We start from the raw sequence: 72,089 nt of genomic DNA on the forward strand, positions 1-72,089 counted from the left end.
AATCATAGGAATGTCATGGAACTTAGAAAAATAGCATGAATTCGACATGATAGTATTAAATCATGGTTTAAATCAATAAATAATAATATTAAAACATGAAGGATTGAATAACAACAATAATTTCATTGAATCATGGTATAAAATCAATAGTACATGGAGATTCATGGGTGAAATCACAATTTAAAATCAATTAACTTGCAAAAATCAAAATTTTATAATTTAAATAGAATACTTGGACTCCATGGATGAACATCTAACATACCTGGGATAATGAATTTAGAAGGATTGATGGTGAGTTCTTGAGATTTGGCCTTGATTCTTGAGAGCTAGGGTTTCTTGTTCTTGAAAAAGGGATAATTAAGTTGAGATAAATTTAATAATGAATAGTTTTTAGGTCAATTAAGGGTTAAATTTTGTGTTTAGGAAAAGTTTAGGGCTTAAGAAAAAGACCCCAAATACCCTTAAATGAATTTAAAACTCAAGTAGAAAACTGAAGATCCCGATTTTTGGCCTTGGCGCGATTCGCCACTATCGCACCAAACCACTGGAAAAGGGATAATTGCGAAAATGCATTGTGGCACGACGCGGTGTAATTGCGTTGCCACCTTATTTATGACCTGGAAGCTCACCGCGATGCGGTGTAATTACGGAGAGACACTGGAAAATGCCAAATGCCAATTTAGCCTTTGGTGCGATGCATCAAGATCGCGCACCTTCACTGGAAATTGCCAATCTTCATTTAGAATGGGTCTACGACGTGCTAAGGGTTAAATATGACAGTGTTTAACGACTGAAACTTAAAATCACCATAACTTCTTACCCAGTTATCAGATTTGAGCAAATTTTATATCATTGAAAAGCTAATTCAATTTCCTATGCAATGGTAGGCTCTAAACTGACAAATAATGAGTGTTTCAAAAATTTTATAATGAATACTTATGTATTGGGACTTAGATTATGCTAAGGAAATGAGGGGTATTGCACCTGACCTCGGGCTCTAAGTCGGTCGTGACCTCCAATCGGAGACCTAGACACAAACTCAAGGTCTTCATCTCCAATCATCATAGCTCACGTCCTGACCATCTACAAAAGAGTGAAACAATGTGAGTTTTAAAAACCAACACAGACTCAATACTGAAATGAATGAAGAAAGTGAAGTTCTCCTAAGAATGTCCTGTAGCCTCCTAAAGATAAGAAACAACTGTCATTATTCTGATCCACGAGACTCTACTAGACATTTGCTCTTGTACAAGCAATACCAGTAAACCTGGGGTGTAATACCAATTTGTCAACACAATTTCATAAGTTATGATGGCACCAATTTTAACCAGCCAGTAGGTAAAACAAATTGTAGCTTAGAAAGAGAAGTAATGGACTAGTTGGTGGAAGGTATAATGAATACTATAATTTATCATACAAATAAATTATAGGAGATAAAGTATATGTATGATAGCATATGTATAAATTAGAGAGAGAAAATAGCAAAAGAACATTCCATGACCTAGTAAGATTGGTATAAGAGATAATAATCAAAAGAATATGAGTACTAAGAGTATCAGTATACAGATACTATTGAAGGTAAGGACTATACAAAATAGCAAAAGGAGAGATAATCAGCTCCAACTCTGAAAGCGCACCCTATCTTTGAAATTTAAGTATGCTTAAGATAGAATGTCAGAAACGACAACTAATACTCGGTTCTGCATCAGAAAAATATACAAGAGTGTAGTATGAGTACCAAAAAATGGGTACTCAGTTGGCATCATCGGCCAACTAAGCAAAATCATAATAAAAGCATAATAAAATGCGAGAGTGTAATTTAAATTTATAGATAAAAGAAAAAACATGAAATAATTCTCTGATTGACAATTAATAAATAACAAGGTAGACAATATAAAAAAATACAAGCTAACAACTTTCAAACTGACCCCCATAAGCCCTGAAAGCATAAACAAGAGTAAAACAACTTGATCATATCCCATAAGCCCGATGAATACAATCAAGAGTGAATCACTAACAATAATAGTAGTCATAAAGTAACAAACAATCGAAACCATATCTATGAACCCATTTCATACCATAAGTGCCAAAATCAAACCATATCCTTAGTATCATAAGTGAACAACAATTTCTAGACTCAAACTGGAGATTTTGCATCATATATGAATAATATGTGCCAGACTTGAATCGATCTATAAAGTAAGTACAAGGTAACAAGTCTAGTCAAAAGTTGGAAATATGCCTAAATTATACGAATTCTCAAGAATAAATGTAGGAAAAATAAAGAAGGACTCCTAGGTCTACAAAAAGCTAATTGAACATTTTGCCTATATACGTGCGACAGGGATCGCTACTAAACCCTGAATATGCATAATAAGGTAATTTCTAACCAAACTAGACTAAGTCTTCCAAGTTCCACTCTTGAGTGTTAAATAATTTTAATTAATTCCAAACGCAATAATTTAACTCAAGGGAAGGAGGAATGGATCAGTCCTACCTAAGAACAGCTCTTTAACTGGCTAAATATTCCAAATACCACTAAACAAGCAACCAAGCCATAAATCCCACCCAAATCTAGTATAATACTATACAAATATCATAATAAATCTCAATCTATTAGAAAGGTAAGCTTAGCCTACATGGACGCCGATGAATGTCCAAGAAAGTCCAGTAAATTAGAGTTTTCCCCTTTCAAGAAGCCTCCTCATGATAATATGCTATCACAGTAATAATTTGCACATTAATATGAGAATAACAATATCCATATTGCATATAAATTCTTTGGGAACAAAATTGAGCTAAAATCCTATGTGAGGCTCGATTGCAGAATCACACTTTTGAATTCATCAAAACATCCCTCTAAGATCAAAGATCATTTATTGTAAAAATGGGTAAAATCCAAGCACAGTAATACTCTAAAATCACCCAAAAAGGATTAAGGGGCTTAAGTTTAAAATGAAAAATTAATTATTAAATCAAAAGGAACTTACAAAAATTGAGACGAGGAAGGAACTCTCACAAGCTCACCAAGTCCCAAACCAAACCAGGGCCTAGTCATGACGAGTATCTCATGTCCCACGTGGACCGGAGATCACCCTTTGTGCCTAACCAAACCAAACACACCACGCCCTAAGGTCGGCTGAATTCCGAGCATATAATAAAATAAGATAATTCAATTTAAAGGCATTAAAATAAGTCTATAATGAAAACCAATCGATACCAGTGTCAAAGTCAATACCAATACCGACATCGCCCATGCCCACAGTAGTCCAACAAAGCCTCTAATCAAAATCAAATAATATCTAGTCAGAAATTGGTTTTCGCCACTAATTATAGAAAAAACCAAGAACAAAGGAATAGTAATGTCATAAAGAAATCTATAACATGAAATGGGGTCCTCCAAAGTATGAAAGCACACCACTTCAGTCTGACTGAACAACTATCCCTGAATCAACAATTTAAAATCATTCAAAAAACAACACACATAATCAAATGCATTTACATAAATATATATATACACACATACATACATATATATCATATGCCAAGATAGAACAAGGCTTAACATTCTTTTCAAAATGTTAGCCTGGATTGTGTAGCTCAACCATCATATAATAGTACGCACAGGCTATATAGGCCCCAACTCTCACCCCCTTGTTGGGCCCCAATATGCGTAGCCGTACGAATCAGAGAATAATCCCATATATATGAACATGGGGGACTAAAACCCTCCAACATATACCAAGGTAACTTAAGCACCCGATCACATTGTGATTTATGGGGGACTCAAACTTACCAATCATGAAATAACAATAAGAGGGACTCAAAACTCCTTAGTCACTTTGACCCCCGCATTGGTAAATGAGGTTTCCAGTATCGGTCACTCCAAACTCTACTTTTACGGCTCCGCTACACAACCTTTATTAGAGCCCCATTAAAGCAATTGTCACACATTCCAATTCAATGAACCACAATACACTTTTAGGCATACATTGTTGGTATCATCATACCAACTACACTTGCAAGGTAACACATCATGCCAAAACAATATCCCTTAACTTAGGGAGAACAACTCCCTTTGTTTATTAATACACATTGGGGAACACCGACTTCTTTTGTTCATTAGATCATACCATTATATTTCAAAAACTTCTTTTTATCATGCAATAGTTAAAGACTAGTTCAATTTTATAGATTCCCACAGTTCTCATAATCAAAACCAATTTTGCATTATGGGGTTGGGGTCACAACCACTTCAAAAGTCACAAGTTTGGAAAAATCACAATTCCCTAGTTCATTCACCATATCCATACGCCCACAAGTTCAAAATCCTATTAAAAGCATGGAAATAATATATATATATATATATATATACATATATATATATATATATTATATATATATATATATTATATATATATAAATCATGAGAAACATTGTTCAATTCATACATTAAAAACCCCAACCTTTGTTTTCAAAACCAAAACAATAATCTTATGAACAATACTTTAAATCATATGTTTTTTTTTCAAAATTAACATTGAGGAAGAGTGATATTCCTGAAATAGTAAGATGTATGAAGAGAAACCACCCTTGAGAGCCCTAATTGATCAACCTCTCAAAACCCTAGCCTTAACTTGAACAGAGAGTTTAAGAGAGAATTTGAGAGTGTTTTATTGGGAATGGTATGATAATGAGTACCAAGGAAAACTTTTAGTCATGGGGTCCAAGGGGTTAAAGTGGAAAATGTCCAGAGTGCCCTCTACTTAAAAGCTGAAAAAGTGTTGCCTTTGACCATGAGTCAACCCCTTAACTCGTAACCACACCATACAACTCATCACCATGAGTCATAACCAAGAATGTGAAAAGGACCCCAATACACTATCAAGCTTATGACTCGACCAACTAATTAGTAATGGGACCCTATGGCTCATAGGGTCCAGTCGTAGTCAACACTGAACAAAATTTGGGTACGAATCATCCCAGTGAGTCGTCAAGACACCCTACGACTCTAAAGGTCCAGTCATAACCAAGACAATGAGCCCAAAGCTCAAGAAATTTTCAAGGGCCAAAAATTCAGGGTGTTTAAAATTGTCTAAGTGTTTAGGGTTTTAATGGACTTGAAACTTGAATTGAAAAAAAAGAAAATTAGGTTTCACAATATTAAATACGACCAGGGGTCCCTTATTTTTTATTGTGGGGACCTTATCGTAAATGAGACACTCGTCCTATCTTACCTTTTGAAAATATGGAAAGCAGCCTGCGATTGCAATAGCTAATAAACTTGTCTGTGTTGCTATGGAATACTCATTTGGTTCAACTTTATGAGCCACAACATCTAGATCAACTTTTGGAGTTTCAAATGTATTATGTTCCACAGCTGATGAGCTCGGCTTAGAAGGTATGTCAAGATTAACCTCCACCTGTTCATACATATCATGCTTTTCGTTCTTGTTACAAGGGCTAGAAGACTTGTTTCTGGAATGTATCATAGAGGATTCATCAAAGCTTACATCTCAACTAATTATAAATTTTGGTGACTTGGGATCAGGGAACCAAAGTATTTATCCTTTTACCCTAGATGCATATCCAAGGAAAATATACTTTTAAAATCTTGGCTCTAATTTTCCATCATTTATATGCATATAAACAGGACAACCAAAATCTTTTAAGTCAGAACAATTAGAAGGTGTACCTGCCCATATTTCCTTCAGAGTCTTGAAGTTCAAAGGTGCGGAAAGAGCACGATTGATAATATAACAAGCTGTAGAGATAGCCTTTGCCGAAAAAGTATTTTTCAACCCAACATTTGAAATCATGCAATGGAATCTTTCCAAATGAGTCTTTTTCATCCTTTCTTGTCACGACTCGAACCAGAGCCCTAGCCATGACAAGCATCCCGAACTATAAAGGCGTGAACACCCTTCTAACTTGTAATCACATACACTGCTCATATACAAAAGACAATAAGGAAATATATATATATATATAATGGAAACATGGTCATAAGTCTTAAATAAATTTAACAATGGAGTATGACATCCAATAATAACTAACAGCATCTAAAAACCGTTAGCAAAAGCTCTACTACATGATCAATAACAACTATCTGAAAACTGGGACAAGGCCCCCAGTAGACCAAAAACCATAGCAAAAGATAACTGTCAAGAAATAAATAGGCCTTATGAAATATAGAAGGCTCACTAACTTGACCTTGCACTTCTGTCTGACGAAATCTACTGCTTATCAGGACCCCTAGACTGTGCCTTAAAACCTGAGAAGGAAGGAGGTCAATATAGATGTAGTGGTATGTAGAGTAATCCAAAAACAAAATATAATCTTTATATAACATAGACGAGAGCTGCTATAAAACACTTTACCGCAAAATATTTTGAAAATACATGGGCAGAGTATAATGATTTTTCAATAGCAATGCAACACTACTGAGCCAGGTGGTTCACCCTACAATTTCATATTTTCACCAACTGTCAAATCTCGATTGCCACCTAGATTGGAATATTAGTGAGGGGAGGACACACAAGATCACACAGCAGGGTTCCATACCCAAATTAAGTCAATATGTCGTGGTTGGGCTTAAGATCACAAAGCATGGCTCCTAACCATTAGCCCCAATCACAAATTTTGCATTACTATCCTTGAGCTAACATCCTTATCACCAGAATTAATATCTATAGTTCAAACTTAGTGTCTAGTATCAATCATGTACCACCGATGAAGCATACCACATACTATACTAGTCCATCAAATTAGAAACTCAACCTAAATTTCTTATTTCACTTAACTATGGTTTACAAGCTTATATTTTTCACAATGTCTTTACTATACCTTAAAAATTACTACACATCTTCTCACATACTATACTAGTTTACAAACTTTTAGCGAAAAAGAGAGTCACGGGGTTAAAGTCACATAATAAGGGTAACCAATTTTAACCTAATAATCTATCCCATTGCGGTCTATTAACACATCCTCCTTCCTCACATTATATCTAATCACCCATGCATACATTTAAACTACTTTCAAAATTTTATAAACATCACTGAGTTTCCCCCTTTTTCTCGGATTTCCACAAGGAAGTCTAAATTATAATTACTCGTCACTTTATCCTTCTATTCACAACCTATAAATGATTTTACAGCCACCATAACTATCCATCCTTAAGCATAACATTTGTAACAAAGTTGTTGAAAAAGACTGATACACTTCTTACCTCCGGCTAAAAAGGAAGATTTCATTAAGATAGAGGTATGCACTTGATGTACTAATGGACTCCTCTCAAGTCCTTGTGCTATTTCATAACTTTTTGATGACTCAACCAAAAAGGACCATATTTGAGCACCATAAAATTTGACGATTTCCAGAATAAACAACTTTGCATAATCCTCTCTAGTGTAAGTAGTCCTCACAGGTAAGAAGTGAGCAGATATAGTCATCATATCCATGATAACCCAAATCGAATTGTGTTAATGCCGAGATTGCGGAACACCAGTAATAAAGTCCATGTTGATCACCTCTATTTTCCACATAGGCTACTCGACCTCTTGAGATATGCCACCAAGCCTCAAGGGCTCAACCTTCACCTGCTGACATACCATACACTTAGCCACGAAGTTACCCACATCTTTCCTCATGTTTTTCCACCAATAAATCTCCTTCAGGTCGTCTGGATAAACTGTATACCTTGACTCATGAGCCCCTGTCAAAACCCTTTCCTGTAACCCATTAACATCAGAAATAAACAATCTACCTGGGTACCTCAAAATACCATCTCCTCTAATCTCAGACGCCATAAACTTCTACCAACCCACATCATCCTTAATCTGCATTAAGATGGGGTCCAAAACTTGCTTATCCTTCACCTCTACACCAAGAGATGACTTCACCACCTCTTGCATAATTACACAACCATTCTCAGAATCTAAAAGACAAACTCCAAGATTAGCCAACCGGTGAATGACCTTTACCATTCCTAGCTTCACCTCATCCACAAGAGACAAGCTACCCACGGACAACCTGCTAAGAGCATCAGCAACCACATTAGCCTTACATGGATGGTAATGAAGACTCATGTCATAGTCCTTGAGAAACTCAAGTCATATCCTTTGCTTGAGATTCAACTCTTCTAGGTGAACACATACCACAAGCTTTTATGGTCTGAATAGATATCGACATAAATCTCATACAAGTAATGATGCCATATCTTTAAAGCAAACACAACAGCCTCCAACTCTAAATCATGAGTCAGATAATTCCTTTCATGAACTTCCAGTTGCCTAGAAGCATAGGCCATAACCTTACAATGCTGCATCAAGACACATCCTAGTCCCACATGCGATGCATCGCAATAAACAAAAAACCCATCAGTACCCTCGAGCAGGGTCAAAATTAGAACAAAAGTCCACTTATCTTTCAGCTTCTTAAAGATACACTCACAAGCATCATACTATAGAAACTTTACCTTTTTTGAGTCAACTTAGTCAACGGAGCAACAATAGACAAAAAAATTTCCACAAATATTCTATAATACCCTGCTAAACCTAAGAAGCTTCGAATGTCAGTTGGAGTCGTGGGTCTAGGCCATTTTTTAACCACCTCAACTTTTTGTGGATCTACCATGATCCCCTCACTGGAAACAACATGACCCAGAGAGGTCAGAACATTCAATAAAAACTTACACTTTTCAATCAGAACATCATTAGACCTGGTCACTTGAATGGGGTAACGGCCCAACATGTCTCATCGAAAGGCGGATGAGCTATCTTGAATATAACGTGTTACTTGAACGGGGGTGACAATCCAATGTGTCTCATTGAAAGACGAACGACCAATATTTAATATAACATGTCACTTTGAACCGGGTGACGGCCCAATATGTCTCATTTAAAGGAAAATGACCTATCTTGAATATAACAGTCACTTGAACAGGGTGACGACCCATCGTGTCTCATCGAAATACGGATGACCTATCTTGAATGTAATGTTTTACTTGAACGGGGATGACAACCTAATTTGTCTCATTGAAAGGGGACGACACAATGTGTCTTATTAAAAGGAGGATGACCAATATTGAATATAACTTTGAATGGGGTGAAGGCCTAACGTGTCTCATTGAAAGGTATACGACCTATCTTGAATGTAATGTGTCACTTGAACGGGGGAGATGACCCAATCTATCTCATTAAAAGGAAGACGACTAATATTGAATATAATATGTCACTTTGAATGGAGCGACAACCCAATGTGTCTCATTAAAAAGCGAACGAACCGATGTTTCTTATTGAAAGGGGAACGACCAATATTAAATATAACATGTAACTTTGAATAAGGTAACAGCCCAATGTGTCTCATTTAAAGGCGGATGACCTATCTTGAATATAACATGTCACTTGAACGGGGGTGACGACCCAATGTGTCTCATTGAAAGGTGAACGACCAATATTGAAAGTAACAAGCCACTTTAAATGAGGTGACGGCCCAAATATAACAAGATATATCCTTCAAAAAGGGTGGTTACAATAAGATGTGTCCTTTTAAAAGAGTGAACGACCCAAATAAAATAAACTTCATCTTTTGAATTAGGAGTCCTTCAAAAGACTTGGGCATATCCTGAGATTCTGGATTGGATCCTCCAACTCTGAGAAGATACTTTTGCATTATTTTTTAGAGGCGATTTGTCATAATGCCAGTTGTACAACTTAAATAACACTAGTAATAATATGACAATTTGTTATAACTAAGTCAGAAGTGTAACAGAAGATAAAGTTTAAGGATAAAGATGAAGTTGTTTGACTCATGATGATTTAGAGATAGTAGTTTGGATAATATCTCTATATCTTCGTCGTTATGCCGGATCATTTTCTATAAAATCAGAGAAAGTGTTAAAGATCATAAAGAAGTAATAGAAACATAAATCAAGATAAAAATAGGGGGAGAAGTTGTCTGAATTATTATGGCAAGGCCACAGTGGGTCTGATAATATCCTGTGTCATGCTTAAAATTGTAAACTTTTTTACTTCGTTGTTCCTACATCCAAAGTAAAATTATTAGTTTTGAGAGACTGGCTGTGTTGGTATTTCTTTGCTCTCCCAATGCGCCTTATTGATTGTTGGTTTGTATAATTTTCTTATCTTGAAGTACAGTTTTTGTGGAATTTTTGAGGAACTTTCCCAAAAAATTCTGCCCTGGTTTATAATATGAAAACTCTCGATCTTTCTTATAACTTGGGACATTGTTTAGAATGAAATTTTTAAAACCTTTTCAAAAATTTTGCCCCAGTATAAAACGCAAAATACTTGAGTTCTTTCTGATGTAGATTATTTTAAGCATAAAGAACTTAAAAAATCATACCCTGATCTCAGCTTCAGCAATGTTTGAACTTCAACTTTGTGGCAAATGTCATGTTTTGGGAAATTTTCGAGACCTTCTCAAAATTTTTTGCCCCAGTTGCATGCTTCAATGCCATCTTTATTTATCTTTGGAAAGGATTCTCTGAGATCTTCTCAGAAAACTCTGCCATAGTTTCTATAAAATTCTTACGAAAAATATGGTCAAGCCAGTGTGGTGCGTATGCATATCATTGAGGTAGGAAATATAGTCCCAACAATAGTGGAAAGGAAAATTTTCTAAGGAATTGACCGAAGTTAACATAGGCCACCTACGTATCATATTCTTAGGAATTCAGGTCAAACCTAATTCATACATACAAAAAGGATATTTGATACTTTTAATAACATGATCGAAGCTAATACAGGTCGCCTACGTATTCTATAAAATAAATCAAGTCGAACGTAGTTCATTACAGCTAAAAGGGTGCGGTTATAAGGAAATCAAATCATAAAGTGCGATTACAAGAAAATAAAGTGATGAAATGTGACTACAAGGAAATAAAACAAGAAAGTACGATTTAAAGAGAAAAAAACAACTTCCAAATGCAAGACAGAAGGACTCCAAAAGTGCGCTTTTTGAGGAAAATTCATGTTTTTTTTGATTGATGGTGCCAATGAATACTTCTTATGATTGGGAAATGCATTGTTGTTAACATTAGCTGGAGCTTTCTCAAGCGTTATCACCTTATTGTGAATCAGATCTTGAATTTTGTGCTTGAGAGCGATACATTTTTCTGTATCATGTCCAACAACTCCAGAGTGGTAAGCACATTGCTTATTTGGATCATACCAATTAGCAGAAGTCTTCACAGGCTTTGCTTCCATTATATGAAGTAGTTTTGCTATTTCAACCTTTCAAAAAGTTGAGTAGGAGATTCTGCCAATGGCGTGAAAATTTTGGGAAGCTTCCTTTCATGATTTGCACAAGGAGCATTATTTTGATAATTTTGTAATGGAGATTGAGCATGATATGTCGCTTGTGTATTAAAGACCGGATAGTGAGCATGTCGAGCATTTGGTTGATATCGAAAAGGTTGTTTGTAATTGGAAGAATTTTCTTAAGTCATCACTCTAATTACTTTCTTCTTTTTTTTCTTTCCATTTCCGAAAGAGCTAATCTGGAAGCCCTTATGAGTGGATTGCAATTCTATCAAATTAATTATCCTTCATGTCTTGAGGCCATCCTCAATCATTTCTCCAGTCTTGACAATTTCAATAAATATTTTTCCAACCATTGTTACCATGCGATCAAAATATTCTGGATTTAGTACATGGATGAAGTAAATGATCATTTCAGCTTTTTCTATTGGGGGATGTACCCTAGTCTCTTTTTCTCTCCGGCGTATGGCGTATTCACAAAAATTCTCATTTGATTTCTGCTTTAGCTTTGTGATAGAGATCCTATCAGGAATTATATCGATATGAATCTTGTAGTGATCCATAAAATCATTTGCTAGGTCATCCCAAGCATGCCACTTAGTCACATCTTGCTTAGTGTAACATTCTAGAGCCTTTCCACTCAAACTTTAACTAAATAGCTTGACCCATATTCTTTCATTCTTGCCCACACCAATCAACTTTTCATAATAAGCTTTCAAATGAAAGAAAGGATTTCCATACCCATCAAACTTTTTAAATTTTGGGATCTTATAACCAGGAGGCAACTCAATCTTGGAAAATGCACACAACTCTTCATACTTTACACTTTGATTACTTTCAAGCCCCGAGGACTTATTATTGCATCTTCCAAGACCTTGAGTTTTCTGTTCATCGTCTCATCAGTTCACATTCTCAGATCATTCTCTGTTTCAACATAATGATTAGCATCTAAGCGATATAACTTTTGAGTTTATGTTACTGGTGATGCAGTAGCATAGGTGTACACTGGCGGAGCATGGTGTGACAAGGATATATACAAAACCTTTGGAGGAGCAAATACATACACAAAAGGAGCATTCTGAGAGGCATGAACATTTTGAGAAGTAGTAAAGTGGCTATCTTAATCAACTCCTTCTAATGTCGAAAACATGGACCTTTTTGTCGATCATCAAGGGACAGAGTCACGTTTGGAGAAGTTTGAGAAAGTGTTCTACTTTGCATCACCATCACCTTCAGCTCTGCAATTTGTTGCACCAAATCAGCAACGAGCTCTGGGGTTATTTTCCTTCGTATCGAGGCACTCGGATCCACTACCATAGAGAAGGTGGGAACAGACTCGGATATGGTATTTCTGCTGATCAGAGTTGGATCCATAGTTGAACAAGTCCTTCTGTTAGCCCAAGCAAGAACTGATGACTCTATAGTTACTTTCTTGACCTTAGACCTGTGAAATACTGATGTTCTGCCAGTGATTACTTTTGTCTTTATGGAGCGAGCAAACTTGACTACCAACATAAATCAGCCTCTCTCTAAAAGGAAAAAAAAATTCAAAAGATAAAAAGTTAATTCATGATCGTAATGATTGACCAAAGTAATATACGAAACGAATGGCATCTATTGGGTTTGAAACAGACAAAGTCCAGAATTTAGAGGATGAGACACTCTAGAAAGTGACCGAATAATTAGAACTTTGATCATTTGATGAATCTTGAATTTGATGGGAAAAATAGAACTTCAAACAGGATGAACTAAGTGATTTTGAAGAAATCGAATATTAAAGAATAAACATCCTAAAAAGGCTTATTTGAAAAGCTTTAAAGACAACATAGTCTTTTCATTAATAGAATGTCTAGATAGCTTTGACTATAATCAAATGCAGGGAAAAGCGAATTGAGAGGGCAACATGATTAATGTGAATTGGATAATGACCTAATGAGATTTTGAACAAATTTGGGCAAATTGGAAGGAATTTTATCAACGGACTTTTAAGGATATTTTGGAAGGGTTCAAATTTTGAGCCGTATATGCCTATTAATGCTCTAAGATTTCAAAATAGAATAATGGACTAGTCTTGTTTAAAGCCAAAGATATGTTATTTAAACACAGCGATCAAGCAAATATAGACAAAGCAAAACAATAAAATACTTTAGCACATAAACAGTTATTACGCGTCCTAGCATACATAGGACCGTTCAAGCCAAAGGGAAGTCTAGCGTATGAAGGGTAAACATGCCGTTTGTAAGATGTTTCGTTGCCCCCACATCTATTCCAAGGGACAATAGTCCGTACAATCCAGCATTACATCCTTTAATTAAAGCACATAAAGAATGATCGTCTGTTACTGACTCGTGGTCAATAGACATAAGGTGGGTTCTACTAATGGGCCTAATGCCCCCTCAGGTATTGAGTCGTCCTAGTCTCATGCCTAAAAAGAGTTTTGATTTCACTCTATCCTAGATATCTAGAGTGGGCTTGACTAGGTTTCCAAGTGGACTACTCGGGTTTAAAAAATACGAACAGTCATTGGACACCTAATGTGCCAATAAACTGTCATATTTCCAGTACTTCATTTGGAATTAATAAATAGGGGCCGGGACATTCGCGAAACTCCAAAATAGTTTAAATATTTAAATGTGAAAGTATGACATGAAATGCAACAGTTTAAATTTTATAAACCCGAATAATTAGTCTAAGAAGTTAGTTCAAATAATTGGTTAGAACCTAGTTAAATCCGCAGCAGAGTCTTCATTTCTGTTTTATCCTTTCCGCATTTTTTTTGGCAAAAAAATAGCTTTGATCTCTTTAAAACTATTTCAAAAGATTCAAGAAAATTCCAAAATAATTTCAAGAAATTTACAAAGTCGCCAGTTGATATTTATAGAAAAAGTCAAGAAAAAAACTTAAAAGAGTTTCAAATGTTCAAAAATAGAAATAAACCTTTAAAACTAGAGAAACTGGGTAAGAGTTCAATTAACGTCCTAAGAAAGTTTATAGGGCACTTAGGAGCCTCCATTTAAAACGATTTACCAAAAAGAACTAGCTTGACTAACTAAAAATGGCTAATTTTTGTAAAGACTTGATTTTATAGAAAACATTAAAATTATTTATTTAAACATATTTAAAATAATATTTACTCATTCAAAGGAGAAAATAATTTATTTGAATTGAACTAAATTGTAATTTCTGAACTTAGGAGGAAAATGAATTTTGCTTTTGTAGGAGAAGAAGATTATTAAAATTATTTTCTTATTATTAATTATTATAGAAAAATCGATTATGTTATAGAAAATTCTTTTGGAAGAAATGCTAAGAAAGTGTTAAATTAAAACTGCTTAGTAATCATGAAAAGTTCAAATTTTCAAGAAAAATTAGTTTCTTGAGTTTGAAAAAGTTACTTCAATCCAAATAGACTATTAGTTATATGAACATGACAAATGTCATTTTGAAATAAAATACTTAATCTTTAAAAGACTTATTTTAGGAAGAGAATTGAAGGAACCGATTTAATCCGTTTTAGATAATATAAATTAGGTGAAGAAATTATGAATTAAGTAAAAGAAAACTAAGATAAAATAAAAATGACAACACTTTAGGGAATTTGTCTAGGTTAATGATTAAAAAGCTAATTAATACAAATAAGCATACAAGCTATAAAAATGATACAAGAACTGAAATTGGGCCCTTAGTTAGCCCATCAATAAAGCTGCCCAGCTTTGGGGTTTGAATTATGGACTTCGGTCCATTTTTCTGCAGTGTATACGATGTGTATATCAGCTACTTTTCTTACTGCATTTTTGTATATCTGGTGTATACATGACCATATCTTTATCATATACACGTATTTTAGTCCACCTGTATAATAAGCTTCTTTTTTCTCACATTCACCATATATATGCTGTATTTCTGATGTATAAATGCATATACAGCTTTGTTTCTTAAAAAATAAAGGCATTTGAGCTCGTAGAAGATGTAGGCCCCTTTGGCCCGTTGAGAAATGCAAGGAATGGAGTCCGTTGGAATTCAAGTCAACGCCACATGCATTAAGAAAAAATATAAGAATTAGTGTGTATCGTGACAACAATCTAATGATAGCAAGAATGCATTGGAGTAGTCACACAAGTTTCACGATATTGCACATATTATCGCATAAACCCATTGATCATGTTTCAGAACACATTTTTTGCAAAAAGTACATGATCAGAGATACAAATGCAGTAAACAAAAGGTTTTAGGTCTTTAAACACAAAACTACATAATAAATCCGAGTTTTAAACTTCAAATTTACTAACAAGATCCATAATGGCGATAATACATAGTTTAACTGGAAGCCAAACAGAACACAATACATTTGAACTAAAATCCCCAATAAAATACATAAATAGAACAGAGAACCAAAAAGACTAAACATAAGCAACCTCAGCAAAACCAGATTGACTAATTTATTATTTCTCAACTAAGTTAACCTCAAAGAAGATCAAAAGTAACAAATTATATGAAATAACCACACAAGAACCATATGAAATTCTTCAAATCAGACTCACAGTGATTTAACAGTAGTCAAATATGTTTATTCGAATCTCTGTTATCCGATATGAACATGTGTATTCCTTAAGTATATAAGATTGCGTGAACATCTCAAAGCATTTTGAGTTATAAAAGAAAGTTAAAATTAACTATTTAGGGGAAAAAATATATCACACTTCAACAGACGTGTAGACGTTTTGGGCTAGGAATGATAATAAAAGGGTAACTAGCAGATTCATTTTTATTTTCTTTAAGAATAAAAAGCAGGTGGACAGATTAACGACAAATTGTTCTTTTAAAGAGCTAGGGTGAAACCATGAGAAAATTACGGATTATAACTGCGCCGGGGGCATGTCCAAACACAACTAGATGTGCGACAATGAACTAGGGCCATCACTATCACATAGTTAACTCGCCAAAGCTCATAAGAATTCATACATAATTGAAATAAAATGCAAGAAAAGAGAGGCAATGCTTAACCAACATGTTATCATCAATCTTGCCTTTCGATTACGACCATATGACTTTATAGGAATTGAAACTCTAAAAATGAAAGTCTACGTAGCTGTTAAAGCTAGGCGCAACCATGAAACATACTTTCATTGACAAAACAAACTTACGACAAGGGAGATACAATCTAACTATTTTAAACGACCTTCACCCTCTATATGGCTAATCACGTTGAACCAAAGGCCAACAAGTCATTCAGGGTTCACTAGGCCTACACATTCATACTTGAACACTTTGAACAATCTGTTTCAAACACATAACAAAAAGAATCTATGAGGCAAACCAGATTTACACTGGCAGAACGAAGCAAAGGAAAGAAAAAGTTTTTAAGAGTTCACATTTGACTAACACAAAGGCTTTATACAAGCAAGAAAACAGTGTCTTCCAAACTAACAACATACCCTTCACATCACTGACTATTATATGAACAGAACCAGCATACTCACATTAACAATGATATTCAATCTCTAAAGCAGCAACAAAAATATAATAAAATCTAGATACTAGAGCGACAACACCATACTTAACAATTATCATCAAATCAGTCAAATTACTACAGAATGATAACTCTGAGAAAAATGAGAAAAACAAAACGGAGAAAAGTGGATTCATCACACAAAACCTATGGCTTTCAAAGCCGTCTACAGCAGACAGTCCCAACACTCATTACACATTGCTACTAATGAGAAGAAAAATAAAAAAACAAGAGGAAATGACAAAGAGCAGGCTATGTTTACCTTTTTGCGGGCAGCAAACGGAACGACGAACTTTGAGGATGGGCTTTCACCACTAGAGTTTAAATTCTGAATCTTTGGAGTTTAACTTTCATCGGAATTGAGTTTTTGAGTATGTTTCTCCGAGAATTTTTTGGGTTACCTAGGATTAGAAGCATGCGCCACCCGAATCCTCAATTTTCCCCTAAAAAATCTTCTCCACTCTATCCTTCACTGCCTCTATTTATAAGAGAAATTAGGGGGGGAAGTCTAGGGATTCAGATTCAAACCCGAAATTGAACTGATTTTCTTGAGAATAATTGAAATCCACTGTGAGACAAAGAGAGAAACATTGGGAATTAAATTCCTACCCGAAAAAGTGAATAATGGACTGAATGTGGTGAAAGTCATCTGATTTTTAGCCATAGATAGCTGAACGCGCGCCGGGGGTGGGGGGGAGGGTGATAAATCGGTAAATGGGAAATTAAGGTTTTTCTGGTTAACGGTGCTTTGCTATGTGTTGTCGTTGTTTGTTGTTGATACAGTTGTTGTACGCAACTGTTTTTGTTGTTATGTGAGTTGCCGTTTTGCCATTGTTTTGTTGTACGCCGTTGTTAAAGGCTGCTTTTAGTGGACGTTGCAGCTGTGTTGGTGTTAAACATTGTACTGGTTTTTGTCGTGGTAGCTGGTTTTGCCGTTGTAGAATTGTGGTAGAGCGGTTAATATTGGCCAGCCCGATGGTTCAGCCCGATCTGATCTTTAATTTGATGGAGTTGGGCTTTAATTTTTGCAGTCCATTAAAGAACAAAGTTTTTTAGTTCAGTCCATGTAAGCCCGTGGTCCATGGACTTGAGTAATGTGGGTTGGGCTAGCCCGTGAGCCGATCCATAAGTCAAATACATACAATTATTTAGATTGCTTATTAGAATTTTTATTTGATTCAAAGGATATTATGTTAAAAGTTATTTGATTTCGCTATTAGGAGTATTTTTAGGAATGTTGGAGACTTGATTAACAAGGATTAATAATATGTAATATTGTCTGGTAATATTTGTGTTTATTAATACTCTAAAATTAAATTATAAAATATTATTTTTAAAAAAATGGATTGGCTCGTGAGGCCCGCAGCCCACAGAAACCTTCCTGTGGGAGAACCATCTAAATCAAACCATTACCCAATCACTTAGCCAATATTAAAATGATATTTTCATAAAACCATCTTAACAATAATAGTCTGGAGTTAATCATCAGTACTGCGGAAACCAAACAATCTACTAACTGAATTTTCCAAGACCCTAAAGTCATCGTACAAGAACTACTAACAAAGATCATGTCTAAAGAGATATCTAAAATATAATAAATAAGGAATATTTCATTGCCCGAAAGAGGGACAATAACAAATAAGATAACCCGTAGCAGCCTGAAAATGGAGTGCTCACCCTCGGATCAAGATTTGTTGTCAAACTTTAGAGATGAGATCGTGTTTGGGCCTCTGGAACACTTTCTACACTCAACAAAAGAAGAGTACATGGTAGTATCAGTACAAACCACTAGTACTGGTAGGCATCATAGGCCAACTCAACTTAATAGAATGTACACAACATAATTAGAAAACCAAGTGGACAAGCATCATCAAATAACAAATTCTCATTGAATCCACAATACAGCAATAACAGGTCAACAGTTCTCACAAACAAGCCACATAACTATCAAGAGTATCAACCATACGGTAAACATCCACAGAATCAACACAAGTATGTACACACATGCTATGGGACTTATTTTTACCCAAATAGTCATGACCTGCAGGGAAAAATCTATGTTCATGTACCGTACCGATGTGGTACCCGATTCAATATAAATATAAATATACCGGCATGGTACCCGATCCAACATAAATATAACCGTACCAGCGTGGTATCTGATCCAACATAAATATAAACAAGTATTATCAATATCATCTTACACAACCTCACGGCATACAACACAATGTACCAAGTTTACAAGTACACTTAAAGTCATAAGACAATTTCATCAAGTCAATTTTCAATAAACACTTATACACGAATCAACAATCCAAACATCAATAAATTCAAGCATGTCTGTATACCAATCCACAAGTATCCAATTCAGGAGCATACACATAATTAAGTCGAGTCTAAACTCCAATTAAATTGTAACCTACCTCACTCGAAGAATCTAAATATCACTAGTCCACCACTGTCTTTCCCTTTCTCAATTTTTCTGAACATTCAAAATCAGTACCCGAATCCAAGCATTAATTAACAAATTTGCCCTTACGTAGGGTCTCTGAACAATCAAAATCTGTTCAAATATATAATCCACATAAGAATATAAACTAGTACTCCAAATTTCAACTAAGCAGATCTTTATTCGATCTCCAAGTTAATAAATTCTCACTTTAAGAACTCTAGATTTGAAACCTCAATTCTATAAATCTTGAAATCTAAAATAATATCCAAGAAATAGCGAACTTCAAAATCTTCAGAAGCATGGAAATCATTAGACATAAACCAATACTATCACTACTTTTTAATTGCCATCACTGCCTAATGATTCAATACATTATTTTATAAAACAAAATTAAACTATCAATTTCATGCCTTATTTTGTCAATCACACGCACTTCCATGCCACTGAATATATGAGATTCAACCTCACAACATTAATTTTGATTTATTATCATCCGCCAACAATCACTGCAAACTTATTAAAATATGATAAAATTATATTATTAATATAACTTTAGAGAAACTTGTACACACGTATGTTTGCTACTATCATTCTATTATTTAATGTCAATATAGATGAGAAAGTGGCACTCACTACATAAAAAAATGCTATTAACTGGGACGACTCTATGGAAATCAAAAGAATTAGTACACTAACCTGGATATGGTATTTGCTGAGAATCCCTTTTTTTTTTTCACGCTTTAGTGTAAAATTGCAACTTCTGTGTTCAACCGCTCATAGTTAAGGGCTTTTGATAATATATATATTTTAACATATTAACTCCTTCTCACTTAATTTGTTCTTATACATAGGAGTCAATAGTTTTGAAAAATAACAATTTGATCCATAACCATCAACTAAAATAATATCTAAAATATCTAGTAAATTCTCAAATAATTTTCGATACCTCAAAAATAAGTTAAACATTTATATTGACTAAAAAGTACGTTCCAAATCTATTGAAAATGTAAAAATACTAACCCTAGGTCGTCTCAATTAAAAATATGACTATTATCGGATTTTAACTTTATTAAAACTAAAGGACCCAACTAATGACTTAAATCGCCTCCGAACACCACACGAATTGGTACTACAATCCTGTAAGTCATAATTCATGTATATAAACCACCGCAAGAGCTAAAAATAGAAAAGATGAGAAAATTTCACAGAAGATCGGGAGGGTCGTTACAATATAACAAGATGGTTAAGCAACTAGCTCAAAAAAAATCTAAGTACTTTAATATCCATAACAATCCACAATAATCCACAAAGCCTCTAATAACCAAGAACAACCTAAGTCAGAACATACCCCCGGTTATAGCCAAAATGAGTCAACAAAGAATAGTCAAAAACACTAATGAAACAAGACCATGAAATAAAGGTCTTCTGGAGAATAGAAGCTCACCCCTTCAAAGCAGACTCACGAGCTATCCAGAATCACCTATCACCACGTAGGGAAAGTAGAAGTGTCTTTCTTCCCTGCATCACATAGGGATACAACATCCAAAGATGGCTAGCGGGGTGTACGCTAGCAGGTAACTCAGGATAGGAATAAAATAATGTCAATTCAAAATCAAGTCCAAACTCAATGTACATGTTATCATACATGCATACATAAATATCTATATAAGATATTAGGATAGTGAAAAAGGTTTAGCATAAGATTTAAAACTATTAACCTAGACTATGTAACTCAAACAGTCTTAAGGGCACCCACGGGCTATATGGGTTCAGATCCCTCTGCTGAAAGAGTCCCAGTGCGTGTTAGCCGCATAAAGTAGAAAAATCCAAGGATGAGCCAAGGAATACCTCAACCCCGACCAAACCAAAATATATATAAAAGTATGAAACACGCACATAGTCATAAATATCCCCCCCCCCCCAATCGGCAAATGTGTTTTCCAGTATCGGACCCCTTTGGGACCTTCACCGTCCATGACAAGCTACACGATCCCCTTTAATCTTAATTAAGACAAGTTTCACATAACCTATCCATTTAACCAAGGAATTATCCGAAAGGCATCAACCACAGGTATCGTTATACCATTACGCTTGGAAGCTTATAATTATGCCATGCTAATTTCATCCACTTGAGGAAATATCGCGACCTCCTTTTTTTATTACATCAAGTTGGGGGAATACCACGACCTTATTTGTTCATTAAATCAAGTTTAAAATCAAGAAAACATGGCCAACAAGACCTTCAAAAATATTTTTTATCCATTTAACCATTTATGCAAAGCAATAAATTAGAAAAATAAGCCAAATCATGTGATTGACCATATTTTAAATCCAATTATGCAAGTGGGTTAAGGGAACACAATTTTCAAACCAAATTCCAAATCCAAAATCATCAATTTAGGAAAATCCATCGACCCCCATCCCATCCACCATACCCATGCACCCCAATGGGTTTCAAAATACATAAATAAAACATGAATGCTTGTATTAAAACCATGGAAATTTAAATTAGGTAACAATCCTTCCAAAACCCTTAACCAAATTCAAATTCCATATTCAAATCCACATGAATAACCATTTAAACACATGCTTTAAGTAAAACAAGTTTAAGGGGAGAGGTGCATGCCTGAAAGTATTAGGAATTATAGAGGGAAGTGGACCTCTGAGCCCTAGATGATCAATCATTATAAACCCTATCCTTGTTCTTGCTTTGAGGAATTTGATAAAAGAGAAGCGTATTTTTTTTATTTCTTTTGGAGTAATAGTAAGACCCTAAAATATTTTTAAGTCGTGGGTCATAATTGGTGAAAGAGAGAAATAATCAAAGTACCCACAATTAAAACACTGAAAAAACTGCCGCTAGTGACTAGAAGTCAATTACAACTCGTGATGTCTGGTAATGATTTATGGCCACGATTGTAGTCTGAGCAGAGACATAGGGCCTCCTCACTATTTACCCTACGAGTCGTACCCTACAACTCGTATACGAACCTGTAAGGTCCTAGTCATAACCACAACAATGACTTTGGAACCTACGCTGGTTTGACTACGAAAGCACCCTACGTCTCGTAATGAGTCATTATGACTCGTGACATCCCAATCGTAGTCACAACAGAAATATGGGCAACCCTTACTGGTAACCCTACGACTCGAGCCCTACGACCCGTAAAAAGATCTTACAACTCGTTAGGTGAGCCATAGTATGAGCAGTGAGCTCTAAACTCAAGAAATTTTTAGAGGCAAAAATCGGGGGTGTTACCAACTCATTATAGTAACGTCGCTATAGTGACCTGACCTGTTATAGCGTCCTCAACCTTTAAGCACGGACAGTCTTTAAAAAATGATCACAACTTCTTATTCAAGAAACAAAATGATAAACGGATATTGCATTGGAAAGAAGACTCACAGATATTTAATTTAGTAAATATTACAATCCCTAAATTCTTATATTCTAGGAGGAATACTCATTTGAAGTTGACCCTAGTTTAAACGTAGTTCAAAACTAAAATGCCAAGGATACTTTTAACTTAACTTTGTCCTAGGGATATTGTATGACCTTAGTACATATAAAATGTGCTCCCGTACTAAAGAATTAATCCTAAAACATATAATGAATATAATCTGTATACTTTGACAACAAATATTTTTAGTAACGACAAAACCGATAGTAATATTAGATACCAAGTTACCATCCGTTTATCCCTGAATCGGCATTGGTAAAGAGAAGCACGAGGTCAAAAATTTGGAAGACGCTATTTCCAGAGTTGTTTATGCAACTCCCTTCTTACCACTCGCTATCACTTATCAACTAAACCGCCCCAAATTGCCTCTATCCTCCCCCAAGGCAAGTTTCTAGAATAATGATATATTTGGGAAAGATTTTGATAAAATAATGATTTACCTCTCTATAGAGATATACGTCGTCATAGTGATATCTCTATAGCGGCATATGCCACTATAACGACATTGATCGGGTTTGATCGTCATTGTAGAGAGACTTTTTTCTGCTTGGGAGCATATCCCTATAGCGACATAGAGAGGCAGAATGTTTGATTTTATTCTTAACTCCAGTTTTAACCAACACACCTTAAATCTAACACATCTCGAACTAACCCCTTCACGTCAAGATCGATATCGGGAGTTCTACTAGCCTGAATTAAATTTTAAGAAGTTCTTTGAGTTCCTTATCATCTTAGCTATCAAAAAAATAAGTTAAACTTTGTTATATCTACCCAATCCATTCTTAGATTACCCTAGATCATACCTCACTCATATTTCATCCAAGACTACCTTATCTTGAAAATTCTAACTCCCAACTCGTAGAAAATCATAGCTCCATTTTTTGCACGCTAGACTTATCTGTTATCACGCAAGGACAACCATACTCCTTTAGCCCAACAACTAGCTTAAGGTTAGTCAAATTACCGACTCAACAAACCTCAATCACTCAAGGATCAATAATCACCAATTATTACCATGATTAATGAGAAGGACATGAATATTAAAGAACATATCTTATAACCTCATTTCCTCATCCAACCCTACAATTAAGGATCATCAATCATAATCAAGCTATCTCCTTGCAAGGACCTAAATAATTTAATTATACCATTTCTAAGAAATACCATTAATCAATAATTATTGTCATATAATAAGCATATGAGCAATATAAAATAATAAATAACAAGTGACAAGTCATCTTAGTAATCAATACATGGGTGGCTATTTCTACCAATAAATAGCCATAATTACACAAATAATCGGGAACTTAGTTCCACCATAATCTCATGATTTCCTCACCAACAACGCATTATCATCAAAATTCAAGTAGTTACTCAATTAACAATAAAAACCATCGAGTCATATAAAGTCTTATATTCAAATATAAATGTTACCTCAACGAATAACATCTCCCACATCAAATAATTAACTTTCACGCCAAGGACTACCATATTCATCATTTTGTTTACTTAACCGACAATTGAAACATCAATAAACATTGAATTTATCACAAAATTTAAAGCCAAAATAATTTTTTCTTAAGTCACAATCATGAATTAGCATAAAAACAATTTACCGCAATTCTTGCTATAAAGCAAGAATAGCTTTTTTTATGGTACTTATTCATGTACCAACCACTTGAAACAAGAGTTTCCACATGTACATACCATTTTTGCCTTAATATTTTATCAATGATAAGACCATGCCCAGCATTTAGCATACTATTTTCCACCCAAATCATATAACAAGAATTCCTTTAACATTCACACATAAGCAAGTTATGACTGTTCACAATTCATAATATTTACAATAATTTAGCCAACTACAATTTTCATAAGCATCAAGCTCCATTAACCTTAGGTGCCAAATTTAACCTTCATGTTACTACCAATAGTACAAGCAACAATTGTAGTCAAATTTCCACACACACCATACAACACGTGGCAACTTGCAACCTACACCTATCTCCGAATCAAAATTCATCAAGCTACTACAAATCACAAACACATCTTATATTACAACAAAGTCAACAACAAAGAATTTCATTATAATTCATATGACAATCATAAGTTCCATCCCTTATAGACAGATACTAATTGGAAATAACTAGCTTCAAATTGAGAACTCCTCAAGATATCAATTGAAGTCGACTAAATTCTAACTATGATTATAGAGATACCAATTAGAATCAAGAGATATCAATTGGATTTAACCTATACAGGCAACTATATAAACCGCATAAAAACAAAGAAAAAGTGCAATAATTTTCTAAAATACTTCATAGTTTCCTGAAGCTTAGATGTAAATGTCAACATACTAGTCCGCAAGAGTCTACTCGATATTTGCCCTTATACTGGGAGACCGGTAATCTAGACTCTAATACCAAATTGTCACAACCTAAATTATCAGATCGTGAGAGAACCTACTCTAATCCACCTAGATATGAGAACCCTTTACCACCCTTTTAAGAAGTTAAGCAAACGTCTTTATTAAAAAAAAGTACCTCATTATTATTACAATAATTTTGACAAAACAAATGAGAAAAGTATAAACTACACTAGGAACTAGTCTAAATAGGTAAAGATCTTTGAAGGGAAAAGTAAAACTGGACATAACTTCCACCATGAGTAAGAAGAGTGGGAGCTGCTGAAGAATCATTATCTGCAATAATCATAAACTAACACCGATTTCTGTAAAAGACTATACCCTAAAAAGAGTATAGAAAGAGTAGTATCAGTACAAACAACACGTAATGGTAGGTCCATCGGCGATCAGAATTAGATCACGTAAACACTATATAAAATCACAAAGAAACATGAAAGCTTATATAAAAATTTAATTCATAACACTATCACCTATTTATGCTATCGTTATCCTTTGTTTTAACGAAGAGTATTTCTATTCTTATTTTTGTTGATTACTCATCACTTTCACATCAAGTTTCATCCATCCTAACTATCATTTGTTTGAGTCCAATAGTTATTAAGTCAATCTATTTCACTTACGCCACAATTAGTCTCAATGGTAAATGAAAATCAATAATCATCACCTTGTAACAAATACAACTATGAACAACACATTGTGATAAATACCTCAAATGTATGACACTTAGCCTTTAAGTAACTCTACAACTTCAATCAAGTACAAGTCAAGTCAAATCATAACCAAGTCAGCAACCTTAACTCTAACAATATCCAAGTCAATAAACCATTACTCTAACGATATAAAAGTCAACAAACCTTGAATCTAACAACTACACCCAAGATATAAGACAAGTAACCAGACCACACAAGAATCTCAACTATACTAAGCAACATCATAATTTGGTTCACTCAAGGAACCACAACAACAACTACAATATAGCTTGATCCACTCACAGAACCAATATAAACATCAATAATAATAATAATAATAATCATATATCACATCCACTAAAGGAACCATCACACTCATACATGCCTTGTATATACATGCTAAGGGTCTTATAGTTGCCTATTAGTCATAAAATGTAGGGGGTGAACTGTTGTTCATGTATTGTACCAATGTGGTATTTGATCCAACCAATCAATCATATCAACCAATCCCCGTGATGATGTCCAAATTCTGGTACATCCTACAATAATGACCAATATCACAATAATCACAATCACTATGAAAATAAGCAATCATACTTGTGCAGTGAACATGACATTAATATAATCTCATTATCTATGACTAACACTTAGGATATCATTTATCAATGACATTCCTTAAGTATTTATTGCAATAATAGGCAATCACCTAAACACGTGGTGAATTCGAGTTAATTATTTGAGGTAATTAGCAATCATAATTTAGCACGCCAAATTACAAGTGTATATGAATCATTGGTTTCATTAATTATAGAATGTTCTAAGACTAATCCACGGCTTATTCGAGCAATCATCATCAATCCATAATCATTAAACTCAAGTATTCATTTTAGTAGTGCACATTTAACCAAAAAGAGCCTAAACTTTAATTTAATAATCATAAATTCATTACTAATCCAATTCTTCTTTATTTATATCAAGACTGAGATTTTTTCTATTATCTAGAAATACCTGCATTCAATTCATTACTAGGTTCATGGACTACTCCATTAGCCAAGTATTTAACTCTGTTTAACTTACAATGTAATTTTAGTCATATGCCTTTATTCCTTTTATTTCCTAACCCTTAGCCTAACTTAACTTTAAGAACTTCTTTCATATCACCACCTCTTCGTACTATAATCCATTCTTATCACTAACTTTAAGTAGATTATGTCATATTCCAACACACATAAAACCAAGTTCATTCTTTCTATGTCAATTTGGTCGATCTCTAGATTATAAGCTCATATTATCTCCTTGCCTTCCTCTATAGTTACATAATTCACATTGAAATCCATCATGGAATCATACAAACACACAACGTCTATTAAGGATTTTTACATCAACATATCAATATATAATTATTCAAGGCAGACTTTCCTTGTCCTATTTTTTGAATGGACTTACCTTGTCCTATTATTTGGGGTAAACTTTCCCATCCTATTATTCGGTGGAAACTTCCCTATCCAGTTGTTCATGCAAACTTTCTTGGACTATTGTTCGAGGAAAACTTTCATGTCCTATTGTTTGAGGCAGACTTGTCATTCTATTATTCAGGGCAGACTTATTTGCGTTATTATGTTAGAGTTTTGTGAACAGTTAGTTGGCACTTTACATCTAAGGATTGATGGGGATATTCCTTTAACATGACCTGCAAAAATTAATAAATTTATTTTAGAGTCAAAAACTAATAGCGAATGAGCTTATAAAACCTGGCCTCTTGGCTTGTGATGGAAATGCAATGCCGAGTTCTTAATGGAGTGTTGTGATCATGTTATCCCTGATATCAGATTCTTTAGACTCTTGGAAGAATTATGGATAAATTGACAATACTTGGTTGCTCAGTTCGTGATAGTGAGGCAATATTTTGGGCTTCCAAGATGTTTGAACTTCTTTCTTGCATCGTTGTACACGCTCTCAAAGAAAGTTTCTTAGTTTGTGGAGGGGGTGTTAATTTTGTTTTACTCGAGAACCCAGCCAAGTAGCTCAATTGAAAAATTTATTTATCAATTTTGGAGATGGAGTGGTGATGCTTACTGGTTCTAAATGATGTGCTTATACTTGTATATCTTCTGGTGAGGACTTTCTCTATCTTGATCTTTGGTCTCTGACTTCTTTCAAAGCTACACGATCGATGTGGCTTAAGATAGTAAATAGGATATTTTTAAAAGGTAGAAAGAATATTTTATTAAAATGACCGGGCCTGACTCAGGCTATCTACGTATGCCAGACTAGAAATCAGGTCCAAACATAGATCCACGTGGAGAGAATCAAGTAAATTTGGTCAAAATGGGTGGAGGGTTGCGAATGGTAAAGTTAATAATTATGATGAACTTTCCCTCAAAGGCTTGTTTTAGTCATTTGCTAAAGCAATATTTTTTATTGTAAGAGTCTTCAACATCCGATCATTTTTCCCTTGCACCTAACGATTAGCATCGGAGCATTCTTTTCTTTGATTGATGATTTTGTAAGTTTTTGGAGTCAATCAAGCTTGAAGTTTATGTCTCAAGGTTGGTTCCTTTGCGGCAGGGTTTCGAGTGTGAAAGTAGTGAATATGTGGTGAAAATGTACCACCCCGTGCTTTTGACGCTTTAGTAATGCCTTAAAAATGACCTTTAGGACATCTATTTTAATGGTAGACCATGTTTAGATGTTGTGGGTTATGTTGGGGGTGATTTTAGGCCTTAAAAGTGGGAGTGCATCATAATTTGTACCTTTCGCTAAGTCCATATGTCATGAGACAAACGCCAATAGCCACTGGATGGGCTTGGCTTTTGGCGTGCGCCGCCCACTTTGGGCTTGGCTTTGAGCATGCGCTGCCAACCCTCAGGTTGGCTTTGGATATGCACCGCCAAGCAAAAGCCAAGTCTCAAAGTTGCTCTATTTTGATTTAATTTAAGGGCGTTAAGGTCTTTTCACACCCCTAAACCATTTCTAGTCATTCTTAAATGAATTAAGGGGTCTTAGAACAAGTTATTTCCACTCTCTTAACCCCAAATGTCGAATACACGATTTAAAACCCTTTCCTTGTTCCCAAGAACAAAATTCAAGTTTTTTTCCTCAAGAACTCAAGAAGTTAAGTTCTAATTTCAAGTTTTCTTGAAGAATTCATCCAATTGAGGTATGTGGGGTTTATGAAAAAGGTTATTCTTTCATCCTTGTGCTCAAATAGTATGATTTTAAGATTTAATTTACTAGTTTTGAATTATGGTTGATACTCAAATAGCTATATTCTTGAAGTATGCTACTACCATGTAACTGAAAGTTTTAAGTGCATCAAGGTTTACATATATTCATGTTTTGACTTATTAGATTCATAGTAGATTTAAATTGCATTATCTTGACTGGGATTGTTAAAAGATTTCAATATGATTATTGATTATAATATTTTGTTATAAATTTCTCTGAATTTAAAGCATGAATTCTAAGTCTATGTATAAGATTAAGTTTACAAGAAGACTATGCTCTTAAGCTTCATTGATAAGTGTTATAACATGATTTACAAAAAAGCTTGATCTTTTGATCTAAAGATAAGACATGAAATCCACAAATTGTTCATCTTAATCATAATTTTAAGTAAAGAGAAGCATAACTAGTTTTCATTCTATAAACCCTTATGTTATTTTAAGGTAGATTTCTTAAGTATGAGCACATAAGTAATCTGGGAAATGTATTTAGTACCGAGAAGGAACTACAAATGAGCGTATCCTAAATTCCTAGAAACTATGATCCACTACTGATTAAAAAAATTTCCAATATGGATGAAGTTTAATGATGACTTAAGTTAAGGTTCTATTCTGATGGCAAGGGTAGAACAACTATCCCCAATGTGGGTAAGACGTTGGAATCCATGGTAGCTCACATGGATTATGTCGGTTAGAATAATCATCCATAAGAAATAATAGAAGTAAAGCTTTTAAAAACTAAGTGTTATGGCTCACTAAGTTTACTCGTATACTTCATTATTCATGTTATGATTTTGCAGTCTCTTATTTTTACTCAAGTTCAAGGTGAGTCATTTATACTTAACATGCACTATTTGAGAGTCTATATGTATATTCAGTTACTGTTTTACTTATGCATTCACCCCTGCATACTTGATGTGCTAGCTTTCTGTTAGCACATTTAAGGCTTTTAACTCAGAATAATTGTAGGTTCTTAAGTAACTATTGTTGTTTTTGATGATATTTTATGTGATTTTGTAGGAAAGTCAAGATGCATGAAAATATATGAAAGCTACGTCAAGAAGGATGATTCTTGGTGAAAGATGCAGGAAATTAAGTTCTGAAGATTTCTTCTGACGACTCGGTCTGATAAGCTATCAGATCTGTGATAAGATATCAGTCTATGTCGTCACACATAGGCAGAGAACAAGAAAATTAAAGATTTTCTGTTGACATGTCAGGATAAGCTATTAGATCTCTAATAAGCCGTCAGGCATGTCGCCACTCAGAAGCAAAAGGCAAAAATTTGAAGCATGCTTGACGACATGTTCTGATAAGCTATCAGAACTCTGATAAGCCGTTAGGCATGTTGTCACACAAAAGCAGAAGGCAAGAAATGGGAATCATGTCTGACGACATGGTCTGATAAGCTATCAGATCTCTGATAAGCCGTCAGACATATCGTCAGCTAAGGAGAAAAATCATAATTTTTAATTTCAAATTTTTCTTAAGTTACGGATGTAAATAGCAGCTTTTAGGGTTTTATTCAGTATCTGGAACTTATTCCAAAGGCAAATTTACCTCTTTTTGGGTCTCTTAACTTAGAATTCAATTTTCAACTCTGTGATTAGGTTGTGGGAACTTATTCTTGAATTTAGAAGAGAACGAACCTCAAACTTCATCTTTTATAAGTTTAATTTCTTTGAATGATGAATACAATTATTGCTATCTCTTTCTATATCATGTGGAACTAAAACCCACAACTGGGGTTGTGGGATATATGATTATTCCTTCATGGATTTAATAGTTTGTTAGGGTTTGAGTAATTGTGGGAACATCTTGATAATTCCTTTATAATGATTGTTTTCTATTGGTTGCAAGCAATAGATCTAGCCTTATGTTTGTTTTCTCGAACTGAGAAATAAACAAAAGTTAGTGAATTATCAACAACGATTTGGGAAAGTTAATTTTCCATCTAATGATTAATGTTGTAACAAGATTAATCAACTAGGGATAAAATCGGTGTGAATAGAAGGTTTTCCTAAGTTCGAGAGAATTAGGGAGCACAACATCTAGGTAGGTTGAGAAACACTTAGATGGACCGTCGATACTAATAATTTGGTGTTTCCCACAAGTCATGAGAATCCACTACTACAACTATTATTCAAGGAGGGGTTAATAATCATAGTGATCATAACCCTAGTTTCTCTCTATCATTGATTTGAACCATTGAAATTTTAGCTTTGAGTTCTGAAGCAAGTTGAAACTTTTATCAATCATTAAAAACCCCTCATTTTATCTTTTCGTATCATTTGTTTGAAGTTAACTTGTAGCTATAGTTTCAAATTAGTTTAATCTCCACTCACATTGTTCCTCGTGGATTCGACCCCGACTCTAAAGTTGGGTAATTATATTAACGACAACCGTCTTGCACTAAATTGACATGTAAGTTGAGCGTTATCAATACTCAGTACATTTCAGAAGTACTATCCACATATATGTCTATGTGCTACGGTGTTTCATAATGTAGGTTCTGGTGCTCATTTCTAGTGGCACGGTTGACAACAGGCATCATCACCTTTTTCCCAATTTTTTGTGAGTCCTCATAGTCCAAGGACCCAGTTTCTCATATATTTGTTCATTGTTGAAAGTGTTTTAGTTATGTTATTTCTATTTATATTTAGCTGAACTGGGGCCTATCCTAGTGGCTCTCTAGTCAGTAGTAGAGGCTTGTCAGACTGAATATGTATTAAGTTCAAACATGTTGTTTAAGGTTTCCAAGTTAAAGATTTTTATTAGGATATGAAATTATTTACCTTCAGTTTCTATATATGTTGGTTCACTTTCCATGTATGTTTGAAGCTAATTAGATTCATGGGTTAGCTTAGGGCTATTCGTAGTCTTGAGCACTGTGTGATGTACAGGGGGTACTTTCAGGGTGTTAGAGTAAACTATTTTTATATGTGATCTTGATGACTTAAATTTTGGTTAAATTTAGAGGATTTGGTATATGCATAAGTATTCCATGCACAAACTTTAAATATTCCTTAAGTTCCTCCTTAATAGTCTCCTAATCTTATGGGTGTCTTTATTTATGAACTCTTTTGGGGTCCACTCTATGGTCATATCAATAGCCAATTTAGATGTCATTTCATAATTAATGTATTAGTCGTAATCCAAGCTTCAAATGTTTCTTAAGCTTATCACTTCTTTACCAATCCACTTTGGGATTATGCGCGTAGATCACCGTTCCTTTTTAGTTGGACATCTTTTTCAATTCGTTTGTAGTCATGTACCACCTGGAGATTTGATTGACCTTCTATGCCTGAGTAGTTAGTGTAGTCGATCATGTGTTGATTGTCTATGTGATTCTGAAAGCAATTGGATTGGTATTGCGTTCTAATAGTATTGTGGAGAAATTCCTCATGTTTAGTGATGGGAGAGTCTTTCATTGTGACCCATAAGTCTCCTTGCAGCGCATTTCTTTTGATGTCGTTGTAAAAACATTAGAACAACATTGATTGTGTAGATGTTGTTCCCCACTAATTCTTTGCAACTTCATAATGACTTGCGTTATTTGGTACGAATCAACCTTTATTGTAACACTTTTAAGTCAAACGTCCTAGGCTTGACTCAAATTGGACCTTTTCCTTGTTGATTTTAAGAGTGTTCTCCCAAAATTTACCCTAGTCAGAATGACCTTGTGGAACATGTCGGATTTTCTAGATCTCACATGTTAGGCTCCAATTTCCTCTTGTCATTAAAGAAAGGTTAAAATTTTTACTATAAAGGGATCGAGCCTTATGTAGGCTGCCTACATATCCCAACAAGAGAAATCAGGTCACACGTAGTTCCAATTATAAAAGGGGTAATAATTCTACTTAAATGCGATTGAACCCAATAAGGGTTGCCTACGTATCTCACCATGAGAAATCAAGTCAGAACATAGTTTTGTTACATGAAAATTAGGGGAATCCTATTAAGAAATGTCTTCAATGTAGGACTGTACTGACTGCTTCTGAATTGCTCAATTGGAATTCAAATTTGTCTATTTCTACTTAAATGAGTTATTCACTATAGAGTGCCACATAAAAGAGGCCTTGTCGGCTCAATATGGATAATAGTGTCTCTTACGTCATATACACTCCTCTATTATCATGATTGGGCAATGGGTCATTATTTGCATTTGGTTGCACTACGACACATTAAATTACCCGTGTCTTGATCAAATGTTTGATTCGGTGCCTTAAGCTATTACAATCTTCAGTATTGTACTCCTAAACTCTAGAGCGGAAAGCACATCATATTCTTTCATGAAACCATCTAGGTAGTGGTTAGAAATCTTTCTTGGCTCGGGTTGCAACAAATTTGCAGCCCTCAATCTCTCAAACAAATATGTTAATGGTTTAACAAATTTGGTGCAACTTCGATTGCACTTACCTTTTGGATTTTGTCTTAGTGCAAAAAGTGTCTAATTTTGTTGAACTGAAACTTGGATTGGTACACACGGTTGTGGTGGATTTTGGTATGGGGAGCTCTGGGTACATGATAATTTGGTTGGACATTATAGGCATGATATGGTTTGTCTTTCGACACCTACATCAGTAGGTTGTCAAGATTTTGAAATGATTTGGAGGATTCAGGTATTGAGTGTTGTGGTATCACAACAGATACTTCTTCTTTATTCTCCACCTTAGCCCCTCCGGTAGGCTCTAACAGAGTGGATTCACTCGAGTTGTTTGTCGACTTATTCTTTTCAGACTTAATTGTCTCTTCTATAAAATTCCCCATTTTGATGAAATCGATGAACTTTTATCCCAACAAAGACATTATCCTTTTAATGTAAAAATGTTCGTGAATGTGGATAAAATACTTCATCAATTCACTTTCATCCATTGTTGATTGGACTTTTCCCGCTTCAGACCTCTATTGTCGAGCATATTCCTGGAATGACTTGAAAGGTTTCTTTTGACTATTGTACATTCGTTCAAAAGAATAAAGGGTATCAAACTCACAAGATAACTTAAAAGTTTGGCATACCTCAATGTATTCCTTACCAATCATTAGCTCTGAATGTTGAAAATCATGTCAAATGATCCAAACAACTTTAATCTACCATAATATTACGAATTCACATAAATTGATATTTACTGACATTCAATCAACTCAAACATAATTTATTAAGGCTTAGATTTGGCTAAAATTTTAAAATGATCCTATTCACGACCTTTAAGCCCTAGCTCGCATCACACAACTCAACACTTAATTATGAATAAGTTATTAAGGTCATTACACTCATCAAACATCTTAACAAGAGTCATAATTTCATTATTCATATTTGTCACGACCTGAAATACGCATATGATGGCATTTGTCACACCCTCCAAACAAGTAAGCCTAACGCAACCCAAAGAACACGAATATAAGAAAATCAAAAAAATAAAAGAAGAATAATAGAAGTAATCCCAAAAGCATACACAAGTTTCAAAGATACGTCACAAGTATGGTTATCACTAGTACAAGCCTCTGGTACAGATTAAGAGTAATAATTTTAAGATATGACCCATGGGGGTTTCACAATCCATATACTTCTATAATCTCAATCTTATGTCTCAAAATCAACCTTACCAACATATCCCTCGGTATAGACGTTTTATAAAGTGTCTCATTTTCTTATAAAAATTAGAAAGTCTTAGTAGTACCAATGTCTCATGAATATGGATCATGCTATGAGGATGTAATGCTCACAGCCAATCAGTATGGAGATCAAAATCCATTCAATACATGTATAAGTGAGCTCAGAATCAACCCAATATATCAATAATTCATGATATTAGTTTCCACTTGGTACCATAAGAATATATAGTCATGTAGTCATCAATATAATTATTTCCAACCCCTTACTCGGGCATCAATATAATGAATATGCAATTAATGATCATATAAGGCATACAATGTCAAGTTAAGTCCCCACTCAAGCCACACAATACTAAATAATGCATTTAATGCACAAAATATGACCAATAACATCTCAAACCCCCACTCAGGCATCACAATAATTTATCCTCTTAAATCAAAAGCAATTGGCATATATGCCCCCACCCGGGCACATAATCATAAATACTTACCTAAATCCATAATAATGCTCACATAGTCCCTGCACAAGCAACACGAAACAAACCACAATCCCAAAAATAATTAATTTTGAAACTATCGAAATTTAGCTTAATCCATTTATTAAGTCCCATCAACTATTACAAGTCTATTTGTAACTCTAAGTATACTCTAAAACCTCAATCATTCCATCAATAATGAAGATAATAACATAATTATTCCCTAACAAGGTACTAAACCACAATTATCACAATAAAGTCCGCTAGCAAGATTCGAGCTCTAAAATGGGCATTCAATATCAATTATTCGAGAATCACTAGGTTATCTATCTACATTTTACTCTAAAAATATTTGCAAGTAGTAATACTAATTAATCAAGACAATAATCTAACTACAATCCATCAAAGATTTTGGTACCCTCGGAAATGCTCGTCATTTCACCTAAGAGGGACCCTAGTCCTAAACAATACACAAAATACATCAAATAAGCATACTACACATAAACACTTTAAAAAAAGTCAAGATACATCTCAACTTACTTTTACAGAAGATCCGCAAGTCCAAACATCATCCGAAGCCCTAATCGAAAGCTCGACTCCCTTGAATCAACACTAAATGAGTTCAATCTAGTCAAATATATCATCTACAAGTTAAAAGAAAGCTAATGATATCTATATTGACCTTATTTAAGATGGGTCCAAAATGAATTTGAAAAGGAAAGGAGTAAAACTGAAATTTTTATTAAGAATATGCTCCTTACATCCATGAACCTATAGCTGAAAACCTAGGCAAAAATGAGAAGAAATCAAAAGTCAAATCGAAGAAAAATCAATTTACACTTTACCGGGTAAAAAATCTCCCAAAATCATATTTAAAATCTAGGTTTGAAGTTGTCTTAAGATGAAATTAATGAAAAGTGATAGAAAGAATTTAGGAACTTACCCACTAAAGAAATCATGAAAACCCCTCTGAAGTCGTCTTAATCCGAGCTCTAGAAGTCCAAAAATGAAAAAAATACCATTTGGGGCCGAAAAGTGAAATTATAATATGCCCAGGTTTGTTGGTCTTTGCGAACACGGGCTCTTGGTCGCGATTGCAAGGTTTCCCAACCCGGGCCTTTGCGAACACAAGCCTAACGTCGTGAATGCGAAGAAGAAATGTCATAACCCTTTGTAAATGTAAGCCTATATGGACGCGAACACGGAGGTAATGACAATAGAGCTTTGCGAACGAAGAGAGGAAGGGAGCATACACCAAATGACAGTTGAAAACGAGCAAAGGCACAGATCAAAACTCTCTAAATGGATCTTCGAAATTCGTTCGGGACCCCACAGAAATAAATCGATAATACTACTAAACTGATTTCAACGTTTCAGACTCAATGGCGACGTCGAATTTTTGAAAAAAGATCACTTTCAACGAATGAACCCCCCGGACCCCTTTAAGGCTAAATTTAACTAGTTTCCAAACGAAGGATCGAAATGCAACATAAAGGCTCGAATCTAAACTAACCACGCTACTAATCCAAAATTGATATTTCTCAGAGCTAATGAAATTGTCAGAATCATCATCCGAAGTTTGAATGACAAAATATTGATCGAAGTCAAACTAACCCCCTTTTAAGGGTGTTCAAAAATCACAAATTTATTTAAAATGCTTCCGAACGCATTGAGAATCATGTCAACCATCCCCACAACTCATACAGGAGATAATCAATAATGGAAAAGGATGAAAAAAAAAACATAAAAATTTCTAAAAAACAGTACGAGAATCATTACAAATTTATCCTCTTAATAAATTTAAGAAAATAGAAATTAAAATTAATCAACTTAATAAATTTCAGATACAAATAATTAAGTCCATCAAAAAGAATGTCACACTATGCACATATATAAAACTATTTAGGTTAATTCAAATTTCAAACTAATGGTTTTTGGTCAATCTCTTCCGTCTTTCATTTGGACAATTGCAAATCATTTGTCCTAGAGATGATTTTTAATCATAGTGATAAAAGAACGAACAAAACTATGAGGTGAATTTACAGTAGAGAATATGATATTTAGGTGAAGATGAAATTATTTTCTGTAGGTAATGATAGAAACTCAAGCCAATTAATAATAAAAATTACGTTGAATATATATATATACACACTCTTCAGGTAGATAGGATTTGAAATTGATGTTCATAAAAATGATTGATTTCATAGTTTTTACCTTTTGAACTTCAGCCATATGACTACAATGTGACATTTATGCCTCACTTCAATCATTGTTGTTAGAGCTTCCGTCATGTGTCGATGAACTTGAAAAAGATGTTTGAACTTGGATAGAAAATAATTAAACACTTCAACCATATATTGGCTGAAGTTCAGTTAAAAATGGTTCAACTTTTACCATATATGTGTGAACTCCAACCATATGAAATTTTAGATATTGACCGAACTTTAATTTAAGGCTACAAGAATCAAAAGTCTTCTTTGTTTTCTTAAACTTTGTGTCAAGTCAAAATATATCATTCTTTTTGAAATGGAGGAAGTAATAAAGTTTATTTATTCATAATTTCTTTTTTAAAAAGAAGCAAAATGCAATTTTTTTTTTATCATCATATTATTTTTCATAAAAATGAACCAGAAAAAAATGGCATCATACAAACATAAAATTGCTCCTCTTTTTATTAGATTTTCTATTTCTATTCTTCTTTGTTGTATTCGAAGTTAAGATTTTTCAAGAACTAAATTCAAACATCGCATGTCTTAAGTTGTCTAAAAGTGGTTACGCATAAAAATATTTTAAAAATAGTCACGTATTGTATACTATGCCTCTGTCAAAGGGCTTCATTTTTCAAGACTCAAATCTAAAATTTCTTATTAAAATATGAGTTATTTTCATGAATAGTCACCTATATTTTAGAAATTACCTCTAAATATTATTTTTGTTACATTTAAGACAAGCATCCAACTATTCCTATTTTTCTCAAAAAATACTTAACAATTCGAAACCCTTCTTCTCTTCTAATTGACATGTCATGTCACTAAATTTCATTTTATTAATAATTGACCTATTTAGCTCTTCAAATTCATTTATTCAAACATATGTCTCATAAATTAAAAGAAAAATGTAAATAACGTGAAACTTTGTTTGGAAATTATACAAAAGAATTTTTAGGTAATCTAATTTTCTATAAAAAAAACTGTACCAAAAAAAAAATCGATGGCGAACCTACGATCTTTTTTGTTACCAAATAAAATTCAATGAGAAAACTCTAATTTATATTATTACCTAAAATTTTTAATTTGGACATAGATTACTTGAAAATTTTTATTCAAGATAATTTTTGATAAATATATAGTGAAAAAATGATTTTTTTTCTTACGGGTTTTTTACAAGTAATTGCTCATAAATAAATCAAGTAAATTCGTAAGATACGACAGAAAAATTTAGAAAAAAAGTATTATTATTTTTAATTTAGTTTGTTCACTTGTTTTTGACCATTATATTAGTATATATTTTATTATACAATTGAACGTTAATTTATACCCGTACTTTATTTTAAATCCACGAAAAGCAAATAATAATTGAATGACAAATATTTCAAAAATTCATTTGTAATAGTACTAAAGAAGGGATCATTTTGTTAATGTAAATTTAATTTGTTTCAAGACTAAATATTTTTTATTTTCTTCAAAAAAATAGATTTTATTATTTTATTGTCATATAAATAACAAACATAATGTCTAAAATATGAAATCCATCGTTTTAATTTCTTTAAATTTTAAGAATCTTTAGTATATAAAATAAATGACAAAAAAAATAAATGATATCAATTCATATAAGTACTTGAATTTTAAAAATATTATTAAGTGGTAAAATAAATAAGTAAATAAAAGAAACTTTGAAGAGTACATACCAAATAAAATAATTTAAACTTTTAGTGTAGTTAAATTAATCTTCAATTATTAATATATCATGTGTAATTTTAAATTTTTATTCAATATAATTTTTGATAAACATATAGTGAAAAGATGATTTTTTTTTCTTGCGGATTTTTCACAAGTAATTGTCCATAAATAAATCAAGTAAATTCATAATGTAAGACATACAAATTTAGAAAATAAGAATTATTATTTTTAATTTAGTTCCTTCACATTTTTACCATTATATTTATATTTATTTTATTATACAATTAAACTTCAATTTATACGTGTACTTCATTTTAAATCTACGAAAATCAAATAATAATTGATAAAGTAATATTTCAAAAATCTATTTGTAATATTAGTGAAGAAGGGATCATTTTGTTAATGTTTTTTAAAAAAATTTATTTATTTCAAGACTAAATAATTTTTCTTTTCTTCAAAAAAAGTGAATTTTATTCTTTTATTCTCATATAAATAACAAAGTTAATGTCTAAAATATGAAATTCGTCGTTTTAATTTTAAGAATATTTAGTATATATAAAATTAATGACAAAAAAATTAAATGAGTATCAATTCGTATGAGTACTTGAAATTTAAAAATATTATTAAGTGATGAAATAAATACGTAAATAAAAGAAATTTTGAAGAGTACATATCAAAGAAAATATTCAAGCTTTTAGTGTTATTAAATTAATCTTCAATGATTAATATATCATGTGTAATTTCTTTTCAAAAAAATTAGGATAAAACTTAATTAAATAAGTTTGATAAGTTAAATTGTCTATTTATAAAAAAAAAAATTGTGATCTGACATTTCAAGTAGGAGAAAAAAAAAATTTGAGATGTTAAGTATATTTTAAGAAAAAAAAAATTAAATGATATTTTTATCCTTAATAAAATAAAATAAATAATAATAGATAATTTCTGAAACATGGTGATCATTAAGAAAATTTATTCTTAAAAATAATAAGATACTTAGCCCCAAACTTTTATTGGTTGGGTGAGTGGGGGGATTTTTTATAGCATTCCTCGAACCTCGTGCTCCCACATGATTGAGTCCGTTGGCTGCATTGTGTACCAACTTTTTGTATTCATTATCCTGTGTTTCATGTGCGACCGAAAGTAACCTTACAATCCGTTGAGGTATTAATTTAAGGTTGAATAGTTTAATAAATATTTTTATTTGTATTGATTAGAATTTTGATTCCCCTATTTAATGAGTTTTTAATAGACATTTCACCCTGATTTTAAAAAGTTATCTAAACGTTGGTGTTGACTATATTATGTGACTTTAATTGTACAGAGAGCGACAAAATACGTGAGATACATGAATAAATGTGATATTTTGAAAAATACCATCTTATTTGCAAAACAAAAGAACTCATATAATGCACAAAGTTGAAATTCCATTTTGATTCCTACCATATTGTATAAAGTTGAAATGTCATTTTAACCTCTAATATGTTGCACAAAATTGAATTGCTTGCCATATTTGTCTATCTACCTTAAAAAGACAAAATGTGCGCTATTGACTTTTGGGGTTTTGAATTATAGGTGACTAAAATTTTTTTAAATAAAGTGGAGATGACTCAAGTTTTAATAATTAAGTATAGGTAATAATTATTTAATTATTGATTAAGAAAGTTTGAGAATAGCACACAAGTTTTAAAATTTATACTTTGATTCAATGTAAACCCTAATATAACTAGAAAATGAGGGAAGAAAACATGTGCTTCTCTCTCTTCGCATTTATTATTATTTTCTCTCTTTGTATTTATTGTTGTTTTCTCTCTCTTCGCTACTTTATTCATCATCTTCTTCTTTATTATCATCTTCTTCTTCATTATCATCTCTTCGTTTTCATTATTATCATCATCTTCTTTTTGTTGATTATTGTTGTTGTTGTTACCGTTACTGTTGCTACTTGACCACATTTTTAGGTCAAATTTTGTTCGTATATCACTTAGGCATTACTTGATAGGTGATTTTGATAAGTAAAATTATGATTTTTTTTAGTTGAATTTCTCATCTGGGTACACTGTTACTGTTGTTTTTCAACAATGGATAGGACCTGAACATGAATCCAACTGATGAGTCTTCTGTTTTTTTCAACAATGTATAGAACCTGAATATGAATCAAACAGATGAGTCTTCTGTTGCAACGGAAGACTCATCCGTTGGATTCATGTTATAGGTTCTATAGTTCTGTAACATGAATCCAACAGATAAGTCATTTGTTGCAACAGACGATTCATCTGTTGCAACATATGACTCACCTATTGCAACAGAACCTGAAGTTAATTCCAACAAATAAGTCATTGATTGCAATAGGTAAGTAATTTATTACAACGAGTTAGTAATATGTTACAACAGATGACTCATCTATTGGAATCAACTTCAGATTCTATAATACTGTAACATGAATCCCAACAGGTGAGTCATCTCTTACAATAGATGGATAATCTATTGCAAAATATTACTCACATATTGCAAAAGATTACTCATCAGTTGGAATCAGCTTCAGATTCTATAGTATTGTAACATCTATTTCAACAGGTGAGTCATCTGTTGCAATAAATGAATAATTTATTGAAACAAATGAGTCACCTGTTCCAATAGATAACTTATCTGTTGGAATCAACTTCAGTATCTATAGTATTGTAACATGAATCCCAATATGTAAGTTATTTGTAGCAATAGTTGACTCATTTGTTGGGATTCATGTTACTATTTTGGGAAAAATTTGACGCTTAATTCAATAGATGTCTCATCTGTTGCAATATTGATAATGATAGTGTAGTGTATATAATTTTTTATGTTGTATTATATGCTATACAATCATTATTAGTTTTATTATAATATCATTATTAACTTTTTTAGCTAATGTTCTTAGGTATGACTAATGGAGGGATCAATAACAATAGGGGTGGATTGTCACGGTGAATGGATCGAGAAGAACAATCGATATATTTGGCATTGGAAGGTGGGTGAAATATTAGAGACGATAGCGATGACAGTCCAAAGTGATGTTTTGTATGACGATTTTGTGAACTTAATCATCAGCTATTGTGGACTAAATTATCAACTGAAAGAACTTGTCATTAGCTACATGCACAGCTCCTTTGAAAATCAGAGGGTACTACCTTTAAAGATAACCGTTCAGGTTCAGTTGCGTCTTATTTGAGTGATTTAGCTAGGCCAGTGGTAAGGATGTATGTGGTTGAAAAACCTATAGAGAATGAGAATCAAAATATAGAAGAAGAACAACAAGATATGTTTGATGATAAATTAAATGATTTGGACATGAATATTCTAGATGATGATGAGAGTAAAGATGAAGTGAAGGAGACGTTCGTTATAGCGAGCAATATTGTGGGCAGTTCTTCTCAATGAACACAGTCGGGAAATCTTCAAGATGACGAAACTGGTTTTTACAAGGGAATGATATTCAAAAATAAGGATGAACTAGTCACTTCTTTGTATATTACTTGCCTAAAAAAAATTTAGACTAAAGAAGGTGATTAATTTGCAGCATATGTATTATATGTGCTCATTCGGACTGCAAGTGGTGGTTAAGGGCTGTAAAATACTTGAGTTCTGACAGATTCGTCATTAAAGTTTATACCCTTCAACTCACTTTGGTTGTTGCATTAGGCATCTTAGAGAAAATATTTAAAACACCTATCACAACACAATGATCGTGTCTCATTTTTATAAAGCAACTAAAGAATATGATGGAACTGAGATTTTTGACCATTTCAATCAAATAAGAGATATGGTATCCAAGACAATACATCTCGAACATATCGATTTTGAGAGATAGAGTCGGGCATTTTGTCTAAGAAATAGGTACATTATTATAAATTTAATGTATTGTTTGAGTTTGTTGTAATATTGTATGTCGTACTAAATGTATTTTTTGTATAGATGTAATATTATGATGTCAAACATGGTTGAATCAGTGAATTCAATATTTGGCATTGAAAGATAATTTTTCATTGTGGTGTTGTTTGATGAAATAAACAATAGTCATGCCAAATTATTTCACGAAAAGCCTATGGAGTTCATGAACTCAAGAAACAGACTTGTTCCAAAAATGAAAAAAAATATCAAAGTACGTCAGTTTGGGGAATAATTTATTGACTCATCAAATAGCAAATTACAAGTTCAGTATCAACGGTCATGATGATATTGTCATGGTCGATCTTCAAAAAAGATCTTATACAGTAGAGTTTTTGACTTGGACAAAATAAATTGTCCACGTGCTATGGCAGCGCTTCGAGTCCAATATGGTGCACAATATAGAACTCAAATTTATGAGTACTTGTCTCCATGTTATTCGATGGAAAGGTATATAATGGCATATTGTGAAATATTAATCTGGTGTCTCCTTAAGATTCTTGGGTTGTTTCTACAGAGCTTTTGAAGATTAATACCTCCTCCATATATTGACTCAAGCAGTATCAAAACGGAAAGAAGACCGTAAAAGAGGTGGTGTGGAGTCATAGAATTATTTTCATCAAGAAAAAATAAGTGCTCCATATGTAAGAAAGTTGGCCACAAAAGAACTTCATGCTCGGATCGTAATGCACCATGATCGTTGTAATAGTATATAGTAGTCTTGTGTTGTTGTTTAGTTTAGTTATGACTTTGATAATTTTAACTCATTGTTGGGAATGTATACTATATAAAATATATTTTTGTTTATGATCCAACAATTAATTTGTGCATCAATAAAAAAAGGTAACAGGAAATTAAATAAATACAACAGAATATAAAAATATTTTGATTACCCATCTGTTGTAAAAGATGACCTAGCTGTTGCAACAGATGGTCCATCTGCTGGAGGAACACAATATAGTTCCACTGGATTGTGTTCATCCAACAGATGGCCAATTTATTGCAACAAATGGGTCATCTATTGGAAGAACTCAATACCCTTACTACTGGATTGTGTTCTTCCAATAGATGACTAGTTTATTGCAAAAGATGGTCCATCTGTTGGAAGAACTCAAAACCCTTGCTAATTCAATTAGATTTCCTGTAATTTTGTTTTAAGTCAATAAATTGTCATTGAAAAACCCATCAAATAGATTTCTTTTGAGATTGTTTATGTGATAGACTCAACCAAATTTCTCGTAGTAATTAATTCTTTCCATTCCCAAATGCTCAAACCTATGCCCCTCAACATCTTAAGAAAAAAATAGACAAAATGAAAATTAAATAAGAAATAAAGTCAAACATAGATTATATAATACATTTCATACAAAATATTACAACATTAGGTTAGGTAAATTTGATAAAAATAAAATAAAATAAATTATTATTGTCAATCGAAAATCCATTAGGCAGCAGCAGGCCCCTCAGCCTTCGAATCTTATGAAGCACCCTTACTCTCGTGGTGCCCAACTCCCACTGGAGTTCATGAATCAGCCTTTTAAGTTTTCGCACGGTGTCAAGCAGAATCAGTAGTCCCAAATCGGATCAGCCATATTTAGAACATGCGTGAACGAAAAATGAAAAACACTAAAGAAGAGAAAAAAGTCCAAATATAATACAACATATACTAACAACTGGTAGTTTAACAAAAAAAACATACCTTAACATGTTACTACCTCCATTTCAAAAAGAATGACCTACTTTCCTTTTTAGTCCATTTAAAAAAGAATGACCCCTTTCCTCTTGTAGCAACTTTTTAATTTTAACTTTCCACATGGAATGTTTAAGACCACGAGATTAAAGGGCATTTTGGTACATTTGACATATATTTAATTAATACCACAACATTCGAAAGTCTTATTTATTTTCTTAAACTCCATGTCAAGTCAAACTAGATCATTCTTTTTGAAACAGAGGGAGTAACAATTTTCATGTTAGAATAAGAAAATAAAGCATACCTCAATGGACGAAAAAGAAATTTGCTTTTGAAAGAAAAGTGGTTGAAGATGTAATGATGTTTTTATGCAAGATAAGATGCTAGAAATAAATAAAGTAGAGGAGACGAGTAATAAAGACCTATTTGTAGAGTATTGAATGTGTTGGAAAAAAATCACGACTGTTCGATTAAATCAAACTGGTGACTTTTTGATTATTTGAATTTAAAAAACAAATTTTAATACAAAAAAGATGAAAAGTTATGACTTTTCACCTTTTTAATATTTACAATTATTATAATTAAATAGCTAAAAAATTGTGTTTATCATTTTTTTCCTTATTATTTATTTACGAGCCATTTTTCTTTATTAAATATAATCGAAAAGTCATGATGTTTCACCTTTTCAATAACCATTTTTTATTACTAAACATTTTTTATTGAGTTCTTCCACAGATGAGTAATCTATTGCAACGGATTGGTCATCTATTGGAAGAACTAAAAACTTGCTGCTGCTGAATTGAGTTCTTCCAACAGAAGACCCATCTATTGCAACAGATGGTAAATCTATTGGAAAAACTCAATACAGTTCTTATGGGTTATTATTTTACAACATTCATATAACTCCCTTTAGATTTTTTGTTTCTCCATCAGGTTTTTAGTTTTTGAGATTGTTGTTACCCTTCCCAAAAGAAAAAAAAAGGTTTTGGAGATGGTTATCCTTCGAGCCTTCGTAGTTTTGTACACTACTTCATGATGGGAACTGAAGATAAAACATTGTTTTGTATCTGTCACTGACTGATGGGGTAGGAAGAATAAGGTGTTGCAGATAGATTCACTTCATATGTGAGAGGCATTACTAATCAGGTTTCGTGACAACATACATAAAGTACAATGATTTTTTGATTGTTATTTTTTACCGATTAGGCATTGATTCTTCAAACAAGATCATGCATTTTACAATTAAGTTTGATAGGTACGAACTTATAAGTCTGAGGGACCAAGAAGGTTGTCGATACCCTGTTACAATTTAATAATAGTTTTGCTCATGTTTATGCGTCAAGCATGGAGAAGGGATCAAGATTGAATGGAAGTGTAGAGATTCAATAATGATTGAACTGGTTTTAAGGGTGAAATGAAGTTTGAGAAAGGGGAGCTAAAGACTATCTCATCTCATACCTTATTAAAGAAGAAACACTAGGTACAAAAAAATTATAGCGAATCTGGACAATTAAATTGACATAAAAAATGAGATTATGAATGAGCAGCAAAAATAAAAGTGTTTTCAAAAATAAAAATTCATCACTCACTGTTGAAAAAAAATGGTAAAATGGATTGGAGTTGTGCACTTTGTCAGGTAACTGTGACTAGTGAACGGGGTCTGAATGTGACATGACCCGAACCAAGACCTTTTCATAATGGGCATCCCAAGTCCAACCAGGATTGGAGACTACCCACGTTACCGAACCCAACCGACCTACGCACATCCTAAGTCAGATGAATTCTGAACATATAACAAAATAGCGTTATTACATAATCCAAGATTCTGGGATAGGTCTATATCTGTGACCACCCAAACGAGTCCAACCATCCAATGCCCAACTGATAACCAATACCAACCAAACCATAACCATATAAGTTTCATAATAATTATATATAGTCCCAAAATAAAAGAGGATGGAACAGTGAGCAATTTAGTCCTACGTTATCAACCCCAATACCAATGCTGACACCAATACCGATCTCGCCCATACCAAACTATAGTAGTTCCACAAAAGCCTCTAACCAAAAGAATACCAAAATCTGATTGGTACATGCCCCCAACCATAGACAAAACCAATATCCATAAATAAACCAAAGTATGAAATAACATCCATGAAATGGAGCCTTCCGAAAAGAAGAAAGCTCACCACTTTAATTCAATAGCTGATCCCGAAGTTCAATCGCTAAGCAGGAGGAGTAGAACAATTGGTTCTTGCATCGCGTGAGGATACAACCCCCGAAGATGGGTTAGTAGGTGAACGCTAGCATCAACTCAGGAATAGGATAAAATAATGACATTCAACAAAACCAAGTAAACCATCCATATGCATACAAACCATACATAAATATATATAACCATGCCAAGAAAGAAAACTGAATTTAGCATGTATTTAAAACCATTAACCTGGGTATTTGTAGCTTTACCGTCCTTAACCACCCACGGGCTATATGGGTCCAGTGTAACTGACATGACACAACTTGGGGCTTTGTCGTAATGGGCATCCCAAGTCTGACCAGGACCGGAGACCACCCCCCATTCCCAACCCAACCTCCAGCCTCCTGCCCTGAGAAGGCTGAATTCCAAGCATGAAACAAAATAGTTTAACAGCTCATATAAAGACTCAGAGAATAGATAACAACCGTGACCAACCCAACCGAGTCCACCCATCTCATACCAATGATCCAACCATACCATACCATACCAAACAAGGGCCATAAATAAGGCCATAACCAAAGACGTTCCAAAACATAATATAATTAATCCAAAAATGTAACATAACTGAACAGTGAGAAATTATGTCTGATAATGCCAGCCTCCCAGCCTATTCTAATGCCAAGGCTAATACCTATACCGATTCCACCCATTCTAACCTATAGAAGTACCACAAAGCCTCTAACCAGAAGAGTAATAAAATTCGGTTGGGACATGCCCCCAACCATAGCGAAAACCAATATCCAAAATAAAACCAAAATGTTTAGAAATATCCATAACATAAAATTGAGCCTTCCAAAAGGATGGAAGCTCACAACTTCAATCCAAATGTTGTCCCCGAGTCTATCACTATATAGGAAGAGTAGAACAGTTAGTTCCTGCATAGAGTTGGTATACAGCCGCCAGTAGACGGGGTTAGTGAGTGATCCATAGCATGATCTCAGGGCAAGGTTAAAATAATGTCATTAATAAAACCAAGTAAAACCATTCATATGCACACAACCAAACATATATATATATATATATATATATATATATATATATATAAAACACCATGTAGGGAAAAGAGACCGGGTTTACCATGCTTTTAAAATATTTACCTGAGCTGTAAAGCTTTGCTGTCATAAATCACCCACAGGTTATATGGGTTCAGATCCCCTGCTGAAAGGGCCCCAGTGCGTGTAGCCACACTACTTGGGAAGTATCCCATTGGATGAATAGTACATCCCCAAAATAAAGTGTGACACCATGCACACGGTTACCAAGACTAACCTTATATCAACAAATATGAGTTTTCAGTTTCGGCCCCCCCGGGACCTCCATCTTTCATGGCTTTGATATACATCCCGCCATTATTGCTCAATTATAAATAATTTCAAAATAACCAAACTATTATCCATTTATTAACCAAAGGCATTGATATTGATATCATCATACCAACCCTTACTTGCAAGTATCATCCATAGCCAACCATTTATAAGTTTAAGGGGACTTTCAAGTGCCTTTCCATTTACCATATTAAATCACTTGAGAGACTTCCATGTTCCCTACAAGCATAACCAATTAGCCTTTAGCCTTTCCAAACCATTTAAAACATGTATAATTCCTTTATATTGTTTAAAGCGTGCAAAGGTTCCATTAAAAGAAGTCAATGCAATGAACATATCTTTATAAACATTTTATCAAACACATTAGGAGCATATATGACCAAAACCAATTCCAATTACCATTAAACCATTCCCATGCAATCCAATTATCCAAAATCACCATTAATGTTTATAAAATCATAATTAAAACCATGAGAAACCATAACCAATCATTTAACATCAAAACCCCCAAATCATAGTTGAAAGCCAAAACCATGTAAAAGTAAAACCATGAAAACATTCTATAAACCATGCCTTTAAGTAAAATTAATAATGAGGGAAGAGAACATGCCTTAAACCAAGATGATGACGAAAATAAATCACCAAGACTAGCCCAAATATCCCTTAGTTGAAACCCTAGATCCCTTTGCCCAAAAGATCTTGAGAGAATAATGAAGTGTTTAGGAAAATTTCCTAAGTGTTAATGAATAGAATAATAGGGTAAATAACATCTCAAGTAGGTTATAAGTTGTCGACCCTATTAGGATAAGTAGGGAAATATCCAAAATACCCCTACTTAAGTTGCACCGAAATCCCATCACAGGAATACAACTGACTCTCACGAGTCGTACCCTCCCAATACGATCGGTATCCACCACTCATATCCTGGCCTTAACCCTTGGATCAAACACTGTCTAGTATACGATTCATCTAACCAAGTTGTAACCACAGCATACGATCTGTATCCATGACCCGTATCCCTGGCAGACTAAAATACCAGGAGGATTTGACACTACTTACCATACGAGTCCTTGGTATGATTTGTACCCTGGCTTACGACTCATAATGAGCCACTCGTACTTAGATCCAACCTAAATAATTAAGTCTAAGATTAAGTTAAGGAAACAAATAATACGTAACCACCAATAAGACTCGTACCCCTAAGTCGTATCCATTCCAGTAACCAAAATCCACCCACCAACTAACACTGGTCAGTATACGACCGAACCATACCATCCGTACCCCAACATACGGCTTGTACCCATGAGTTGTATTGGATCCAGAGATCAAAATTTTAGGAAATTTTCTAAGGACCAGAAATTAGGGTTTTCAGTCTCCGACACTAGGAACATTCATCCCCGAATGATGGATAAGGTAGGGGTAACCTCACTCTAGAGTCATTTGTATTATGTTATCAAACATATTCCCAATCTCTAACAAAGTTTGAAAACAAAGAGGCAAAGATATAAATCTTTCCTTTTACAAACTTAGAAAATAAAGATGTGTTGAAGACACATACATTTCGCACGAATCCCATGAGCAAACAACAAATGCGGATAGTTGGACTTTATGTCCTCTTCCACTTCCTATGTAGCTTCTTCCATCTTATCGTTCTGCCACAGAACCTTAACCAAAGCCACATCCTTGGTCCGCAACCAACTAACCTGCCTATCCAAGATCTCAACCAGGAGTTCTTTATAAGATAAAGAATCAGCGAGACCCAATTTTTCCAAAGTAACAACCGAAGAAGGATTACCAATGAACATCTTTAACATGGAAACATGAAAGACCGGATGAACCAAGATTAATCTAGAAGGCAACTCCAACTTATAAGCAACATTACCAACTTTCCACAAAATCTTATAAGGACCCACATATCGAGGATTGAGCTTTCTGTTCTTGCCAAACCGCACAACTCCCTTCATGGGAGATACCTTGAAGAAACCTTATCCCCAACCTCAAACTCCAAATCTCTATGCCTAACATCTATATAGGACTTTTGGTGACTTTGGGCAGCCTTAAGCCTATCCCGAATCACCTTCACCTTCTTCATAGCCTGGTAAACCAAGTCCGGACCAAACATATTCGCCTCACCAAGCTCAAACCAACCAATAGGTGATCTACACCTCATACCATATAATGCCTCAAAAGGGGCCATACCAATACTAGAATGATAGCTATTGTTGTAAGCAAACTCTACCAAAGGTAGATGCTCAACCCAATTGCCACCATAATCAATTGCACAGACTCGAAGCATATCCTCCAATGTCTAAATAGTTCTCTCTGTCTTCCTATTCGTCTACAGATGAAAAACAGTACTCAAACTCACATTGGTCCCCAACCCTCTCTGAAAAAATCACAAGAAGTTAGACATAAACTGTGTGTCACGATAAAAAATAATTGAAACTAGTACCCCATGCAGATTCACAACCTCTTGAAGATACAACTTTGCATAATTCTCCACTGAAAAGGTAGTTTGCACTGGCAAAAAGTGTGCGAGTCATCCTATCCACAATGACCCAAATCGAATCATATTGACTTCGAGATTGAGGAAGACCAATAAAGAAGTCCATAATTATCACTTCCCACTTCTACTTAGGCAAATCAATTTCTTGATACAACCCTTATGTCCTCATGTGCTAACCTTAACCTGTTGACTCACCATACACTTGGCCACAAAATCAGCCATATCCTTCTTCATACCATTCCACTAATAGATCTCCTTGATATCATGATACATCTTAGTCGAGATGGGATGAACAACATAGTGCGATTCATGAACCTTAGCCAAAACCCTTTGTTGCAATCCGTCAACATCAGGAACACACAACCTCACTTGGTACCATAAAATACCATCACCACTAATCTCACGAATGCCACTACCTTTTTCCTACAAACACCACTCTTAATTTTTATCAAGATGGAATCTAGCACTTGCTTCTCCTTAATATCCACACCAAGAGATGATCAAACCACTTCTTGTACCTCTACTCCACCATTCTTTAAGTTCAAAAGGCAAACTTCAAGATTATTCAAATGGTGAATATCCTTCACCGGTTCTTGCTTTCCTTCCTCCACATGAGACAAACTCCCTATGGGTAACCTGTTAAAATCATCAGCAACCACATTATCCTTACCTAGGTGATAGGGAAGACTTATATCATAATCCTTGGAAAGCTCAAGCCATCTCCTCTGCCTGAGATTAAACTCATTTTGAGTGAACACGTACTGTAGACTCTTGTGATAAGAAAAGTTATCCACGTAAACACCATACAAATAATGCCGTCATATTTCAAAAAAAAAAACATAATCGCCAACAGCTCCAAATCATGAGTAGGATAATTCCACTTATGTATTTTCAACTTCCTGAAAGCATAGGCAATCACCTTCCTATGCTGCATCAATACACAACCAAGCCCTACTCAAGATGCATCGCAATAAACCACAAACCCATCATTGCCTTCCAATAAAGTCAAAATTGGAGCCAAAGTTAACTTATCCTTTAACTTTTCAAAACTCCCTTCACAAGCATCTGACCAAGAAAAATTGATCTTCTTTTGAGTTAACTTAGTCAAAGAAGCAGCTATCGACAAAAAACTTTTCACAAATCGCCTGTAATACCCGGCTAAACCCAAGAAGCTTTGAATGTTAGATGGAGTCATAGCTTTAGGCCACCTCTTCACCACAGCAACCTTCTGCGGATCCACCATGGTCCCTTCACCAGAGATAATATGACCCAAGAAAGTCACCCTGTTCAATAAAAACTCACCTTTGGAGAACTTGGCATACAATTATTGTTCCTTTAAGGTCTGCAACACCATACGGAGGTGATTAGCATGATATGCCTCACTCTTTAAATAAATCAAAATGTCATTAATGAATACAATAATGAAGAGATTGAAATATCGATGAAAAATACTATTCATCAGATCTATAAACGTCACTAGAGAATTATTCTAATTTTATCATGAATTAGCCTAAAATAAGATAATTAACGCAAGATTGGTATAATGTGATTATAGATTCAATCAAAGGAGGCCATACCAATTGTTCGAGGTGACAAGTTTGGTATTCAAAAAATTGTACTGTGAGTAGTAACCTTCCCATGATTTGTATTTCTTAAATTGCATATTTATATATGTTTTTGATGAAAACAAGTTATTGAATGCTTTGAAAATTTGCATATGGGACAAGTTCTTTACTAAATATAATATTGAAAATAAGCATCTTAACATGAGTTTTATTCAAGTTTACATATACTTTAATTTGTTATGAATTTTAAATGTTATGTACTATTCTGAAAAAGGCTTTCATATGAATATTTATTGCTTACAAAGAAAGTATAAATGGGAGTAGACCTTGATTTGAATTCCGTAGCTAACGACGAGATCGTTAGACCTGGTGCACCTTGTATTTACTAATTCTATTACAACCCTCGCTAATGGAAAGGTGGAACTAGCATACTATTACTGATCTCTCTCGAGTAAGGACCTTTTGATATGATATTTGACTCATTTATAAGGGGTCCACTATTATTGGCTATTCTTGATGTAAAATGCCAAACTGATTACATGATTCATTCTAGGAAACCTCCCATATATGTAATATTTGATATGATATAATGCTTATCGAGATTATTACTGAACTATTGGTTTATTTTTCTTACATAAAACAAGTGATACTTTTTATCGTTACTGCTTTCTAAAAGAGCATATATTTCATGATGTTTTATGACTTATCCCTATTAAAATGGTTGTGGTTAATTGTTATTACTCTCTGAGCTAGCATCTCACTCCCCGCTCTCATTTTTTAGAAAATGTAGGTGATAGTGAGGATCTCGTTAGCTAGAGAATTCGAGTAGCATATTCCTGGTGAGCCCCGTAATTGCTTATGTGGGCTATAGTTTATTTATTCATTATTTTTTTTCTTAAAACCTCTTAGAGTCGCTTCATAGTCATGTCTTTAGAGTTTTTGAGTATTCTTTCATTATCCTTAGACTTGTGGCGTATTTGACTTCCTCTCATATTTGGATATAGATTTTATATCGTTATTGTTGGTATTGGTACATTATTGTTGGTTTTGGTAAATGGTGTTGGTATTATTGATGTGTTGGTTATGATGTGGAATTGTTGTATTGTGGATTTGAGATAGGGAAATTTCTTGATAGGCCCAAAAACAATGGAAACTCTATCCAATTTTCAGTAGAATTTTGACGAGGCTTGCTTTGGAGTCCTAACCTCTTTAGCGCCGGTCATGATCTTATTCTGGGTCGTGACAGTTCGATACTACAAAGATAAATTTGAATATGGATAATTTTTTACATATATGGAATTTTTCAACTCAAGACCCACCGAATTATAGATAATTGAATTATCTTTTCAATGATATTGATTTTGCCTTAATCTGATACCCGAGAAAAAGTTATGATCATTTTCGTCAGAACCAGTAAGCTACCGCGATAAGACTGCATTGCGGTGACATAGTTGTGTCTAGTATTTTTGGTTTAAATAATTGAGGGGCAATTGGGTCTTTCCCCCCTTAACCCAATCATGTATAACACGATTTAGGCATCAATTAGGTCATAATTTTGCCATTTTTCTCTAATTTTTCTCCCAAGAAAATTATTTCCTTTCCCCAAGAACAAATTTAATTCTTTTTTCCCAAGAAATCAAGACTCCAAGTTTCCCCAAGTTCAAGAATTTTCAAGAAAACTTCAAGAATGGTGTTTTTTCCCCAAGAAATCAAGACTCCAAGTTTCCCCAAGTTCAAGAATTTTCAAGAAAGCTTCAAGAATGGTGTTTTTTTCCCAAGTTAAGAAGTTTAATGTAAGTGGGAGTTCATCCATGGGTCCCCTTTCACCCATGGTGCCCAAAAACCTTTTTTCTTTCAATTAAAGAATGAATTTTCTATCATTATGGTATTTCGTATGTTCAAGAAAGATTGAATTTCATGTTTTCATGGTGATTTAAATTTAATTCAGCCCATGTATGATCCCATACAATATTTCGAATTCCTCATGCTATGAATTTGATTTTCCCATGTCCTATTTCAAATGAATTCCATGTAAATCCCCAATTTATGAATTTAGTCATGTAATCATGTTATTTTCTCATGTTTAAAGCATTTTCATGTTCAAGTTCATTATTCTCACATGTTTGGTGGAATGTTCATGTTTTGGGTCTTTGAACCATGATTCCCATACTATATTTCTAAGTGTTGATATCGTGTTTTATGGTCATTCAGTGCTGGCGAGTTATGAACACCTGATACCAATGTGTTTTTACATATTTTTGTTTTTCAAGTAACAAGTCAGTCAGACTATGGTTTTATTATCATATTCAGAACACCATGATCATGTTGAGCACTATCAGTTTATATGTTTATGATTGCTTCAGAATCTGTAAGCACTATTGTTTTCAAAATACCATGATTAGTTAATAGTGCATGCACCAGTTAGTATTCCAGTATCATTCAGTTGGGAGTAGGATTTAGAATCGAGCGAACCCAGGGATGGGGGCATTCCTGCCAGTATAGGGTGCGACATTTAGTAGTAATCCTTTAGTTACAGAACTGCGTAGTCAGCGTAGCTTTGAGATATCTTCCTACCAGTTTAGGGTTGACACATATCTCATGAGAGCACCTGCCAGTATAGGGTGACTCCTTAGTCCTTCGAGACCTCAGTTAGTGATCACTACAGTTTAGGTTTTATTCTGATAGCAAGGATAGAACAACCCTCCTCAACGTGGGTCAGACGTTGGACTCTATGATAGCTCATATGGTTTATATTAGTTATATAATAGCTCCCACAGTCTCAGTATAATATACAGTGTCTCTTCAGTTCAGGTTTGCTTGACTAAACGTACAGACTTTCATATATTCAATTTTACAGCTTTTAGTCTTTCATATTTTAGATTATCTCAGTGATATAATAGATATACATTTAGTCTTGCATTCTCTGATATTAAATTTTTCATGCATTCATGCTCAGTTATCCCATGTTGTTCAGTTATTCCTTATCTCATATGCACAGTACCCCACAGTTTTATCCAGTTATTCAGACTAATTACAGTTCAGTTTTACATGATCAGTATTCAGCTATCGGTCAGTCAGTTAATCAGATCGGCTTAGTATATGTCATGTTTGGTTTCATATGTTTATGCGTTCATTCACAATACATTTGTATATTCATATCCTCAAATTATGTCAATTTTTCTTACGTAGTTTCAGACTCAGTATTCATACAGTATGTATATTTTACTGTTTCCCAACTCTAATTCTACATATTCTACAAAAGTACAGTTTTAAGAAACTAAGTGTAGTGATTCACCAGCTTATCGGATTATGTTTGTTACTCGTGATTTAAGCTACTTCAGATTTCAGTTGATTTTAGTATCTTGGTGAGTCTACTTGCACTTAGCATGCATGTTTTAAGATTATGTACCCACTCAGTTTTACTTATTGCATTCACCCCGCTTACTCAGTATTTTCCAAAAGTATTGATCCACATATACGTCTATGTGGCTACATTATTTCATAATGTAGGTACAATTGTAGCTCACACATCATGATCAGACTGTTGTAGTTTCTAGCTAGCAAGTGATGAGTTCTCCTATTTTAGGGACTCCAGTCAGATATTGTTTGTGTACTTTATTTTTATTATTTATATATACTGATTATTGGTGGTTGAAGGCATGTCCCAGCTATCTATACTCAGCATAGTAGAGGCTTTATAGATGTCAGTCAGAGTCAGTCATGTAATTTCAGTTCTCTCTTCAGTTTTATCAGATTGTAAATTGTATTCGTATTATATTTTTCCCAGATTTTGTCATGAATATATTTTCGCACAGCAAAACCAACTATTTAATATATTATAAATCAATTGCTCAATAGTATGCCAGTTCATGGGTTAGTTTGGGATCACTTGTGGTTCCAAGCACTGTGTTACGACTAGAGGTTAGTCTCGGGTCATGACAAAAACATGCCTTTAGTTGAAACTAACAATGAGGGAGGACTAACATGCCTTAGATTACGAAGATCATGGAGAGAAATCACCCATGTAAGACCCAAATTGATCCTATTGATGAAACCCCAGCCTTCCTTGACCCAAGAGCCTAAAGAGAATTTAAGAGTGTTTTAAGAGAGTTTGAGTGATTTCAAATAGGTTAAATAATGTCTCAAGACTGTTATAAGTTGTGGAGCCTTAAGAGTCTAAGTGGGGAAATATCCAGATTACCCCCAACTAAAATTGCTTAAAATTCCCGCAGGATGGTACGACCACCCCACCTCAATCGTACCCTAGGGTATGAGTGGTACCATTAACTCGTACCCTAGGTCTCCCTTTGGACTCAACATTGTCTAATATATGACCTCTTAAGCCAAACTGTACCTAAGCATATGATTAGTACCATGAAATCGTACCCTAGGCAAAATAGAATCACCTAGGCTAAGCTTAGGGGGGCAACATACGATTGACATCTTACCATTAGTGCCTTAAGATACGACTAGTATGATCCAACCGTACCTTGAATAGAAACTAACCAACCTACACTGGTTACCATATGACCATGACATACCAAACCGTACCACATCATACAACTAGTACCCCAAGTCGTATTATGTCCAAAAGCCAAAAATAGAGAAATTTTCTAAAGGTCAAAACCCAGGGTGTTTCACATTCAAATAGGAGGAAGACCTGTATGATAATTTCCAATATATTAACCATATGTTACAACAGATAGGTCATATATTGAAATAAATTAAAATAGTAGAAAGTCTTGATTTAATTTGTCCCAATAAATTACCCATATGTTGCAACAGATAGGTCATCTATTGGGATAAATTAAAATAGCAGAAAGACTTATTTGATTTTCTACAATAGATGAGACATCTGTTACAACAGATAATGCATCTGATGCAATAGATTGGTCATTTGTTGCAAAATATATCTATATCTGTTTGATAATTTTAAACAGATGTGTCATATATTAAAATAGATATCTAGTTGTTTGTTTGTTGGAACAGGTGATAAATATTCACCTTTTAAAGCTTATGTTGCTCTACTCATGTAGCCCTTGTACATTGCTCAAAAGTGCAAGACAGAGGGGTTGCAATTTTTCCTTTTTTGGTGCTTGATAACACCTTGGAAATTGTTTTCTTTCTCTTCTTACCTTAACCTCTAATAGAGTGTATGGATCTGAAATCCTTTTTGATAAAATAATACCCCTCTTAAATGTCAATTCCTTTAGAATAGCAATTACATACAACAACAACAACAAACCCAGTGTATTCCCACCTAGTGGGGTCTGGGGGGGTAAGATGTACGCAGTCCATACCTCTACCTCTGATGAAGTAGAAAGGCTGTTTCCGATAGACCCCCGGCTCAAGGCACGAGATACCACACAAATAGCATTAATCACTACTTCATGTTTTGCCTTGCAGTCTTGACATTTGCATGCACAACATAAGCTAGGAGGGGCAAGATCTCCAAACGATTAACTACCTTCTCCAAAATCTGTAGTATGCTAATTTAAAGAAAAGGTATATCGATTACCAAAATCAGTAAAACCAGTATGATCATAATCATACTGGTTTGTTGTTTCAAAAATTGCAAGAGGAGCATCATTAGCCCAAACAGCAGCAGCATCACTACTACCACCACCAATATATAGTTCTATCACTACCGCCATCACTAGTAGCACCATCAACAACAATAAGTCCACCCTCTAATAATATTTCCCTTATGATGGTTATTGCTCCAATCAATTCATTTTTATTCTACCAGTTACCTTAGGATACGATAAAATTTGCACAAACTATAAAGTAAGAAAAATGGCATCTTCAACTCTCGATTGGTAGGAATAAGCCACGGATGCACAATCTAAAATAAACCAGTACATATATTAGAATGATGATTAAATTATTTAAATAAATCATTAATTAAAATAAGAACTTAATTAGAATTAGACTTACTGCTTCCTTCGGGGGGTCGACAAAGACAAGGAATTTTGTTTTTATATCACTTTTGGTCAATAACCATCTCAGAATTCTTGGACATGAAACTTCTTTTTGGTAGTTTACTTGTTGTCTGAGATATTCCCAAGCCTATAAAATTACGTCAATAAATAAAAAGTATTATTTAATTAAAAATAAATAAATCATAAAAAAGAAATATTTACCTTGAAAGCCCACGGAAAGCCATAAAAGTTGACTATATTTGACGTTAACAGAGTCAATAAATATTTGACAGTCATTTTGAAGCTTTCATAACTCCAAGAATAGTTGTTAAATGCCTCAAGATCCTCGAAGAATTTTATTAAACTAAGTGGTATGTTGTTGTTAACGTCTCTCGGCCAAAGAATATTATATACAAACCAAACCAACCACAATGATTGATTGTGCTTCTGTGAAAGTCTTTCACCTTTCAACTCTTCTATCAAATTTGTGTTTTTGAATCTTGGGCCAACAAGGGACAACAAGTCATCACCATCACTTGGCTTGCCTTTGACTTCTTGTGTGTGGAGTGCTTTTTTGGGGTTAGAATAAGTATAGGTTTAAAAGAAGGATAACATTTTATTCCTTTAACTATGGCAAACTCCTTCCAACCAAAACAAATTGGCATCCCACAATAATTTATTCACACCTCATCTATCTTATATTTATTTTCATACATAAACCTACGCATGAGAAGATCATACACCATGCTTGTTTGAAAACGAGTATTGTTGTCCTCCGATAAATCAAGATATTGCCCAAAGCAGTTGTCCCTGAAATAAGCATTTAATTTTTTATTTTGAAGTATTTTTCTAAAGATATCAAAATATTTTTCCATAGATGACTTTACCATAAAATCACCAGTTAAATTTGTGGCACCATTGCACTGCATTCTCACAAGATAACTATCAATGCTGAAGGTTTTGATCAACTTTTCAGTGGAAGGCTATTAGCTTTTGGAACTTTTTTTTGAAACTTTTCTCTTCCTCGTGTTCATTTTCTTCTACTTCTGGTTGAGATATCGCTTGTACAGCAAGCTCATAGAGTGGTGGATGCAGCCTAGCTACTTCACTTATTCTTTTACTTAGACTTGATTCGTTTTCTTTTCTTTTGGGAGTCATAATATCTAAAAATAAGAGAAAAATAAAAAATATTATAATTGATTAATGCACCATTAATAAAAAGGATAACAGCAAATCTAACAAGTACAACACAGTAAAATAATAGTTTCAAATAGATCACTCATTTGTTGCAACAACTGAGTAATCTATTGCAACTGAGAACTCATGTGTTACAATATATGAGTGATCTGTTGGAAACAACAAAATTATTTCAATACTATTGTGATTTCTTCCAACAGATCATTCATTTATGGAAACAAATGACTAATCTGTGAAATAGCTCCTTCATCTGTTGCAACAGATGAATGATCTATTGGAAGAAATTAAATTGTCAATATTGTTTAAATCTCTTCCAACAGATGGTCATCTGTTCCAAAGATGAGCCATCTGTGGGAAGAAATCAAAGTCTTGGACATATCATATGTTGGAATAACTGTTAGGATTTCATCCAACAGATGGTTCATCTGTTGAAAAAACCAAATCAGTAGCAAGACTTATTTAATAAAACAACAGCAATATCACCATTTATCAATACATCATTTTTACCAATACCAACAACAACCCACAAACAACAAATCAACCCAGCACACCAACACAACACACACACCAAGAACATCAACATTAACCAAAAACAACACCAAACACCTCTTTGTATAAACACAAACAACAAAAAAATTTAAAAAAATACAACAAACATAAACAAATAAAATCAACAGTTGTTTGTTAGATTTAGCCACAATAGATGTCTCAGGAAAAATTTAAAATTCAACTCTCGCTATTTTACAACAATGTTCGACAATAAGAACTACAGTAACAAAAAATCATATTTCACTCCGGAATAAGAAGAAAAAAATATCATAAATTAGAATTTTATTGAGTGTCCATTTCAAATTTAAGCAACAAATATTGAAATTGTTAACCCATATTAGAAGAGAAGTTAACTCAAGTTCCTCTTTTCTTCAAAACTAAAAAGCATTAATTTTTAACCTGTGAAAATCGAAAAGAGACGATGAAGAACTCAAAGTTGTTGTTGCCGGAGAATGTTGTCACGTTGATTGACGGTTGAAAGTCGAAAAGGAACTCAAAACTCTTTGTCGTCGAAGGTTGAAGTCGTCGGGGATTGAAGAAAGAAATTTGCAGAACTATTGATTGGGAGAAGTTTAAGAGAGAAAATATTGAAAGGGAGAGGAGAGAAACGGTTGATTTGGAGAGAAAAGAGGTGAGGGTTGATTTATATTTTTAAAAAGATTAAAAAGTTTTTAAAATATTAATTAAGTCGATAATTAATTTAATCAAGTTTATTAATAATATTTGACCCTTTATGTTGGTCAATGTCACCAATACCACATTCAAGACTTAAAAAACACTTTTCCTTCAATTTTCTCCAGACTCTTCAAGCATAGAGAAAATCAGGGGTTTGTTGGGATCGAAATAAAAAAAGTTATATAAAAGATGCGAAAGTTGTTAGTTGTAAATTTTAACAACGATAAACAAAAATAAAGAGAAGTATACCAAAAGAGTGAATAATATTTACATGTTTGGTCAATTTGTTTTAATGTAAAAACTTATTATTAAACACTACAAAAATTATTGAGAGAATAATATCCCTTTAAATAAAGACTCGTTAATGAATATATTATGAATATTATTGTATTAGAAAAAGAATCTCATCTTTAATTTCTATAAGTTAAAAACTTTCCTCAAAAAGTATCAGTAAAATATAAAAAGTATTTTTTGATAGGAATATTTTCAATATTTTTTTAATTATAATAGAAAATCATGAGAAACTTTGATAGAGTTTACATCAAAATTAGAAAAAGTCATCTACCACAAATTAAAGATGCACTAATAATGTACTCCGTATAAGTATCAGACAAAAGTAATTGTCGTGTCAAGAATACTCCAACAATACTTTGTTTCATTATTAGTTTTTTTTTATATATAAGTGTCGTAAAGTAGACACCTTGCGGTTATCATGCCAGCTTGCCCAAAGGGTAGTTTTGTCATTTCACGTGAATTTGCTACGTGTTCAATCGCGCCTTCAATTGTTGTACGTGTAGGTATAAGCATTGAGAACACGCGGTGCCAAGCTCTCATCCATCTCTCTCGATTGTTCCACTTTTTCACACTCCTCGTTGTTCTTACTCAATCTATTGCTACGATTTGTCTCTGCTTCTACGACTGATTTTAGATAATTATTTCAACCATCTTTCTGAGTTGATTTTACATTGTATATTTTTGTTTTTGATTGTCAGTATCGATTTACTCCACAGAAAGTGTATTGTCTGCTTTGATGTCTAAATGTATGAGAAAATTCATCTAAAAACATGCTTTCCGGTAATTAATTTCTTTCGTCTTTAGTTCATCATTTTTTCTATAATTTTTTTTTTAAATATGGTAGTCTCAAATTAAAGATGTGTAGAGTGTACTAGAAGAGAAAGTAAAACAAAAACGGCGGAAGTACTTTAGTTTGTTAGGAATAGCAAGGTTTTAGGACTCTTTCCATTGATATGCTTTTGTCTGACTCTTCATATACTAAAAACCTATTAATCCACACTAATATCTGTTAGTTGGTTTAGACTACACGATTCTTTCTTTAAACTCCTGTTAAAGAAAATCACAGAAAATGGAGTAGAGGGAGTAATGTTTAAGTCACATATGAATCATGGTGTAATAGTAAATAGTAGGAAGCAGATTCCCAAAGCTTAATACCAAACAAGTTTCATACATGGAATAAGTTGATAAAGGCGTTGTCAAGGCTGTTGTACCTTGTGGTTGTCCTGCCAGCTTCCCTAAGGGGTAGTTTTGTCATTTCAAGTAAATTTGCTACGTGCTCAATCGTGCCTTCAGTTGTTGTACGTGTAGGTATGAGAATTGAGAATACATAGTGCCAATCTCTCATCCATATCTCTCGATTATTCCGCTTCTTCACATTCTCATTGTCTTTCTTGTTCAATTTATTGTTGCGATTTGTCTCTGCTTCTTCAATTGATTTCAGGTAATTGTTTCAACCATCTTTCTGAGTTGATTTCATGCAGTATATTTTTGTTTTTTATTGACAGGATCGATTTACTCGACAGAAAGTTTACTGTATTCTTTTATGTCTAAGTGTATGAGAAAATTTCTCCAAGAAGCATGCTTTTCAGTAATCAATTTCTTTCGGCTTTAGTTCACCATTTTTTTCTGTAATTTGTTTCTTTGAATTGCAGTCTCAAATTAAAGATGTGTAGAGTGTGCTAAAAGAGAAAGTAAAACAAAAACGGCGGGAGTACTTTAGTTTGTTAGGACTAGCAAGTTCTAGGTCTCTTCCTATCGATCTGCTTTTGTCTGACTCTTCATATGCTAAAAACCCGTTAGATTACACGCTTCAGAATTCATTCTTTCTGTCTTGAAACTCATGTTAGATAAAATCACAGAAAATGAAGTAGAGGGAGTATTATTTAAGTCACATATGGATCGTGGTGTAATAGTAAATAGTAGAAAGTAGAAAGCATATTCCAAAGCTTAATACCAAACTAGTTTCATACATGAAATATGAAATTTGGAAAAGGGCATGTTAAGCTTGTCTATTCTTCGATCGCGATTGTTCTTGGAAGACAAGATTCAACTTCTACACAAATTAATACAAAAAATAGGATCAAGTTTATCACCAACTATATCTACATGATTTCGTTTAGGCAATTCTGTAGTATGCTTTTGAAAAACGACATCTTTCATATAATCAGGACTATAGTGCTTTGTCCTATTACTGATCTGGAATTTTTTTGGGATAGTTTATTATCTTGAGCTTATATTATTAACTTCGATAATTATTTTAAAATTATTGTCACTGTAACTGGTCTCCAAACTCAACTTATTATTCTACATGGGAACAGTGTCAATTACTCTTTAAGTATATTTAATCTCTTGTTAGTATTACTTTAGCTATAAAATAGATAGATGAGCCCACTATTCCATGTGCCAAAAAAGCAATGGAATCTCATACAATTTTTGTTGGTTGAACCTTAACCATGATAAAAAATTTTAGCAGTTTGTGTAAGTTTCTATTTCCTCATTCACTTAAATAGGACGCGCTAAATTTATTTTTCATCCACAATGACTTCTTAGTTAGGATAGATTGTATACGCTATAGCCTGTTTAAGAACGTTTTGACGTAGTATTAATTTTATGAGGAAATAAGAGACCTACAGATAATATCTTCGTTTAGGAATTAAGAGATGCTCGCTAGAATTAGCATGCTTTCAATGTCTCTAGCTGGGTTATAATTGAAAAGGTCCACAACTAAGTCAGCCATCTAGAAACATCATTTAGGTCCTTAAAAACTTATCTGTGATAACTGGTGAGCCCTACAACTTAGTTAATGAGTGACAGGTGACAATAGGTAGATGTCCCATATATGACCTTTCTTTTGTATTCTATGTTTATGTGGGATGGGACATTTGTTTTCTAATAGTATTCTGCACCAAATTGCAACTTACCTGATCTGCATCTGCCACACATTTATGGTGATTATTGGCAAGAGATCTATGCGTAAATTTCTATTGTTTGATTTTTCTATTTCTTATGTTACAGAGTTGCCTCAAGTGAAGCTGTAAATTATAGAACCCTTACACAGAAGGATTTAGTCAAGTCTGCTATTGCTGAAGGTGATTGGTCAGACTTGCTGGTACTTCCTGTCTCTATATTCTATTAGTTCTTGCCTTCATAGACTTTTTCTCTAGATTCATTCTTTGAAGGAAACCAAATTGTCGTTGATCTTCATTAGTGCTCATGCAAAGGTGGATACCATCAGGATCTTGCACTTGTTTTTGTTGGGAAAGCGGTAGGCATCTCTTACATTTAGAGGAAGAGTAACAATATTTTGAGACACTTCCTTGAAATTGAATACCATACACCCTTTATTTAAGATATTTGAGTTATAATTTTGTATGCTTCAGTGTAAGATGATGACGAGATTGTGATAAACCTTCCTGCAAATTTTAATTTGGTCCACACAAATTTTATTCTGCCGAAAAGATGTTGGAACCCATTCTTACCAGTAAAAAAACAAAGCATGTAGCGAACATATTTGTATACTGAATAACGAGTAAAACCCTTGGGGGTTGCTGTCTATGTGATACTCACCCCTAAGTATATTCTGAAAACTGCTAGACTTTTAAATACTCAGGGACTGGATTAAACATTTTGTAGTTTGGATTGCGAGCTTATTAAAAGCTTTGCATCTGAGCTTGAATTTCCTCATTTCACGGCATACACTGTGACAAATGATTTTCTCAAGTATATATTAGATTAAAACGGGATGATAATTGCTTAGTGTTTTCTGCTCAACAAGAATTAAGAACTTTCATTTTTTTCTTTCGACATGTGTCTGGAGAGTGACTTTGATAAGTAACTTGCTACAACAGATTAAATTTTAGAAATTGATTATGCACTTAGATCACTCATGTTCGATTTAAAATTGAGATACTGATCCAGGTTCTTCCATTTTGGAGAAGGGACTTATATAATTATCCTTCTAGCAACAAATATATAAGAAAATCTGAATAAGTAAATTCAAGTCTATTAAGATAGAGAGTTATTGAAATTTTTGTTACTCTTTTTTCTTCAATCCTGTGCATTATTTCAAGTCCTTGCATAATAAATGTCAAAAAGAAAAAGGTGTATAAAGAATATTTTAGTTGAACAACAATATGTCCAGTGTATCTGAACATAATGAGGTCTTGAGAAGATAGAGTGTACACAACCATAGTGAGGTAGAAAGAATGTTTGAGGAGAATATTTAAGTCGGGAGGAAAAAACAATAGATAGAAATCCAACACAACCATACCTTCACGTTTAAAATATTTACATTATCATGTACCACTAAAATTACAAAGTTCCGTTTAGACTAGCCACCAAAAAGCAAGTTGAGAAGATAACAAAAATATTTACATACATTACTTAGCTTAAAATCAAAATTGTCGGGACTCTCCAAAAGTACTATTGCACTTGTGTTGGATCCTCCAAAAATATACTACTGAAGGATCCAACACACACCCGATGACATGAAGAGTTCGAGAAACATAGCTTAAAACAATTATATTCTAATTCACATTTTCAAGCCAATTATCTTTTGTCTTTAGTTTGTCCAACTAGCCTCTACTTGATTAATCTGAGAATCAACTTGCTCTTTCTCTGAATCATGAAATTCAACTCCGAGTTCTTTCAATTCTGCTGAAATGGCAGAACATTCATGTTGACAATTCAATTTTAGTTCCTCCATGGCTCTCCGTTTCACCTTTGCTTTTTTTAGGAACTTCTTTAATAACTCATTACTAAGTTAATAATACGAGTTTCTATTCAGTGCACTTACTGATTTAGTTTATCTACATTATAGGTAACTCGTGCATCAGACATAATATAGTAACTTAGAAAACAAAACCTGCTATAATTGGTTAAAAATTACTCTCGATGTTTAAAAATTCTTTGGATTGTCAATGTATATAACTTAAGCTCTTATAGTATTCATTCATCACATTGGTAGGTAATCAAAGAATTTTGAAGTGGCCATGTTTCTGTTGGCTGGAAGGAATGGGCGATTAACTTTGCACCAACCTATAAATATAAAATCAACACTGATAGATATGTTAGGGAGACTGAGAGAGAAATGAAGAAGAAGAGATCGCCGACTTGGTAAGTGAATTTTTCTGTAAATAGATAAATAGCAAAATCTTGGAGCCAACGAAAAATTGTCACGACCACAATATTTTAGCATATTTTGATAGGATTTTACCTGCATAAACTGAATTATGAAAGATCTTTTACTCAGGATACTGTAGCCTGTTGTAATATGCTTCTTTAACTAATTTCTGAGCTTACTAAACTCACTTATTATGGCCGATCACATGTAGTTTTTTTATTTATCCATACATTGTACTAATAGTGCAACCCTCAAGCAAGAAACAGACGTTTGTCTTTCCAGCTTGTCGGTCAAGGATTATTTTGGTCATTTCAGGTAAAACAGAGTAGTACGTATCAAATCCTTATGACACAAGTTGCATGTGTAAAGTCTAAACATAGTTCCTCGATGAGAAGGACAAAGTCCCCGTTATTTGTATCTAAATGACAAAGTCCCCGTTGTTTGTATCTAAATATTTTTTTTGGTTCTGTGTTTTTTTTATGTTACCATCATTTCTTTCGTCAAGCACTGAGCTTCTTCTTCATCATCTCAGGTAACCTTTTAATTTGTTACCGTTGTTTTGTGCTAATTTACAGGTGTTACTATCATGGAGCTTAGAGAAATTAAGTTTTAAGTGAAAGCAATCTTTTTTCAAATTTTTGGATTATTAAATTTATTGTTCCATCTTCTGTTTGACTTTTATGAAACCTACATTTTATATAGAGACGCAAAGACATGTCCACTAACGTTTTTGAAGTATTCGAGTAACATAGCTCTCTCTAGGTCCAAAGTTTAGATTGCTTTTACCTGTACTATCAATGGTCTAATATCAAATGAAGGTGTGTGCCAACAAGTTCAGACATTCAAATTGTGCTCTTAATTTGGATGGATGATTGTTTATGTGTTTCTGCGAATCAAATTATCTTCATTAATCTACAGAGCTATGTGCATCATTATCTTTTATTATCTATTGTTAGCAATTTGTAGAATCAAATCGCTTTCAATCCAATACGCACCAGTTGAAATAGTATCGAGCCATCTTGGATGAATGACATTTCAACTTCTGACATTAGAGGGGTGAATTTTGAATCCCTTTCTTTACTGCTTAATCTCTATTTTTACCTGTTGTGCTATATATTGATATGACATATCAAGAACTGTACTATTACATACCTAAAAGACGTCTCTCAATCAACCTTATAAATTTGTGAATAATCAAATGCCTTAACGTTTGCAGATATAAAGGGGCATGATATCTTAGCACTGTTCAGTGCGGACTAGCATACTCCTGATTTGATGCTTTGTCCATCATGCAGGAACCGGCCAAGGCCTAAGAATATGTCGCTACTTTGGAAATAGAAGAGAGCATAAAATGTTTCCCTTCACCAGATGGAAAATAACGAGCTCAAGTGATAATATAAGAATATGCATTCTGAAAAGTTAGGTGTCAAATTGATTACACCAACTATAAATTATAAACTAAAACTTTACTCCATGACTTATTTTCCGGTGAAGTTGATAGAAATTTAAAAAACAGTCGATGAATGTAGCGATTAGCACATTTGTTAGGATTTTATCTTATTAACTCATTTAATCGTGTTGAATAGAATTCAGTCATATGTTTGCCCTTTTTATTTCACATTTCATTCCCTTCGGGAGATTATTACCATTACTCTAATAAACTTGGACGTCATAAATTTTTATAAAATGATTAAAAATGATTTATGTTTCGAAATAGAAAATATAATAAAGAATGCAACATTGTTCTTCAAATGAAACACGTTGGGCCCATGCTTGTACAGGCCTATACCATCTAGTACTATATAGAAGCAGCGTAAAGTAGGCACCTTTCTGTCGACGTGTTTGTTTGCTTCGTGATTTTAATATATTAATTGTAATTAATTATTATATGTCATTTTATATTAGAAATTAATAATATTTAATAAAAATAAATAGATATTTATGACATGTTTGTGCTGCTTTAATCGTAATTTTACTATTTTACCTCTAATTAATTATTATAAGTCATTTAAGCATTACAAAAATTAATACTCCCTCTGTTTAAAAAAGAATGATCTACTTTCTTTTTTAGTCTGTTTCAAAAAGAATGGCCCCTTTGCTTTTTTTGACAATATTTTAATTTCAACTTTTCACATGCTATGTTTATGACCACAAGATTAAAGGGCATTTTGGTACATTTGACACAACTTTAATTTAAGACCACAAGATTCAAAAGTCTTCTTTATTTTCTTAAATTTTGTATCAAGTCAAAGTAAGTCATTCTTTTTTAAACGGAGGGAATAATATTTAAGAAAAAAGTGAAATACAAAAAAATAATAAATTAACTATTAATGTTTTAAATTAACTTGAAATCTTATATGAGGGTCACTTAAATATTTTTTTACAATTATTTTTTATTGTAATTTTTCTATGTCATTTCTAATAAGTTATTGTTAGTCATTAAGACATGTTTGCTTTGCTACTTCAAACGTGATATTTGGTTGACTTTCGAAATTATATCAATGTCACTTAAATTGAAATAGAAGAAAAAATATTATAAATCACAATAATTAAAAACATACATTTTTCTAGAAATATAATAGATTATCAATTTCACAAAAGTTTGAACAAGGAGAGTATTATAAATTACAATAGCTAACAACTTAAAATAGTAAATTATAATGCCGAAAAAGTATTATAAATCGTATAAATAACAGCTTAAAATATCTAAAAAGATATTAAAAATATAATTGATTATCTAAATTTTATTTGTGTAATATAAACTAAGACTAAAAAATAACATATATTGGGTCCGTGCTAGCACGGACCCTTGGATATCTAGTACAAAAAATAGATGTCTAATAATATTTATCTAGTTTAAAAAATTAATAAATAATTTGTCTTTTTTTACTTACTAGTCAAAATATACGTACTTTGCACGGTTGTATAACGTCAATTGATAATTAGGCTATAATATTAAAGTAACACAAAATTATACTGTGTAAATTAACTTTAAATTACTTTCGTTTAAATCAATAGTGAAGTCTTAAAAAAGACAGAGAGTCATAAATTGATGCATAGTGAGTTGTTCTATTTATTTTTCTAATCAAACTTAGTTGTTCTACTCAATTAGTAAGTTTTATGTATAAGGATTATACACCCTTAAGTTTATTTTTTTGCAACCCGGTTCTTAATCATCTTTTCAAATTCTTTTCAAGTATAGTTAGTGCTAATCATCAGAAAGTTTAAAAAAGGATAATATTTGCACATATACATGTATATTGTAAACAACATTAGGCACATTACTATAAATATTTTTTAAAAAAGTTAAAGCTCTACAATACTTCTACTTCTCATCGTATCAATTATATTCAACCTCTCGTAACTAGACTATGTATCAACATACAAATTTTTGCCTTCAATTACTTTCTTTTCTCTTCTATTCTCTACAGAATTTAACCAAGCAACATTATAGAATATATTAAACAATCTATTAAAGCAGAAGTAAAAACTGACCAAAGTAATGAGATGGATTACTGATTTAATCAAAATTAAACTCAAATACGCACAATTCGAATCAACCAAAGCTAACGTAGGTCAATACTAATTATTAGCTCAAACCTGCACATAGCTAACAAAGTGTGCATATTAAACCTAATTAGCATTTTTGGTGATGCAAAGTTAACATTAGATATAAAGTATATAATCTCAATATATTTACAACTAATTGGAAGGAATACGTACTGTTGTCCCCATCAATGATTTAAGAAATACGTATTCCTAAAAATTAGTAGATATCAACCAAATAATAATCATTGAATAATTTTGTAACCCGTGCACATAATTTTCAATATAAATTAAAGAAATATGAATAATCATGATCAGTAATGAATTTTCTTTAAATAAATGTAACACAAGTTTATGAATTAAATCGGGTTTGTTTTTTCTTGTTTATACATGACCCCTTTCGAGAATATGAAAACAGAGACAAAATTGTGAAGAAAAAAAATTATGTACCGAGAAAATCTAAGTAAAATTCTATTTTATTGGGAATGTTTTTTTTGACCTTTTTTGGACTCTCAAAATAATATTTTTGAGTTTCTTTTATCAAGTTTACTTTAGTTGGGAAAGATTATTTTTGGTCAAATTTTATTTATATGTCGGAAAAGTCAGTCGATTTTTGTTAGGAAAAATTTTATTTTTAATTATAGTTAATATTTAATATCATTAAAATAGAAGAAGAAACGATGTTTTTGTTTAAAGTAAAGTCTTTTAATGAACGGTAAAAAATTTAAATTACTTTTCTAAAAAATTTCACACTTTAAATACATTTTAGATTAGATTAAATTAATCTTATTATTAAATATTATTTTACGTATCAAAAGGCTTTAATTTACTAGACCACCACAAGGATTGCAATTGTGAAGTACCAGGTAAATATATTTTATCATTCTTAATTAAAGATTTGAATTGAAATTTAAAGTATAAAATTATCTTTTTTATGAACACTTTATTTTTAGTATGTAATTTTTTATATGAATTTAAATTTAATTAGAACTCAACCCAAAGAGAGGGAAAAACTTCACTATGAAATTTTAATCAATTTCACTCGCCCACTATTCTGATTGCTATTCATGTCTTGAGCCCCAAATACAGACTGGTGGAGCAATTGCATATCATTCGTTATGATATTTTTTAATTAAGAGTAAATATATAATTACTCCTGATGTTGGTCGAGATTTTTAAAAAGAAATCTAAATTTTGAATTCGATCTATTACCTCATGATTCTTACTTAATTCGTTTCAAATACACTATTTTTCGCTGAATCTCAGTCACAACAAAGAGAGTGAACACACACACAAATCAGATGCTGCCACGTGTTAAATATATTTAATTTCGTATTTTTTTAAAATAAATCTTTCATTTTTATTTAATTTATCACTCATCCCACCCCCTCTCCCCCCACCCCATCCAGCACCCCCTCCCCCTCCCCCGACTTCCAGCAGCTACCCTCCATCCCCACCCCCACCCTCCGTCCAACACCCCCACCCTGTCAGCATTCCCCCCTAACCCCCCCACTCCGTCAAAATCTCTCTTTCCATTTATTTATTTTTGTTCAAATCAATTTAAAAAGTTATTTTATGATTGAATTGAGTTTTAAGGATAGTTAAATGATTGAATTGAGTTTTAAAGATAGTTAAATGAATTTTAATGGAGCTTTAATGGAGAAGCTTTAATGGTGTTGAAGAAGATATTGTGTTGAAGAAGACATTGTGTTGAGCTTTAATGAAGTTTTAATGATATTTTTTTTAAAAAAAACTTCAATAAAAGTTTAATGATATTGAAGGTGTTGAAGAAGAAAGGGTGGGTTGGGGGGGGGGGGGGAGAAGGGGGTATCGGGTAATTTTAAAAAATATTAATTTTTTTCTTAAAAAAAAAGAATATAAATTATATATTAATTATTTACACGTGACAGTTTTTTATTGGTCAAAAAAATTAATTTTTAGCCCTTTCACATGTCTATGGTGCGTGTATATACGCAGAGGTCTAAAATAATGTATTTGGAACGAAATAAAGAAAAATTATGAGGTAATAAATTGAAGTTAAAATTTAGATGTCTTTTTAAAAATTTCGAACAATATCAGGGTAATTATGTATTTAATCTTTAATTTAATATATATAGCACATAAATGGGTGCATTTACCATTAGAATAACACAAAATCTAAATGAAGCTAGCAATATCAACAAATCTGATATTTTTCATATGAGGGTGACAGCTAACCAATGGGAAATATCATATGAGCATAATTCCTCGAGTCTCGTGACAATCAAATGATTGAGTCCTTGTAAAGGATATATATAACTGTGTGAAGCCTTTTTAATCTTTAAAAAAAATTGTCAGTTGTGCTAAGCAACAAATTCTTTTGTATTAGATACCGTTCCCGTGCAAACGGACATTTTAGCAACACTAATATCTGAAAGAGATTTAACTTTGGAAAAATTATTTTCTACTTATTTTAGTTATTTAGTATAGAAGTAAAAAAAAATAT

At 33.3% G+C, this 72,089-nt stretch overlaps 1 long non-coding RNA gene across 1 annotated transcript; it reads right to left on the bottom strand.

The window, feature by feature from the left end:
- Nucleotides 1-14,836: 14,836 nt before the first annotated feature.
- On the bottom strand, nt 14,837-17,765 carry LOC124898131. Its single transcript, XR_007054874.1, has 2 exons — nt 17,404-17,765; nt 14,837-17,272 (listed from the first exon to the last, which is right to left on the bottom strand). It is a non-coding gene; the product is annotated as an uncharacterized LOC124898131 (long non-coding RNA).
- Nucleotides 17,766-72,089: the final 54,324 nt, after the last annotated feature.

This window comes from Capsicum annuum, chromosome 4 (assembly GCF_002878395.1).
Source record: "Capsicum annuum cultivar UCD-10X-F1 chromosome 4, UCD10Xv1.1, whole genome shotgun sequence".
NCBI lineage: Eukaryota > Viridiplantae > Streptophyta > Magnoliopsida > Solanales > Solanaceae > Capsicum > Capsicum annuum.